Genomic DNA, 72089 nt, shown 5'->3' with positions numbered 1-72089 from the left:
TTATTTCCTGAGAAGCAGGTGAAAAAGTAGCAGCACACACTATTCTAGACCCTCGGGCAGGGGTGGACTTCGGGACCAACAGGTCCTCACGTTTCAACCCCCTAACTCTCTGTAGGCTGTTCTCAAGGATTGTGTTGTTAAAACCTTTTACCCTGAACCTTGTACATAGTTCAGCAGCCTGCTCTTCAAACATGTGGTCAGAACTGCAAATCCTCCTAATCCTCAAAAGTTGACTGTATGGCAAACCTCTTTTGAGGCTGGGGGGATGATAGCTAGAGTAGTCCAAGAAACTATTCCTGTCTGTCTGTTTTCTATACACCTTTGTCAGTAGTTGTTCAGATTTGTTTACAGAAACATCAAGGAAGGAGACAGTGTCTTCACTGTATTCTAGAGAGAATTTAATAGATGGTAGTCTGGAATTAATATAAACATTGAACTCCTCTAGTTGAGAGTGTGTCCCAGAAAACAGAAAAAATACATCATCAATATATCTGAACCAACACTTCAAAAAAATGGAGAAGGGGTTGTTATTGTATACAAAGTCTTCTTCAAACTTTCCCATAAAGAGGTTTGCATAATTAGGGGAACATGGACTACCCATAGAAACTCCCTGGCATTGAAGATAGTAAGAATTCTCAAATTTAAAATAATTGCTATTAAGGATCAATCTTGACAAATCAACCAAAAAGTCAGTCGGGGGCTGAAGCGTCGATCTTCTATTCAAAAAATGTGTTAGAGCTTGTAAGCCCTCCACATGAGGAACATTAGTGTATAGACTGTTGACATCCATGGTACATAAGAATACATTATCATCAGTGAGCTGTACAGCACCTAACCTATTCAAAAAGTCAGTGGTGTCTTTCAAATAAGAAGGAAGATCAGATACCAACACTTTAATGTGTCTGTCAAGATATTGAGAAATAGGCTCAGTAAGAGATTGTGTGCCAGCCACAATAGGCCTACCAGGCACTGGCTCAACACAGCTCTTATGGATTTTAGGTAAAGTATAGAACACAGGTCGCACAGGGTGCTTCTGTAACAAGAATTTGAATTCGTTTTGGCTGATAAGAGAATTAGCAAGGGCTGTACTAAGAAAATGCTCAACATTCTGAAAAAATTTAAGTGTGGGGTCACCCATTAGGGGAGTATAAAAATCTGTATTACCAAGTTGTCTCAAGATCTCTGTTGTGTACGCTTCTTTAGTCTGGATGACAACAGCGCCCCCTTTGTCGGCATGTTTTATAACAATAGTCGAATCAGTAGAAAGTGCACGTAATGCTTTCTTTTCTTGCAACTCTATATTAGAATAGAGTCTCATTTTATTTTTGTACAAGTGTACCTTTGTAGCTACATCCTCTTCAACCAGTCGGCAAAAGGTGGCCACGGAGGGGTTCAGGGCAGGCGGAACAAAAGTACTTTTAGCCCTCAGGCCTGGTTCAGACGTGGAAATAGGAACAGTCTGTGAAGGATTCAAACAAGGACGTGAGTGGGGGGCTCCCTTATCAAAGAAAGCACGTAGTTTAATGTTTCTCAAAAATTTAAACATTTCAATCCTAGTTCTAAAAGCCATACAGTCAACTTTTGAGGATTAGGAGGATTTGCAGTTCTGACCACATGTTTGAAGAGCAGGCTGCTGAACTATGTACAAGGTTCAGGGTAAAAGGTTTTAACAACACAATCCTTGAGAACAGCCTACAGAGAGTTAGGGGGTTGAAACGTGAGGACCTGTTGGTCCCGAAGTCCACCCCTGCCCGAGGGTCTAGAATAGTGTGTGCTGCTACTTTTTCACCTGCTTCTCAGGAAATAAAAAAATGTGTTTTAAGTCACTGGAATATCTTACAAAGTGACCCCCAAGTGGGCCATTTATTTGGCGAGCCTCCCTTGTTTGCTCAAAAACGGGCAAGAAATGTACGAGATATGATCGTTAGAGCTGACTGCTACACACGCCCCCCTGGCCCCTCCCATTTTTTGTCTGATGTACAGAATGGTAATTTTCCTTGCTTTAACTGTATTCAATGCAATGCTATGATCAGAGGAGAGACATTCTTCCATCCTCACTCTGGAAGAAAGTACTCAATTAAGAGTAGGATCTCGTGTAAAACTAAATTTGTTGTGTATCTATTGAAGTGTCCATGTGGGCTAGTATACATTGGAAAAACTATCAGAGAGTTGAAAACTCGCATTTCAGAACACAAGAGTAGCATTAGAAACAGAGATATAAAATCCTCTGTCGCCAGACATTTTAATGAGTTTGGTCACGACGTGTGTTCCCTCAGGTTCCAGGGTATAGAACAGGTCAGTCCACTGAAGAGGGGGGGTGACAGAGACAAGGCCTTGTTACAAAGAGAGGCATTTTGGATACATACCTTACAGACAGAACACCCCAAGGGCTTGAATGAAGAACTTTTGCTAGGTTGTTTTCTTTAAGGGGTGCGTCGGGTGGATGTGCTGTGGGTTCACGCATGATGCTCTTGCACTGTAAGGCAGTGTGGGAGCGTCATGTGTGGACCTGCAGTATCTCTATCCGATGCATTCACTTATATGCATTTTATTATGTATTTTTCTAATTCTATTTTAAATATTTTCTTACTGATTTTTGTTATTCTAATATGTTGACTTTTCATCTGTGCTTATTTAACACAAGTGTGGCCATCCAGCCTCATTCTTCTCGTCTGCAAAACATTATTGCATTCCTGCTGTGTAATATATACAGACTTATATACAAGTATACTGTTTAAAATTGTACCTTATCTCTTTTTTGATATTCTCTGATGTTTTTGATATTATATTCATTGTTATTTTATGTTGTGAGATATTTCCTAGTACTTGATAATGTAATTGATTGTATTTCCGGTTTGACACTATTTATACGTCATGTCCGTCTTCTGTCAGCACAATGCTGAGGAAGGCTCCACGCCGAAACGTACATTGTCATCTTGCTTGAAGGTAAATAAAACAACCAAAAGGAATTATTTTGAGTGCTGGTTTTTTGCCCCTCTCTTATTATTTTTGAGCCGTGCACCGTAACTTTTTGAAACTTTTGAGAGTGCTCACCAGTCGTGACTTCTAGTCACTGACTATTTGGTTATATCTGACGCCATAATTCCTCATCTCCAGCACCGCCGTTGGCCGATAGGTAACATAAAGGAACTTCAAAAGCATATATTGATTGATGATATTTACGATCAAAAGCAAAACTATTTAAATCGGTTGCAAATAACAAACCCCATATTCTTAGAGTGAACAGTCAAATACAGTAGCCTATGTGTGTGCATAGGTTTAAGAGATACGTTTTGAAATTTTATCTGTTACTTTTCTTCCTCAGGAAATTGCGTTATAGTGTGGGTTGATATAAAGATCTACTGCTCCCTGGCCCAAGGTTGCACATTTATTTGAGTTTTCAGTCTAAAGATGCTGTCATGAGGGTCTTGTATTCCAGAATCTTAGCCTGTAAACATGAAACCTGCCCTGATTTAAATGTGCAGATGTTCTTTTTCAATTTTCAATCACATTATGATTGAAAAACAAACAAAAAAACAGCATGGTACTTAACTGAGAAACGGCATGTTAAAATGAGTTTGAATGGCTACTGGTGGCTTGTGGGTACTAGTAGTTTCAACACCATGAACGAAATCACTGAGCAACAAGATCAATGTGAAAATGATCTCCACATGATCCACACTGCTCCTGGTTGATCCTAATAAGTTGATTTAGTCTTATTCCTTCTTTTCAATTCCAATTTCCATTTTTACTCATTTAATATGATAAAGCAGTGGGTCTCAAAAGAGAGTGTGCGTCTATATCATGCTATCTGTGTAGTGGTGTGATATCTTCTGCTGCTGTGTTTTCAGAGAAGGAGCCTTTTCATCTCTGCTCAGTCAGCAGGTCACAGTGTGGAGGTGTAAACAGTCAGCATGTCACTTATCACAGTGTGGAGGTGTAAACTGGGAAACTGGACGCCATCACTTTTTCTCATCAGTCAGCACGTCAACCTTAGAGGAAATGGCAATAGATAGTGACGAGCACTTGCTCTGCCTGGCTGTCTGGCTATCTCAGATGTATCCGATCCCTGCTTTATCTATATTATATTTGAATTCCTTTGAAATTAGCCACATCTATGCGTGTTGAGCTGTTATTTTTAGAATCTAGGGTGTTTGAAATATTGACGACGAAGCCACAGATTTTTTCCCCCCGTCACCTTGTCACTCACTTGGCTTTATCAGACTCTAATATGATTTGCGGCTTCTTTGTTTATGAATGTCTTCCTCACCTGCTTACTTAGCAACTTGCATTTGATTCACAATTTGAGTTGGTTCTTGCAGGCAAATGTCTGAAATAGAAAAAAATATATTTTTGCGATCAAAGTTTTTAGGAACCTCTTGAGTACAAATTCAACTTCATTTCCAGGTATGTGTGGTGTCCTTTAAGATGTATTACTCACTGTGGTGGTGTCCTTTAAAATGTATTACTCACTGTGTGGCTTAGCTGAAAAAGATCCTTGTGGTCGTAGGGTGAAAGATGCTACTGGCATTGTGGTGAGAGGTGTCTATGCTGTTTCCGGCACACAAACTGGTGCATTGTAATTTTCAGCCTCTTACTGTATACGTATGTCGGGGGATTTCAGTAGACAGACAAAATGACAAACTCAATCCAGTCTCAATGACCCTCTGACTCGCCCGGTGAAACTTGGTTATCGTGTCTCAAGAAAAAAGATGAACCTCCTGCTAGTCTGTTGAGACAAAAACAAACAAAATTTGCACTTTTGGTACAACTATGTTCTGTCACTGATTCTTTAACATTACAATCCAACAGAACTGAAAACAGCAATGTATAGCAGTATGTTCCATTTAAAGACAAATCCCAGAAAAGACAGTGTATGATCATGATGTACCTATTTTATACTCACTAAAGTCAATATAGAATCATTAAGGATCTGATCCATTTGATTTGTAATTAAATCAGTGTAGTCTACACTGATTTCATTACAAATCAAATGCACACTGTGTAGAGCTGAGCTGCTGACACTTTCATCTTCCCACCAACTTTGCACAGTGTCTCAATCAACAATTTCACTTGGCTCTTGGGAGTACAGGTTCCAAAGAGACAAGACAAGGGACAATAACTTGTCAAATTATAGAAACATTACAAAGTTTTCAACAAGCAAAAGAGGGAATGAGCTCGTTCTTTGTATTGAAGAATGCTGATCTCCCCAAAATACGTCTTTGCTAAAAAGGTCAACAAAGTGGGCTACGCCTACGTGCTTCAACTATACAGTTTTCACCATGGGTATGATGGAGACTTTATAGTTGGAATGCGTAGGTGTAGCCCATATATCAGTGATACTCAACTTGCGACGCGCGGGCCACATGCGGCCCGCGGGCGCCCCCTGTGGGGCCCACGATGGAATTGCATTTCTTTTTTCTTTTTCTTTTATAGTGCACCTGAACGCAACATGCAAGATACCCGCTGAATAAGTGTCCAAATGTTCATCTCTTTCTGGCCAATACTCCACTTCTGCATTTCAGTCTGGAATATGGAATATCTTTCAATAATCTATGATTTAGCTGCTAAATTGTCAAATACCGCCGTTTGCTTGCTACCCAGGCACTTATATGTATGTACTTCCTAACTAACTTAACCTAACTAACTATCCGATGTGTACAATCCTACTATCCGATGTGACACCCCAAAAACCTACAATCCGCTACAGAAAAATGTATATTGTTTGTTTATTAACTGGTCCCATGGCCTTCTATCATTTCATGAAAGTGGCCCCCGCCGGGCAAAGCAAGTTGAGTATCCCTGCCATATATTAACGGCTTTTCAACCTTTTGTACTATGAGTTTGAGATTTCAGTCATGAAATGTTATGCTCCTACAGGTTACCCTTTCACAGAGCAAAGAGCAGCCATACATTTTCACATTGAACCTTTCTCAATGGCCTGTGCGTCTCTCCTCTCAGGCCCCAGACAAGAGAAGCAATCGGAGCGGCTGCCTGCCGCCGTGCTCTACGCCATCATCAAAGAGGTGCCCCTGCGTAGGTGGAAGGAGTTCCTGCGGCTGCTCTCGGTGAGCGACCAGCAGCTGGAGCGGGCAGAGCTGGAGGCCGGCTCCTTCCTGGGCTCTCAGGAGAAGCAGTACCAGATGCTGAAGCTGTGGAGCCAGCGCCCCTCTGCAGCGCTGAAGGACGTCTACTCGGCCTTGCACTACATGGACCTGGTCGGCTGTGCCCAGCTGCTGCAGGAAAGCCTGGAGGAGCTGCAGCGGGAGACTACAAGTGAGGTTTGGCCGCCTGCAGAGATTGCGCACACCGTGGTTTCACTGGAGCAGCGTGGGACAGTTTCACACCTTAGCGAGGTGTGAAACGTATCTTGAAGATGATGTACAATGAGAGAGACAATGCATAGGACTAGAAGCTTCAAGCTCCCAGGAATGTACTGTACTGTATGGTACAGCCACAAAAAAACATCGCTTTTGATGTTGTATAAAGGGAGATCTACTGCTCAGCAGGACAAAGCGTCGTTAAAGTGCTGGAGTTAAAAAGCACTGAAATCCACACACTTGAACCAATGCACATTTATTGGCTAAGCTTGCAGTCTATGATATGCTCTGATGAAGGTCTTACAAACTGTGAAACCGGCATTGATCGTGGTTTAAAAAACATCGGCTATGGTACTTAAATTAACTCAGAAATAGCACGTTAAAATGGGTTTGAAGGGCTACATCTCCGGCCATGACAACGTTACAAATGGCCTATGGCTGAGTAATAGAGATATCCTAATTTCAACCATCTACCTAAGCCTTGATTGCAGTATGGAGCACTATGGAGAACCTCACATGTCCAGCTGTCATTGGACTGCTTCAGCTTATCCAACTGTTTACATGGTTGAATATGATCAAATGCATGCCAGAAATGTACTGTATATGACCAAGCTATTGTTTATTTTGCAGAATGTACTGTACATACATAGCACATGCTGGATTGGTTGCAGTGTGGTGTCAGAGCTGGAGCTGGCAGGATTAAGTGCCTTGCGCAAGGGCACATGGTAGTAGTGTCTTCTTTAAGAAGGACATCGGGCTCAGCTGACAGTCGGGCATACTCGGGTAACCTGGGTGGTGAAAGTCAATGACTACTGTATCACTGGCTCTCCCCTCTCTCAACGGCTACTGTCAAAATGCCTTTGCGCAGGCTACTTAAAGGAATAGTTCACCCAAAAATGAAAATTCTGCCATCATCTACTGACCCTCATGCCAAATGAAACAGGTGAAATGTGTTAGTCATATAACACATATAAGTGGATGCCAGCTTCATAGCAGCCTTCTCCAAAATAACTGAAGTCAAGGGGGACCTTCTTTAGAGTTCCATAACTAAAGCAGCCAAACAATCACACTGCAAATAGAAAGACCTATACACCATTATTTGTTGCAAATCAATCAGATGTAGTTAAGTTTTGCACTTAATGATGGTGTAATTCAACTTTTTTGAAATCTAAAGAACTGCTCTCCACTGACTTCAGTTGTTTTGGAGAAGGCTGCTATGGAGTTGTGCTGGCAACCTCCCTGTGTGTGTTTCAAAAGGCATGAGGGTGACAGAATTTCGATTTTTGGGTAAACTATTACAACCCGTTCTCACTCCGAGAGCTAACCTCTCCCAGACCCTAACCCTAAACGTAACCTCTCCCACCCCCCATGCCTAAACCTAACCTCCCCCAGACCCTAACCCTAAACCTAACCTCTCCCACCCCCCACGCCTAAACCTAACCTCCCCCCAAACCCTAATGGGGGAGCAGTTGACTAATGGGGGAGCAGTTAGGCTAATGGGGGAGCAGTTGCCATAAGCATCAAAGATGACTTCCATGGGTTTGCATTGAGTTTAGTTGGAAAGCCCAAGTCGTTTCATGGGTCGCTCAAGGGTACCATGTTAGTAACAAGTGACGCACAAGGGACGGGACAAAGCGTCAATATGCTACGTGCTCGGAGCTCAAGGGTACCATGTTAGTAACAAGTGACGCACAAGGGACGGGACAAAGCGTCAATATGCTACGTGCTCGGAGCTCAAGGGTACCATGTTAGTAACAAGTGACACACAAGGGACGGGACAAAGCAATATGCTACGTGCTCGGAGTGAGAACGTGTTGACTATTACTTTAACCCCCAACTTCCTGGAGGGCTGTGGTTTTGCTAGTGCCCAGATGTGCAAGACTGATAAGCAAAGAGGTGCCGAAAAGGAGCGTGTGCTCTCAACATAGTTCCCCCGTATGAAGAATGAACGAATGAATAATTTATCAGCCGAAACCCAGAGCAGTATGGATTACATGGTATATCCCATTTTCTGGTTCTGCTGGTGGAAGTTAGTTCCAACATCAAACCAGTCAAAGTGAAGACTTGAGTTTCAGTTTTGAGTAGTTCAACTACAAGAGCATTTCAGTGCCCATCTTTGATGTTTGAGCACCTTGTCATCACGACAGATTATCTTCTCCGGCATCTCCTGCATCGCTCTTCTGACACTTTGGCCAACTGCAACATGAAAGTCTAGCTAGCGTAACATCTCGGCCAGTCACGCATTCATTCACGTATGCACTGACACAAGGGAAGACGCGTGAAATCCCCACAGCTTGTCAGACTTTCAGTTTCCTCCAGATAGATGATGGAGTCTGGCCTACTGTAGAAGGTCTAATACTGGCTCAAAGTCCCTGGGCCTTGTTTCCTCACCACTCATATATTCCATCCAAAGTGATGGGCCTCTATTGTGGTGTTAGGGTATCTCACTTTGAGAGTTTTAATTATTGTCAATGTAAAACTTGAACGTGCACTTCAAGTAGCCTAATATTGTTTTTGATTGATTAATTTCTACATGAAATGTTGGCCTGTGTTTTCTGTTATTGATTCCAGAGAGATATGCCATTGTATATTATTTAATGAAATATTTGGTAACACTTTATTTGGATGGTCCAATGTTGATACGCAATGTTCGTTTTTTTTTGTTACAAAAAGTAGGTGTTCAAAAGTGTTACTTGCTTATTTGCTGCATCTCCACAGACTATGTAACCGTAACCCTATTTTTAACCCTAAAATCAACCCTAGAAGATTAGCCTATTCAATATGAAAAATGTTTCACACAGTTATGAGTAGCCTATCACATCACTGTAGACTTTTTTAATGAGACATTATAGTCACTTGATAGAAGGTTGAGTGTCAACATTTGACTATCAAAATGTTTTTTTCCTCTGTCCCTTTTTCTGAATTCCCTTAGGGACACTTCGCTTACTGTACGTGTACATACTTAAAGTTTTGATGACCTCAACCACAACTAGCTCAATGGGTAGAGAGCAAGCTAGCCTCCTAACACTGGCACTTTTAGGGATTTGAATCCCGCTGGGACCACTGTGTTCAAAATGAATGGCCTCTCTATATACTGTGATGCCTCGGGTAAACGTGTCCACGTCCACCAAATGTCATGTGTGAATAAAATGTTGTTGGCCACAAGATGGGAGTGTTGTGACTGTGTGAAGTGCACCTGCTGGTGTCTGGTCTTCAACACACAGCTTGTTCCCATACAAAGAACATGTAGGCTAGGCTATGTGCTTGACTAGCTTTTATCCGTGAGATGGATTAGACCAATCTCATGAATTGCAAATTCTCCTTGAACACAAAGAACGCTGGCCACATTTGCTCCGCTTTGTCCATCCTGCTGCATTGCTACCAACTCATAGATCCCATACATAGAGCCTGGCCCTATGGCATAGGCAAACTACATTTCTAAAGTGTTTTTTATGTAGGCTAGGCCTACATGACATTCACATTCATGACAGTCATATTTTGCATTGCCAAAATAAAATTGGATATACGATGACCAGAAAGAATTGGGTAATAATACTTTAGGCTATAATAATGTTCAGTTAAGTCATACATTTATAACCCTTTGGCTAATGATGAACTAATTATTTATAAAGCATTAATATACATTTGTAGATTATTAATAAGGGCTAACATATCACAAATGTGTTGTCGTCTACAAACCTTTAGTACAAATCTAATACAGGCATACAGTCAATCCACAAAGCAATGGGTCACCCCCTGCAGGCCATTTGAAAGAATGCAGGTTTAAGACACTTCCGCATTGGCTTCAATTTTCACAGAGCTACCCCCTTGTATGTAACATATTTATGTGCGATGAAGATGATTGATGAATTGTTTACACTTTAGATTAGGCAGACAGAAAGCCTTAATGAATAGTAAATTATTTACACATCATTTATAACAGGTGAGGAAAACCTGTCCTACAATGCTTTTTACTAAAAGATTATAGATGACTTAGAACACATTTATGATATTAACATAGCACTTGTCTTATAATCATAATGTCTATTAATGTTTTGTAAATGATTAGTTCATCATTAACTAAAGGCTTATAAATGACTTATGACTGAACGTTATAAAGTTAACGGTTTCTAGTATCAAACGGGGAAAAAATAGCTTAGTTTTTGGCAAATTCTGTTAGTTATCATAATCAAAAATCATAAAAAGATATACTACAACAACAACAACCACCACCACCACCACAACAACAACAACAAGAATGGTAATAATAATATAGACTAAGCCGGGATATCATCATATCCCAGATCAGTATATTCTCACTTTTACATTTATACCCCATGTATGGGTATGCATGTAATTTACATGTAGCAGACGCTTTTATCCAAATTAAGCGACTTACATCACATCTTGTCAAAAGCACAGAAAAACAAACATGTACCACACAAACCTTCGGTTACTTTCAGATTTCTTTGCCATAGTCCGATTTTAGGTGGCCCTCGCCTTGTCTATCAACCATATGTGGCCCTCGACACAGTATTGGTTAATCAAGCAAGTTCAATTCCCCCCTTTCTTTTCCCACCTAACCATGACAGCACTATCATACAGTTTGTAGACAAGCATCAAGTAGGAACAACACAGGCAGAACTAATGTTTTCAGATGGCAAACAAAATCCTTTGAGTACAATTGTATGTGATTTTTATTTGTATAACCCATATGATGGCCCCCCGGTATTTTCACATAATCTAATCTGGCCCCCATTCAAAAAAGTTTGGACACCCCTGTCAAGTAGTCCATCTGGCCTACAGAAATATTAGTGAAAGTTCAGGAAATGTACCTACTTCCGGTTTGCATGTTCTCACTTTCAAAATAAAGTTATCCTGAAAGACAAATAGCCTAATTGATCCTTTATTTTTTCACAAGCATTTGTACATATTTGTACAGACAGTAGCCTACTACTTAGAATGTTTTTCCCCCATTATTTTTGAGTAAACAATTAGTAATTTTTTTTGTAACATTCTGCAAGTCTTTGGTTCATTATTGTCAATGATGAGTGAGCAAGCGCGTCGTTCTGCTTCCTCTCGAAGGCGAGCGCCAGTGGTTTCCCTTGGCAACCAGACCCATGCTCACGAGAACAACAGCTCCACGACCAAAACATTAGACACCGCATCCCGGACAGGACCTTTAATACATCCATGGACAGGACAACTTGGGGAAAGGACAACGGATGACGTTAACGTTATGTGACGGTTATGGACGGTTTGTTTTGATCACGTTGCTATTATGTTATCGCACCTTAAACTTTCACTTGTGGCTGCAGCAGGCAGCTTTGTTGTATGAGCCGCCGACAGTGTTGTCTTGGTAGCTCTCAGCCAGCCGAGGGCTATTGAATTACCAAAATGGGGCACAGGTTTTCTGTTCTCGGTCTCAGGGAGTTCAATAACGTTAACAGAACACCATCTCCTAAAGCTGTTTCCTAGTTGGGATTCCAAATTTTATAACTCGTATTTTGTCCGGTTTTTGCTCGATCCACTAGTCAAGCTGGCAACAAAAGCCACAAGGTGAGTGAAAGAAAACTTGTTGTATGTCGTTGATCTGGGGGAAAGAGTTTCCTCATAAATCTGACCATGCTAAAATAATATTCCTATCAGGTCAATGAGGCTCAGGCTACTTTACTGTAGCTTGTATTCCTAATTACTGCAGGCTAATTATTAGAATGTCAATATTTCAATATTTAATCAATATTTGATCAGGCTGTAGCCTACTCCTATGGATTGCAAAAATATGCTTACTTTAAATTTTGGATTATATGATATTGCACACGCAATTCAGACTTCACTGATATAGTATGTTCAGTGCAGTGCAGACAATTCCTCTAATAGGGCTCTTTCTTCAACAGTGAGCCGCCAACATCTATGTTGACCTCACAGTGAGCTGCTGGAGAGAGAGAGAGAGAGCGAGGAGGCCTGACCATGACCGCTCTCGTTCGACCCAGGGCCGCCGTTTCTGAGCTGTGCAAGGAGGGAGACAAGCTCCTCCAGGCTGGAGAGCTGGAGAAGGCTACGTCCCTCTACACCTCCTCCTTCAGGACCCATGCCGCCTCCACCGTGTCCCACATGCGAGGCCTCGAAAAGGGCAGCCTGGGTAGGGTGATCTCCACGCTAGAGGGTTGGCTTGACCTCGATGGGGAGACCCAGGCTGTTGAGGGCCTTAATAAAGGCCTGGCCGCTGTGTTTCTATCTACGCTCAGCCCCAACAACATGTCAGCCACCATTTTCAAAATGGAGTCCCTCCTTCAGAGTGGCGGGCACGGCTGCGAGGAGATCTCCGACCGCTGCACGGCTCTACTCGAGGGGAAGCGAAGCCCTCATCCGGAAGGTTGGACGCGTGTGGTGCTGGAGCTGACGCGCGCCCTGGCCTGCTTGTTCTCAGAGCCGCAAACTAACAAGGGGCTCAAGCTTTACCTCAAAGCTTACCAGAACAACAAAGCTGAAACTGTCACACTGCTGAAGAGCAGACAAGCTCAGCATCTGCCTAAAATAGTCAAGGCCTTTTCTGACCAAATATTGCAACTACACCCTGCTCTAATGTCTGACAATGAGCTGGGAACAAACAAGGATGACAAGATGGGCCTAGAGTTGTCCTCTAAATTGATTGAGTTTCTGTTGGCTGTCTCACCAGGAGACCAAGAAGTGCAAGAACTTCAAGCGGCACATTTGTTTTTGACGGGCAGGTTTGGGGAGAGTGCGGAGGCATATTCTGTTGTCTTGCAACATAGTCATTCTCAGCGAAAGACAGATGGCAGTATAGACAAGCCAGACCAAGAGACACCAGAGACGAGAGCCAGGCTCCTAACCAGTAGAGCAGCGGCTTTTTTCTCAGCAGGTGGGCGAGCTGTGGAGGCATGCAGAGATCTGGGGAAGGCGTTTGAGATCCACCCTGCCGTTGCCCGGATGTATTTCCAGAAGGTCTTCACAGACCATGGCACAGGGGGGGTTGCTCGGAACCATCTTCGCCAGCAGGCAGAAAGAGGCCTGTCGGGCTACAGGGAGAGGGTTCTCGTCCGCCCAGACCTCCGGTCCACCGAAGGAGTCGAGCTCCTGGATCCCGCGATCACTCAGTTACGGACCCTGTGCCACTTGGAGCCAGACGGGGGAGGCAGAGAGCTGCGAGTTCGGCTGGCCGACTGCCTCCTCCTCCGAGGGGAGCACAGGGAGGCCCTCTCCATCTGCAGCCAGCTCGCCGCCGCCCCGGGTCAGCAGAGCTACCAGAACACGGTGCACGTGCTTCGCGGCTACGCTCGACTTCTCTCCGACGACCACAAGGGGGCGTTGGAGGACTTCCAGTCTGTGATAGAGCACAGTGCCCCACATCCGTCCAGCTGCGTGCGGGCGCTCTGTGGCAGGGGGCTCCTGCGCATGACGAGCGGCTCACACTACCTCGCGGCTCTGGACTACTTGACGGCCAGCAGGCTGCAGCCTCAGGACACGGCGCTGACGGTGCGCTGCCTGGTGCCGTGGAACTGCAGAGGGCTGCTGTTTACTGTTCTGCTGGAGCAGGGAAGAGTCATGCTGGAGGGGAGGAGCGGAGAGCACACGTCCACCTCCAGTGCCATCCAAAGCTCCCAGGAGCACCAGCAGGGGGAGCAACCACCGGCCCCACCAAAGAGAGACAGCAAAGCGGGGTACAACACATTTTAGTTTCACGCGTACCAATTGGCATGTTACCTGCCAAAATCATACATTTTCAAAGTTGTTTTCTTTTTTGACTCTCAGTTACAGTTCATCTTACTAAAAATCACATTATGACGTATGATCTGTGTTCTCATGACAAAACTCCACACATGAATTGGTGTTTTTTCCTGTCTGTGCATTAGGACTCCAGGTGATGTCCACTCCCTGGCTATGCTGCTGATGGAGCTCCAGCCCAGTGCCGACGGGCCTCAGATCCTGGTGGCAGATGCCTTGTACCAGCTGGGCCGGGTGGAGGAGGCCTACCGGCTACTGCTGTCCATCGGACCCGCCACGCCCCGCGCGCCCATCCTGGCACGCCTCGCCCTGCTGCAGCTGCATCGGGGCTTCCTTTACGATGCCAATCAGGTTGGTATGTGTAGGGTCACAAAATACGTCATTATCCTCGTCTCATGATAGTCAAGACAGAAGTAGTGCCCATGAAACGGCATATTGTTTTGATTCAAGTTTTTATTAAAAAAAAAAAAATCTGTGATGGTTTTATTGTTTGGAATTTTTTATTCACGCCTATTAGTGCTGCATGAGATCACCATTAAACATACTCTGTTTTCCAGCAAGTTAAAGTAATAAGTGTTAATTTCATGGGGGTTTGAATATCTCCCCTAACCTTTACAGCATTTAGAGTGAATGGTATAAAGATTTAATTCCTCTACGTCCCGTCCCCCCCCCCCCCCCCCCAAGCTGCTGAAAAAGTTGATCCAGTGTGGCGACACCAGCTGCTTGCGCCCCCTGCTGGCCGTGGCCCATCAGAAGGACCGGGCCCTGCTGCAGGGACACTGCCACTCCGCCTCCAAACGCATCCTGGAGGGCACGAAGGAGGAGAGCGTGCTCAGGGAGGCTGTGGCTTATCTCTCCATCGCCATCATGGCCTCTGGTGATGAGAGTCTGCTTAATGAGATATTGATGTTTCTTTAATGGTTTGATTCTCACTCAGGCTTCACTAGTCAGGCTTCATCACCTCACATTGCCAGATGGGGGCGGTATTGTTTGTTCGCGGGATTTTAGATCTTGTGAGATAACCCAGCTTGGTTGCAAGGTTACAGGCTTCAGCCTTCTGTGTTTGAATGAAAGTGGGCCATATTGTCATCAGTATATGTTGTAATGCCATCTAGAGAGGAGGACTGGGTTAGAGCAGGGGTTTTCAAAGTCAGCGACTGTGGGCCTCTCCCTAGACAAAGCTTGGAAAAAGGTGCTCAATTCCTGGATGACTATGGGATTATGTTATTTGGTGCCATAGACACTCAACAATTGCTGTTTGACATACTTCCGACTACACCGAATAGATAAAAAAAAGGTCTGTCTGAAGGCATTTTTTATTTTTGTTTCTGACTCTGGGAAAGTGGAGAAAACTATCAAATTCCACAAAACTACTGTATCTCTGAACTATCTCTTTAACTAAATCACACACGTTTAACCAATGATATCTCCTTTTAATAACCAATGTAATGTTTTGTCCACTTCCATTCACTGAGCCTCCCCTGAAACTGCTTGGAGCCCCCCTGGGGCATTTTATACACAACAAAATGACTGTGGAAACAAACATATATACAGCTAAACTGGGCAATTAGTTTGGAGATTACTGTTTCTGTAGAACAGTGGTTCCCAAACTCTTTCAAGTCCTGTACCCCCTCAAACATTCAACCTCCTGGTGAGTGACCCCTGTACCTCCGGAGGGTATGACAGATTATTATTAATTTTTTTACGTAACTGCGAGTACACTTTGGGAATACGTGCTGTAGAAAGATGGAAATAGCCAAATAATACAGGATAGGATCACTCAAATGTGATGTTTGTGTAGGTGGCGAGGCAGCAGACTCCTTGCTGGAGAGAGCGAGGTGTTATGCTTTGCTGGGGCAACGAAAGACGGCCATCTTTGATTTCAGTGCCATTCTCAAAGAGCAGCCGAACCACATACAGGCCCTCTGTGGAAGAGGCTTCACCTATCTCATGCTGAGCCAGCAGAAGGTATTCTCACTTTAAAGTCTGGTAGAAATGTCTAATTGCTCAGAGATTGTACCTACAGTACTGTTATCCATTTCAATGTGATAGTCAAGCTGCCTTCTTCTCCCACAGGAGTGCACTCAGGATGTGCTGGCAGCGCTTCAGATAAGCACCGATGTAGTCACCAAAGACATCCTGTCACTCAAGGACAAGGCACGGAAACTGGTGTGCGATTGGCTGCAGCAGTACTGTCGGACCAATCTGTCGCAGATCATGGCGGCGGGCGCCGCCCCCTGCCACGAGGAGCAGCTCAGAGAGGCTTTCATCATTGGTGGAGCTCTTATGAGGACCGACTGCAGAGACCCCAGATGGCATCTCCTCTATGTGGACATCCTCTTAGCCAAAGGTGAGAGATGGGAACCCCTGCCAACAATTGTGGCTTGAATTCTCAGTATGATCCTTGATGTTATTGGACCTGGTCTGCCTTATAGACACAGTGTTGGGGCAAATGACTCACAATCACATATTACTGATTTAACAAGTAATCACATGACTTCATTACTTATTTAACAGGAGTTAGTTACATTACTCATTACATTACTTTCTGTTTTGTTGACAGTAATCGGCACCGGCGTGGTTATTTTTCCCACATTGCCGTGTTGCTGTATTAGATGCTTTGATACATTTAATGTTGTGTTTTTCATTGTGAAAAGTGTTGTGATGCCCAAACAACGTTTAGGCCTACACCATGATACGGTAGGCCTGATGTTCTTTGCATCCTCGACTGAGATACATTCAAAGTAATGGGATTACTTCCATCTGCTGAAAGTTGCTCTGCGACTCAGCATCATCCTCCATCTTTTGTTTTGCTTTTTTAGCTAAGATACCAAAAAAACAGATGTGGGGAGTGGGGGGGAGGGAGAGTTCTATTATGGTTTAAGTCACATTACATAACAGTAATGTAATTACTGACTTTGAAATTGTAATGAATGTAATGTATTGTAATGATTTACACTACTTGTCACTGACAAAATTAATCACATTATTGTAATGCAAGTAACAGTTCTTAACCTTCTAAGGAGAGTATGGATTATTGTACTGTATGATGGTTCCACTTTGGTAAACAAGAACCACTGTATCCGGTGTTCCAAAAGTGCACACGGTGGCCCTTATCCCTGCTGCTGTGATCCGTGTGCTCCAGGTGGGGTGAAGGCAGCAGGCGCTCACCTGAGCCAGGTGTTTGGCCAGGAGCCCCGGGAGGCGGTGGCACAGGCCCGGGTCGGGGTGGTGGACGCCTGGCAGCAGAACTACCGCGGGGCGGCTCACAGACTCAGCCAACTGGCCGAGAAAGATCCTTCCACTCTGGACTTCCTGCTGACCCTGATCCCTCTCAGTCAGCGCAAACGCACCGCACAGGTACGAAGACGAGGTGGTGGCGTCCCAGTTTCACTATTTACACAGTGTGATCTAGTTTCTGTAATCCAATCCAGTTGGCTCTTTGCTCGGCACCTTGATTGTGTTGTTGTATGTCTCTTTTATTTCTTTTGAACGCAGCTGTTTTTTTAGAAAGCTCCCTGAAGGCGAAATAGGCGAGAAATAGGTCAAACTCTTCAGAATAAAATTGGTATACAGTATGTGCACAGTTCAATGCCCTGCACCATGAATCCTATTGGCCCCTGCAGCGCTTTCTATTCTGCCATTATCAACAAATGGGTTTCCTCCCCCTGCTGAGCTGATAGAGAGACTGAATGGTCTGAAGGCCTTGTTAAACCCAATGAGTACACAGGTGCTCCTGGAAGGCCAGGAGAGTGGGAGGTCCATCACACTTTTAGATGTTTTATTACAGAAAGTATATGAAACCCATATGACAAAAATAGTCATACATTCTGTTATATACTTATGGTTGGAATTCTAGTGAAAATAAATTACTCTTTTTATTGGGGACCCCCTGGAACCCCATCAAGGACCCCTTGGGGGGCCCCGGATGCCACTTTGAGAACCACTGGCTTCCAGTATAATCAACAGAAGAGATGTAAAAATGCATGATTTCAGAGAGAGACTACAGAGAGAAAATCGATCAACTAAGACAGGGCAACAGTATCTTACTATCATCTCACTAATGCAGTGGGTCTCAAACTTTTTGTCTTCAGTACCCCCTTTCCCTGATTTCTGAATCCATGTACCCCCTTTACCCGACTACAACATTTTGCTTAGAAAACTGAAAAAGGGAACTATAGCATGTGATGCAATGAATGAATGATAACCCACCTTTTGAAGAATATATAACATTACAAAATAAGAATTGGAGTGAAAGAGTTGCGATTAGTGCCTCCTGAGCAGATTTAATTTCATGTTTCATATTTTCATGATTTATCCCCCCGCCCCCTTTTGCTCAAGTACTTCACATACCACTAATGTGCTGTATATATATGAATTATATGTATTATATATATATGAATTGCTGAAGAATGTCATTGCATGTGTGTGTGCTGTCCTAGGCAGCAGCCCAGGAGGGCAGCACTGTGTCATCCAGTGGCCACTGGGATCAGGCCCTTGCACTCCTGACTGTGGCAGTGCAAGCAAGGGGAAACCATAAAGTCCACTACCTCCGTCAGCGGGCCGCCTGCCTCGCCCAGCTGGGCTTACACGAGCGGGCCATAGCCGACCTGGACCGAGTCATCCGGAGCCACGGGGGGTACGACTCCTCCAGCTGCACCGATGACCCCCAGGTCCGGGCTGAGGACTTGTGTCGGCGAGGCCGCAGCCTGGTGCTGAGCTCCAGGGAGGGGCCGGCTCTGGAGGACTTCAGCCAGGCCCTGGAGCTCCACAGGGGCCAAAGCATCCAGTGTGTGGAGGCTAGTCTGGGGAGGCTGCGGCTGGCCGAGTGCTTCCTGCGCGGGGCCCTGCAGCACTACGGGGAGCAGCAGCTCAGTAAGGCCTGGAGGCTGCTTGAGTGCGGCCTGGTGGTGGACAGCGAGAACGCAGAGCTCCGCAGGCTCAGGGCAAAGGTCAAACGTGAAGCAGCCAGCCCCTGCAATGTCAACTAGGGTTGATATTCAGCTTATCGCAAGACATCTCTAACCTAGCTTGCATAATGAAGCCATATCAGTGCCTATTCCTGAAGATTATGTTGAAGAGGAACTGTCCAAATGGTGGAGAAATCACCTAACATTTTACAAGACACGTTTGTATGCATTCTTTGAATAGGAGGTGATGATCGGTATGCAGGGTTCATATTATGTCTTGCAAGGTTGATATTTTGTCTTCCAAGTTCAAATGAGGTTTGTAGTATTGACAGTATTGTTTGTTACTGTATGGTGTTCCGCATTTTAATAATCACAGCACTTATCAATATACTGTTAGGCCTATATTGAGAAGAGTATTCTGAATGGTAGAGATTTTCAACATCATGGATTTAATGTAAATGTTTATTATTCCTCGTGTTCTAATTCAAATGGCGACTGCAATGATTTTGTATACATTCAAAGATTGAAGTTGGGAGGTGGATGTCTTTTCAGTTTTAATGAAACGTCAGTAATGATATTATCCTGGAAATGGAAACAAATCATGAGGGTTGTGTTATATGATATGAAAGAAGTCATGCCACATTCAAATAAATAAAATAAAAATGAATACAAACATCACACCTAGATTATATCTTTTAGAAAGTGCCCAATGTGCAGGATTTATAGCCTTATTAAAGGGGAGGGGCACACTTTTCTGTAATCGTATCCATTACACCCAACCAACACAAGTCACTTCAAGTAAGCACAAACACAGGAAAAAAATCAATCAATAAATACTGGAATATCTTATTTTAAACCAAAAAGTCATACATTTGTACTTGTCTGAACGCACCTGAACCAGGATTTTCCAATTGATAATATTCATATTCATATTTGTGTAGTTTGCCTTTGGTATTATGCAGACACGGTGATGTATTGAGGCTCCATGTTGCCGAAGTAGGATTTCTCCCACTCACTCATGAGGTCAAAGTGCAGCGGGCGGTCGCAGAAGGTGCAGGACGCCGTGGCCGGGCTGCTGAGCACAAGCCCCGCCTCCTGCCACACCTCCACCAGTTTCTCTGTCAATGAAACACAGGCATTTATAAGAATGACCAATTTGAATGCCAATATTCATTTATCGATTTCTTTCTTTCTTTTGTGTTTTTAGCCAGCATACTCCGAGGTATGCTGCCGCCATACTCCCGCCATTGTCCCCACTTAACTCGACTGGTCATCTACCAGAACAACACAGACTTCATTTCTATGGAGAAGCCGCAGATGGGAGCTTGCTGGCCACACACTCACCCACAAAGTACTCCATCATGGCTGGGTTGTGATGTGGAGAGGGAGCCAGGCGCAGCAGCTCCTCACCGCGAGGCACCGTGGGGTAGTTGATGGCCTGGACGTAGATGTTGTACCTCTCCAGCAGGGTGTCACACACCTTGGTGTTGAGCTCAGCATTTCCCACCTGCATGAGAAATGAACAGGGAAAGTAACATGACATACAGTAAGCCTTTTTGTGGTTGTTTTCAGTACTATAAGTGTGTGTGTCTTTGGTATGAGTGTCCTCCTGAGTAGGAATCAAACCCAGTACCATACATTCTGTACCTATTGATCTATAGGGGACCATTTTACATGGCATGATACAAAATGGTGAGATTTAGAATACATTATGTTTTACATTTTTCATGCCTTTAATCTTATGGGTAAAAGTGTTGTGTGGACATTTAGAATACGATGCAGCATTATTAGACTATAACTGCCAGAGTTATTCCCTACAGTGGTTCTCAAAGTGGAGTCCGGGGACCACCAGGGGTCCTTGAGGGGGTTCCAGGGGGTCCCCAGCAAAAAGGGGGATAATTTATTTTCACTATAATTCCATCTATAAGTAACACAACGACAGAATGTACTGTAGGACTATTTTGGCCATGCATTTCATACACTTTCTGTAATAAAACATCTAAAATCTTATTGAAAGGGGGACCCTGGAACAAAATCTTATAAATGGGGGTCCGTGGTCTAATTTGTGTCAGTTTAGGGGGTAGTTGAGGTGAAAAAGTTTGAGAACCACTGCCCTAACAGGTCAAAATGGCAATGTTATGATGTCATTCTAATACAGTAATGACATAATTCTCTGTGGCATTAATAAACAGGCGCTTGAGCCTTATAATCATTGCCTGCCTCACTGTAGTTGATATTGCTCTGACCCACAAAATGCATTAGATAAGCAGTTGATGTGGGGGCAGAGGCAGTAGCTGCACTACTGTTTCCTACCTGAATAGGGATGATGTGGCTGGGGCAGTTGAGCACAGGCAGGCCCTTGTCCATGAGCAGCTGTCTCATGTGTTTCACGTTCCTCTGGTGGGCCCTGCGGAGCACCTGGCCCTCAGGGCTCCTCAGCACTCTGACAGACTCCAGGGCTCCGGCCAGCACCATGGGGGGCAGCGAGGTGGTGAAGATGAAGCCGGCGGCAAAGGAGCGCACCGTGTCCACCAGGGCGGCGCTGCTGGCGATGTAGCCTCCCACACAGCCAAAGGCTTTGCCTGAAGCAGCAATAATGACAGAAGGAGATTAAATATTCTGTGAAAAAGGTCAGAATTCAAGCCAAAATTCTGAGGAAACTAAAATACATTTTTCACATGTAGGTATGTGAGGTGAGGAAACAGGGCAATTAAATGCACGCCCAAAATATTCGTATTCTGACATCTGCGTGTCTGGAAGATAGTGTGAAAAGGAGGAGATTTCATAACTTGCAAGTTTAGTTTCAGCTTGTTTTTTTTATCAGCTTGTCAAATTAAATTAACTTACACTGTGCATTATAAAAGTAAGGGTTGTTAGCTTATTTGATGTGTACTTGACAGGGACTTCGACCTAAAACTGTACAGCCGCTGAGTAGTGCTCCCTGGTGAAGGTTTTATCATTGGGGCCAGACTGGGAGTAGAGCGGGCTGCGGGCACCCAGCTGATAATACCTCTGCGTCCTCTGATGAGAGCTATAGGTCCTCTCGTGCCCTCAATCAACCTTCTCTCAGGACAGCGTCATCATGGCATCAGGACAGAGTTCTTGCTGCTATGTTGACAATATGACAGTGGCAGCAGTTAGTGTAATTGACTATACGGGCCTTGGCCAAGAGGAGAGCCCCTTGGCTTGGCCTAATCTATGTCGTTTGCCTTGCCCTGTCTGTACCCACTGCTGTGACAACAAAGAGAGATGTCAGTCTGTGTGTGGCTGATGAAATGTTGGAGGACGTTTCACAGTTGGAGTGGACTTTCATTTCTTTCATCGATCCTTTCCTAACAAAATGGAGGTGGAACATTATGCAGACATTTTAAATAGAAAGGGCTACTGTGTGGTGTCTTTGCTCACAAATTGCTCACCTAAGGTCCCAGAAACAATGTCAATCTTGTGCATAACATTGTCCCTCTCGCCCACTCCAGCTCCATGGGCTCCATACAAGCCCACAGCATGAACTTCATCCACGAAGGTCAGCGCTCCATAGCGGTGAGCTACATCACACAGCTCCTCCAAAGGACATATGCCACCTGAAGGCACCAGGGGAGAACATGCTACCATTAGATATGTGCAGACAGTAGCAAGTGAACTGAAGTACAGGAAATGAGCGCCGGGAATATAGCACTGTTTTGTAACACGCATGGAGAGAGCCCCTGAATTCACGAGTTAGCATGTGTTATTCTCTTATGACTTGGAATATTTAAGAAGCGGGATGAGGTCTCAACATTTTCATCAAAATGAGCTTTGTATATTAGTAATTGATATCAGTTTCAAATGATACATTTAAAATGTACCCTTATCAACAGAAAATCCTCACAGATATGCACCCAGTCACGTATTCAATCCATTTCAATTCCTACTCTGTGGAGCTGTCATTAGTGTAAAGCAATGTCTCATAGTACTCACCGTCCATCGAGTGCACAGTCTCAAATGCCACAATCTTGGGTGTCTTGGGGTCCGAGCGCCGCAGCAGTTCCTCCAGATGTTGGCTGTCATTATGGCGGAAAATGAAGCGCTTGGCTCCACTGTTCCTGATGCCCTGAATCATCGAGGCATGGTTCCCCGCGTCAGAATAAATCTCACACCCTACAATGCAACAGTGAACACAGCGTGAAACCAACGGAGATGACTCCCACCCTCACAACATCCAGATGCTCTTCACCTTTTCCAGAGGGCATGGAATCTGGAATGTATTTTTCTGGGATATGAGCAGCATGCTTGACATCCAACAAGATTTGAAAACTTTTTTCTTTAGACAAGACATTGCTTACCTGGCAGCATCTTGGCCAGGGTGAAGAGGGTGGAGTCATTGGCCACAAAGCAGGAGGAGAAGACCAGAGCTGCGTCCTTCTGGTGGAGCTCAGCCAGTTCCTGCTCCAGTACCACATGGAAGTTGCTGGTGCCTGAGATGTTTCTGGTTCCACCTGCTCCTGCACCGTGTCTCTCCAGGGCATCTCTGAGGGTGGACAGGATAGAAACATAAACATCTGCTCGATATCATCTGGATATCTGACCCCAAAGGGCCACATTGTCCATCTACAGCGGTTCCCAAATTGGGCTACGCGTACGCCTAGGGGTACGTGGAGATACTTGAGAGAAAGGGGATAGTGGAAAAATGCAAGAATAAATCATGAAAATCAAGGAAATGTTAAAACAAATCTGCTCAGGAGGCAACTCTTTCACTGAAATTATTATTTTGTAATGTTATATTCTTCAAAAAGTGCATGGGTTATTTCTTTTTTCTAATTTTACCTGATCCCCATGAGGACCTGTGGGTGCCGACTCATCCCCAGATAGTCATTGCTGCACCAGACAGACACCTGGCATACCTCTCTCCCAGAAATAGAGTAATCCTCAGCGAAAGGAAAGACCTCAGCGCTCCGGTTCACCGTCTTGAAGACGCGGTACGTGTGGTCCTTCTTCTTCTCAGCTATCTTCACGCTGAAGAAGGTGTCATAGTCAAAGCTTGGGCCTACTACAGAGATGGAAATAGTTTGGACTTGAAATCAGTGAAGACATTGTAAATGCATTCTTACAGACTGCACTCTTTTTTCCCCCCAATATTTTATTTTCAACTTTTCAGAACAATACACAGATACAGGAAAAGACAAGAAAAACATATGAAATTCAACATTACATGATTACCAGCCGTATAAGGAGCCTATGTGCTTGTGAGAGATATCGTTCCTGGGATCCCACACAAGGGGTCCATGAGAAACCAGCCAGGCAAGTCACCCACCACCCCCAACCCCATCAAGGTAGGCCAGAAACGGGTCCCAAACGGTTGAGAACTTTTTAAGTGAATTGGTCCTCAGGAACCGAAGTCTCTCCATCCGTATAACAGAGTCCATTAAGTCCGTCAACCACAGTTGGAAAGAAGGTGAAGAGGACGACTTCCATTCCTTCAGAATACATTTTTTGGCAACAGTTGTCCCCTGTGTTAGAGACTGTTGCACAGCCATAGGGAACTTCAGAGAGATGGCGAGTTCTGCCTCCGGCTGGAGGGTTATTTTATCAAATATTTTGGCCAGAATCCCGTTAGTGAAGGGCAGAACCAGAAGGCATGAGATAGTGTGCCCTCTGACACTTTACACCGGTCACACAGTGGTGAGACAGAAGGGAAGAACTTGTGTAACTTATGCTTGGAATAGTGAAGATGGTGAGCAACTTTAAATTGGATTAGCTGGTGTCTGCTATTAACTGAGCAGAGTTGTACCACAGACTCCTTTCCCATATAATGTCAGGTAAATCAATACCAAGTTCCCCCTGCCACATTTCTCTAATCCTCTCAGTAGATGCCGTGGTGCAGTTGTCAAACAGACATACAAATCTAGAGATAAGATGCTTGGAGTGAAGAGGCCTCAACAAAACATTGGAAAAAGCATGTTCATTTGGGAGCACTTCAATGGTATGAATCTTGGAACGAACATAATTTCTGACTTGCCGGGCAACCCAAACCTCCCCTTCCAGACTGCACTCTAAATGAGTAATATTTGGTTGGGTTGCAGGCCATGCTGGTGCTATAGTATAAACTCACCCATGTTGTCTCTGAGGAGGTGGGTGACAGTGTCGGGTTGAGCCGATTTTGGGAAGATGGAACTCTTGAGACCCTTCAACAGAGAAGTCATCACACCTGTGAAAGAGGAGAGAAGACTCATGGATGTGAAACTGCTGCAAACTGCACACTTTTCATTTTGTCTATCCTGGCTTTTTGCCTTTCAGTTAGATATTAGTAACAGATTTTGACAGCATATGCATTTGCCTCTGTTGAATCCGAGGGAGGCTAACACTTTATTTGGATAGCTCAATGCTGGGCCCAATATCAGGTGATAAAAAAGTAGATGTTCAGCAAAGTGCCACTTGCCTATTGGATGCATCTCCACACACCCTATCCTTGACCTTTTAGCCTAAACCTTCCCCCCAAAACCGTGCCCCCATTTTAGACCCAACTAGACATTTTAGTGACACATTATAGTCACTTGATATATACAGTTGAGTATCAACACTGGACTATCACTGTAGCTGTGTGAATCTGTAAAGTGTTTATATTCATCACAATATCGAGATCATGTTGTTTTGTGTTTCCTGCCTACCAGGGTTGGGCTGTGCTTGGACGTCCTCCTGTACCTCAGGACTGGCTCGGACCATCCCAATCTGGGAGGTGACGAAGGGACAGGCCTTTGACACGGACACAGCCACCTGTGTCGCCGATTGAGCAAACTGCCTCCTCTGGTTGATTGTGGTGGGAGGCCGGTGGCTCAGTGATTGGGTGGGTGAGACGTCCATCTTGGTCTCCAGAGAGGGGGGGCCGCTAACGCTGATCTGGCGAGCGATGATGGGGCACCGGTCGGCCAGCGACAGCAAGGCGGCCCCCGTTCTCCTCAAAGCGGGCTTAGGGGCCGACTTCAGGAAGGGGCAGTGGTGCAGGAAGGCAGCCATGGTATAGTGAAGCTGTTCCTGCTCTGAGTTGACAAAGATGAGAGAGTCACTTTGGTTGATCAAACTTTAAAGCCTGACTCACTCTGTGCAATTTATTTGTAAAAAGCTATTTTACAAAAAGAAATGGCAGGGTAATCTCATTCACATTTGGAATGTGTGCCAACTCACAGTTGGTGGTTCCATCATATCACCACTTTTGCCTCCAGAAACATTTGCCTTGTCCAGAAACTTCCATTGAAAATGTAATAGACCATCCCTACACACAGTCAGGCTACCAACATTTAAAATGAAGTAGACAGGGGTATGATTGCACTTAAAATTGAATTTCATAAAACCAAAATCCAATTACAGCTTAGGAGGTTGTGAATGTTTGGAGGTGACAGAAGTGTGTGAGCGGTGCAGCTGAGTTCTGCTACAGAGCAGTATATGTGCCTCCTCAGGGAGGGGCAGGTCGCTGCTGCTTATCTTCACTCTGCAGTCACTCTGACAGAGACGTCATTGGCTCAGGCTGATTAGCCTACTACAGTAGGCTATCAAATAATCCTCTATAAAACACAGCATGATGGGTGCATTTCATTATTTTGATTCGCAACCCACGGAGTATTATTTCCCCCTTCTTTCACCATTAAAAGTTTCACAAATCTTTCTCATTCTAGGCAGAGAAATGAATGTTGAATTTTAATTTAATTGAATTTGATTGAAATTGAAAGTTGGCTGTAATCATAGCCCAGCAGTAAAGCATTAAGGATTAGTCCACCAAATGCAGACAAAACAATAACTGACCCAAATGTGCATGTGTTGACCATGTGCACCTCCATGTGCAGTTTAGTTGACAAACAAAGACCAGCTGTATGGTCCCTCTCACAATGTGGTGCGGCCAGCAGATAAAGCAATTCTCAGGATCTGTGGTTTGTTCCAGTGGTTGGAGGTTATCTTGAAGTTGGACTATCAAGATGTGTTTGCCAGGGTCTTTTAACTCCAGAATTAGGTCAGAATCTTTCATTTTCTTTGTTAAATAAATGTATAGTAACTGTAGGTTGTCTGTTCATGACACACAAAATATATAAACATGATCCAGTTTGTTAATTAGGCTACAATCTAAAAAAAATATGAAGTAGCCACATTTTATGCCTCTCATCAATAATGTAATTTACACATGGACATGGTTTCTGTTATACAGATGGAGAGACTCAGGTTCCTGAGAACCAACTCGCTTAGAAGGTTCTCAACTACCTTGACGAGGTTAAAAATTACTAGTGAGCAGTGACTAAGGTTAGGGGTGATGGACAGCTTGCCCGGTTGGTTTGCTGTGGACCCCTTGGGTGGCATCCTATGCGTAATATCTCTCAAAAGCACACAAGCACCTTTTGCGGCAGGTAGCACCATGTTACAATGCCAAATGTCAATGATGTATTCTTTGTTTTCTTGTGTCTGAGCCTGTTTGTCTTGTTCGTGTTATTGTTCTATAAAAAAAATTAAATAAAATATATATTTTTTAAATAATGTAATTTACACTGTGTCCATGGCGTACTATGCTGTGCCTAGTAGGCTACTACTGGTAGTCATAGTCATAACTAGTAATACTACTACTACTACTAACAGTACTATAGCAAGAACTACTACTACATTCTACCAGAACTACTATACTAGCCTACTACTAAGATAAGGTTACTGCCTAAAAATGAATAGCCTACGTGAAAGAGAGGATTCAGGGGTCTCACCTGTTGACCTGCACTGAGGACGAACGTCAAAACAGCGAGTAGACAGAAGCTCAGCAAGTGTCACAAGTTATTGGAGAGATGTAGAAGAGCATTATGCAATCTTCTCCACTCCCACGTCATGGGCTAGACTGCTACAGGGGGCCTGCCTGGTTGGGTGGAGGGGGTGGTGTGTGTGTGTGTGTGTGTGTGTGTGTGAGTTGGGGGGGGGGGGGGGTATGGGAGTATCCAAGATGCTGATTAGGGTTCCTTCACTATTATGAAGTTGTAACCATTAACAAGACACACACGAAACTGAGCATCACCCCTGCTCTCTTAGCCTCCCAGCAACTTTTCCTACACTTTCTGCACCTACAAAATCAGTATTTATTGTTAGATTTTCAAACACAAACTGTAGCCCTACATGCAAATAGTTAGAGAATTACATTTATTCCCTTCAGCTGATGGCTTGTTGGCCTTCTCAGTAACACTTCACATTTAATAGTTTAGGGTTTCATAGTTAGGGCTAGGCTAGGGTTAGTTAATGGTTAGGGTTAGAGTTAATAAACACCGCAAAAAATAACTGCTTATTGTAGCTACCTTCCTGTTTTAACATTTACTTTCACAGTAGACCTCCGGGACAGGTGTTGCAAACTAGCAGCCGCTATAAGCACTACATTACTAGCATCGGATAACTGTTCATTTCCCTTCGCTGTCATTTGCTCAGCTGTGTATGTATGTATGCATGTATTCTGTATCTGTCCCTTGGAAATAAACCTTAAATAAATAAATAAAAACTATGGTAATCATGTAATATAAGGATACAATATATATTGAATAGAAATTTCACTTCAAAAAGTCACATTATACATAGTTAGCTATACCATAGATTTAAAAAGTACATTATTATGATGATGATTATTATTATGGAATCATGGTACAATCTCCCTGCCATGGTAATTCGACCCCCCCCCCCAATAACCCCCCGCTCAACACGCACGCACGCACACCTATGACGCACACACACACACACACACACACACACACACACACACACACACACACACACACACACACACACACACACACACACACACACACACACACACACACACACACACACACACACACACACACACACACACACACACACACACACACACACACACACACACACACACACACACAGCTTGGATAGTAGCTCGGTGCTCATCAGTATGCTGACCAGCAGATGGCGCATTCCTCTGGATTTTATGAATAGCTCCTGGCTGCTGTGACGGTATCCGGCGAGAGGCGGAGTTTCTCATGTCGTCAAATCAAATCTGCTCTCCGGCAAGGCGCAGCAGGCAGCAGGCTGGTCCATCCATCCACACCCGGACAGACAGGACAGGAGAGCGACTGAAACACAGACGACACGACCATCCTCACTGAAGGACAACCTCTGCCAAAACAAACATTCAAACAAACAAACAAAGGGCACAGTCTCACCCAAAAGGCAGAAATTCCATCGAAAATCCGCGTGTGAAAAATGTTGGCGTGCACAGAAATGATCACCATGTGTCTCCAGTCTTCCAAGCAGGAGCACTTGAGAAAGCAGCAGGCGCTGGAGCAGAACCAGAACCAGAACCAAGGTATCTCTCTCTTCCAGGATGTAAGTACACTTTCGTTTTGTGTGTTTAAGTGACGTCATGGCTCCTAAAAAATATTATTAATTATCTTGAAAAGATATTCATTATTATTATTGCTTTTGTGAATGTTCCAAGCAATAATAATGAGATATGTTTAGCTTACGTCCACCTCCTGGGGGGTGGTGGTGGTGGTGGTGGTGGTGGTGGGGGTCGTTAAATGTAGCTCAAAATAGACTGCCATACGGTCAATCAATGCATTGTCCTTCAGTCTTTCTTTTGAATTTGCTGCTAGCCCACGTTAGCCTATGAAAGAAAGGTGAGAGGGCTTGTCCTTTATTAGTGCAAGAGACTGACACAGAAGATGCCTTAACACAGTATTCCTTTAGGGAATACACTGGATACTAGTGTTTTGATGTACATTTCCATTCAGCCTACAAACATGAGGATGTTGTGCTTATATTTGGGCTGTATAGCAGTTCATATTGTAAAGAGGGTCATGACATTGGTTGTCCCGAGATGAGATGCAGTTTTTTTTAACAGGCCTTTTTATCATGATATTGTATGATTTATATTTTCATATTAGTCACAGCCCTGTCTTTGTCCAGTTTAATAGAAACACATAGGCAATAATCGTTATCATCATCATCATGGTGTAATTTTGCTTGCACAGCACAGCTCACTGTGGGTTGGATTTACATACACAGCAAGAAATGCTCCCCAACTCCTGGATTTAGTACAGTTAATTTTCTTTTCATGAATAATTTACTTTGATTAGCAAATCCCCTCAATATAAAACCAGTGCCAGCCATCCTTTAGGCTTACATATATATATATATATTTATATATATAATATATATATATGAATTACCTATTGTTCTCTTTTGCCAGAGAATGTATCAGCACAGCAGCATCATTTATTTTCTTTAGACTTCCTAATGACTGACAGTAAATACAATTACCCCAATTTCCTCAAGGCAGATGATTGGCCAGCAAAGGGAACATCAGCCTGTCTGCAGCAAGTGCACATTAGGCCGAAATGCAGTTAGCCTCCACTCTGTAGACTCCAGACCAATATAGCATATATATATATATACCTGATGAAGCTGCACGCGAAATGCGTTGTTCACAATAAATAATAAATAAATATCAGTAAGTCATTTTCAGTGTTGCGGTGGTTCCTTTAATTTTTCTATATATATATATATATATATATATATATATATATATATATATATATATATATGCTGCATCATCTCCAAACTGACATCCCTTTATGTAAGCTAATAGGCTACAGTGGCTAATGCAGGGCATAAAAGATGCATAAATTAAGTTTGTGTGCGCAATACAGTATACTATCCATCTTTGCTGTGTGTGTGTGTGTGTGTGTGTGTGTATGTGTGTGTGTGTGTGTGTGTGTGTGTGTGTGACGTGTGTGTGTGTGTGTGACGTGTGTGTGTGTGTGTGTGTGTGTGTGTGTGTGTGTGAGTGACGTGTGTGCTAATACAGTGGCTAATGCATGGCATAAAAGATGCATAAATTAAGTTTGTGTGCGCAATACAGTATACTATCCATCTTTGCTGTGTCTGTGTATGTGTGTGTGTGTGTGTGTGTGACTGTGTGTGTGTGTGTGTGTGTGTGTGTGAGTGAGACGTGTGTGTGATGTGTGTGTGACGTGTGTGTGTGTGTGTGTGTGTGTATACACACACTGGTAGGCTATTTTCCAGCTAGAAATAGCATTTTGAATCTAAATCTCCCACTGCTTGGCAGAACAAAATGACATATGAACCTGGGCTCTCCTCATGCCAGGCTACACTGATTCTTCATCCTTGCCCTTCTCCATCCATTGTCGTTCCTCCACCTCCACCTTCGTCCACCTTCCCACCAACTAAATCATGCTGGTGCACACTCTCGCCTCTGCAGTCTGTTACAGAGAATAGAGCCTCATTTAAGCTGATCTACCTCTCCATGGACTCATTACAGCTTAGTTAGACTTGCTGTAAGCTTTTGTGTTGAACCAGTGTCTCTCTCTCTCTCTCTCTCTCTCTCTCTCTCTCTCGCCCTCTCTATTTTTGGGAAAAGGCCCTGAGGACTTGTTGTTTGGTGTAATAGGTTCTGTTGCCGCTGTGTGTGTGTATGTGCACATCTCCTGTAGCGTCTCTGAGATGTGTCTCTCAGACGCTCTTACTGAGATAATTTGCCTTAAGACGATGATGGGAAAGAGCGATGAGTGTTTGAACATAGAGCTGAGGAGGATGATACTCTGCTGTCGGAAGAGGTTTCCCGCAGCTCGTCTCCTCTTCCTGCTGTAGTAGTTTTTAAGGGCTGCTTCGATAGGACTCACTCAGCGTGACATGTTAGCAGAGACCCCGGAGGATTGACTGAGGTGGAAATGACAATGCAGTGCGCACAGTGCATCCAGCTAATCCTACTTTCAGGATGTCTTCGTCAGCGCAGCCTGATGATGACAATACCTCCCATCAGCCGCACCACCACCCGCACCACCCGCACCACCCGCTGCACCACCCTCCCACTTAACGGCACAATGGAAGAATAAAGGCCAGTAAATCTCCTCCTTCCCTCAACGCCGCGCTCTATTATTACCCTCCATTTGTTTGTGTGGTTTTGATTTCCTCTGGGCGTCCTCAGGCAGGATGCTGACACAAGCACTTCTCTGCTTTTAGGAGGGAATTGACGATGATGGCGCCTTGGTTTCATGGGATCACCTGCTGCACCTGCAGTGTGTAAGCGTCCCAAAGTCACCATTCCCACCGGGGCAGTTAAACGATGTTAAGTGTATCCTGGCATGGCTCAGTTTCCCACACTTCCTGTACTGTCGCAGTGATTCATAACCTTTTTCACATCGACAAACGACGCCCTCAATGAGGTTTTGTCAGTTAGAGAGATAACAGTGAAACTATGATGACGACTATGATCAATCCCCCTGGAACCCCCCTCAGACCTAGAGAGGACTTCAATGCAATCATCTTTGTTATTCTGCCTGATTGCCCCTTGAATTGTTGTTATTGCGGTTTCGCCCCCAGCACGGGCTGCTGCTGTCTCCATCTAGATCTGACTTGAATGAAGGTGTGTGATGTTTTAGAGCTTTCACACCTGAGTGTAGTGGAAAGGTGACAGCTATGGATCTGATCTGAGTGCAGCCCTCCACTCTGATGACTGTCAGTGACTCAGCCAGCCAGTGGCCTCTCTCTCTGGGACTGCCTGGGTGCACACACTGACATGGTGCTGAGGTGATTGAGGTGCCCAGTTCTTCTCCCACACAACACAACACAACACATCACACTGTGCAAACCGACCAGACGATGATGATTGTATTGCTATGCTTATACCATAACTTACTAAAACACCATTGGCTCATGCTTTGGAAAGATTTCACGCAAACCATGTGCACCAATTGTAAAGCAGAATGATCTTTTCAATGTCCTCTGCAGAGAAAAGGAAAGAAAGAAAGAAAGAAAGAAAGATAGATAGACATTATCATTCCAATCACCAACTTTCTCTCCCTGAGCTCCTTGGCTGGCAAACATAAATGTCAACACAGTTACAGTTAGTGACGGACAAGCCCATCTTTTATTGTCACATGAACACTTCAACACATGCATGCGGCCACAAACACACACACTCATGCTGACGGTGGCCGGTGAAAAGTGTCCTCTGCATTTGACCCATCCTGGCTTGTCCTTTCCTCCGGGGGGCAGGCCAGGCGCAGTGGTCGCTTTTTCTTTCCAGCGCCCGGGGACCAACTTCGGATGTTGTCGTCACTGGTCGGATGACGATCTTCTGCATGTTTTTAGTGAGGGGGGGGGGGTTATGTACGGAGGAACCCCCGGAACACTTCATTTCCTGAGGAGATGTCGTATCTCGTGGTTATTGAAAATGAAATGCGGAAATTACAGCTCGTCTTAAATGTTCCGCTGTGTACAAAAAGGCAGCAAAATGGCCAAAACTCAAATTCATTCGTTCAGATGGATTGCCCCACATTTGTGGATTTATAAAGGTCAGGGAGGATTCTGGGTGAGTTCTTATCCCCCCCTTTGAGAGTCTTATCTGATCTGTTCTGGCTTCACTTCGATCTAATTGCTCAAATCTTAAAAATGGCTGATGTTTGAACTTTGATTTAATCTTGTGTTTATTTCTCATTTATGCAAGTTGACTAATCCTAAACACGGTGTTCTTTCGTCTCGTTTCAGATATTCCGCCGGGCAGATAAAAATGGTGAGTAAACAAAATGTGCGGCTAATTGGATTATACAGCTAATTAAGTCGAAATCTCGTTGACAGAGTTGTTTGTGCTGCAAAAATGAGATGCCGCAGTTAATAGCAGGCACAACTCATTCTCGTTCATTTCATTATCTGAGGGGATTCATGCAGACTGTATGAACAAGTTATTATTCAAAGTTAACTCTCAGTTTTGTTTGAGATGCTTGTTGAGATAGAGAGGAGCTTAACATAAATAACTATGGTTGCATTACAACATCATCTCTCTGAGCAAATGAACTCAGCCACTCTCCGTGCCTTGCTCAGCTCAATTATATCCAATATTTAGGTCAAAAAAGAGATGTCTGCCTTTATGGATACTATTGGGGTATTATAAGGTTTACATTTGCCACACAATTTACAAGACACTGCATGTGATTATGTGCTTTCCTTGTCAGAAATGTTCAGTTGTGGCTTGTCGTATGTTGGTTTATGAGAAAGGACAGAGTGAGAGGAAAATAATCATATACATCAGATCGGCAATTAGGCCTCGGCCCCTTTTAGGGTTAGGGTTAGGGTTGAAGTCAACGGGGAGAGGCTTGTGTTTACAAGCCTCTCCCCATTGACTTCAATGTAAAATAGCCCCCAAAAAATACAGAAAAATAACAGAATCAATCTCGTTTATTAATGACCCCAAAACACCATGACATGACAATATATTACAACTCGCCTGGCCGTAGAATGGGCAAGATACACTGGAAATATTACTGACCCATCTAAAATCATGTGACTCGTGTCACAATGTGACGTTCCCTTTTTACAGCCCCGTGACTTGCGGAGCCCAGCGTCCTTGTACCCGGCTACTTGGTGGCTACTACCACTAGACTGACGAGTCACGGGCTGTAAAAAAAAAGAACGTCAAAAGGGGGCGGGAACATGTGCCGCCTACAAAATGACGTATATAGTGTATAGCGTGGTGGAATCAAAATGTTACCGACCCACTGGAGACATCCGCTTAATGTAAGTAGATACAATGTATTCCAACTACAAACATGTCAGTGGTTACGTTTGGCTTTCCATTAACTTGATGAATTTGTGCTTCAAAGGCGGAGTTCTATTAAATCTCCTGGGGAAACCTTTGTGCTCTGGGACAGTGGGAAGTAGTGCTGACAAAAGTATCTGCTCTTAATTTCTTCTTCATGGATTTCATCCACAGTGTAATGGGATGTAAAACACAATAAGGACGGTGATTAACACATGAGCTGTGTCTGTGTCGATGAACGGGGGATGGATTCCTCATATGAATATGTGTTATGTAACATGATGATGCCTGCCCTGCGTGAGCAGTGTGGTTGTTTATGAGTTATTGGGATGTGAAAAAAACCCTGTGGTTCAATGCAACCATTAAAAAAAGCTTTTTCTTTTTGGAGCTGCTGTGAAGAAAATGTCGAAGATCGAGGGGATTCATCGATTTTTCCTCTCGTCTCAAGTTGCGATTACCTTCCGAATCAGTAGGAAAACATCATGGCTAAAAAAGGCTGTGGTATCTTCAAGAAAGCACCACGAGGATGAGCATCTTACCAGCTGTGACTAAAGGCTATTATATAGAAGATAACTGCAGGGCAAACTAGTGGAACATTCATATCAACAGTGCTATCACGCTGTTCTTTCTTGCAAGCTTTTTAGTAAAGCCTCAAGTAACTGATCCTGATCCACACACACGCACACACACACACACACACACACACACACACACACACACACACACAGAAAGCTTTTTATTTTTTATTTTTTGTAGCAACGAAAAGAGACGATAAAAATAGGGACGAGAAGCTTGTTGTGGTTATCTTCAGTGTGCAGCAAAGCCCGGTTCTCGACTAGCTCACTGCAGAGTCGTGCGGCCTGGAGGAGCCAGCCTCCTTCTAAAGCAACAGTGAGTGGGCTGCCGTGATGCGCCTGGAGCGCTGCACTTTCACCATCATAATGAGCGCTGGCCACTTGCCACAACATCCTACCCCTCCATGCCAATGGGTCTCCAACTTGTTTGGCTTCAGTACCCTGATTTCTGCATCCAAGTAGCCCCTTGCTTCACCCCACTACAACATTTTGCTTTGAAAACGGCAAGAGAAAACTATAGCATGTGATGCGATGAATGAGAAGCCCACGTTTTGAAGAATGTAACAAAAATAAGAAATGGATTGAAACTAAAGAGTTGCAGTTAGTGCCTCCTGTCCTGAGCAGATTTTCTTTAATGTTTCATTTATTTTCATGATTTATTCTTACATTTTCTTTTTTCCAATTGTCTCCTTTCTCTCAAGTAAGGGCTTACTTACTTACTAAAAACTCACCTTTTCAGGCTGAACTAACATCTTTAAAAAAACAACCTTCTCAAACCTACTAATGCTACATGTTACTCATTCCTTCTCAAACTACTTCCTACATGGTGCTACACTAGTCTATCAAAATATCTTAGCTGTCATTGATTGTGTTGCATAGTTGTTTTCTCTACTGTTGACAAATTGTGATATTGTAATTCGCTTTGGACAAAAGCGTCTACTAAATGACGTAATGTCATGTAATGTAATGTAATGTACTGTAGTACCGCCACATACCCCCAGTGGGAACCACTGCTCGATGTCACTGTAATGAGGCATTTGCATTCTCACATTAAAAGCACAATTATAATGAGAACAAGGCAGGATATGAAGTTATAGGCGATGCAGCTTTCACCCGTCAGCATCTGTAATCAGCACACTGGCCTCCTGTGGCCATGAGAGGAAACTGCTCGAGCGTGGTTAAGGATGACGGGTGTTTTTCACTGCAACTGTGATTCATCACGAGGAAAACGCATCATCGCGTGCAGGAAAGACGCAGGCTAAATCAGCCGTCACATTTGTCTTTTGAAATAAATGATGTTCAGTCGGAGAGCGATGCATTGAAGCATTAAGTAATGCGATAGAGGGGTCAGGCATCTCCCTGGACTTCTCATATAAGAGCGCCTTGACTTGAGCTGACTTCTTGATACAAGCGATGAGCTGAAAAATGTATTTACCAATGGCCATGTCTATATATATATATATATATATATATATATATATATATATATATATACACACAGTATATATATATATATATATATATATATATTGTCTTGATTCTCTGCCAATTGTTCTCAATCCAGTGAAGACCGATCACTAATTGGTAGAAACTGCTCTCCGCTATAAGGGTTAGAAAGTGCAGCTCAGTTGTGTATAACTCCAACTAGCTTCTGCACTTTGATTAAGCAGTTAGGTGGGAACAATTCGCCTAGCTCTAACTGCCGGAATGGTGTTCCAGACTTCTCACCCCATCTACCACTGACTAGCGGCCTCGGCTGAACAGCCTGGAGCCGGGCATAACTAGTCAGTCAAGTCTGTTATTATGGCAGCTTGTTCCTCTGAATCTTGCACTTGTTATCGACTAGGTAATGTTTAACGACTAGATAAAGTCGTAGGGGCGCTGCTATTTCAACCAGTAACCATTAGTGTGTCACACGCACCTTTTAACCATATGATTACCATCAAGGGGAATAACACATAAATCATTGTCCACTCCTATACTTTAAATCCAATTGATTTGTTTTATTTATAGAGTTTAGCAAGGTGCAGCATTAGCATTGATTAATAATACAATTTCATGATAATACAATTACATATTATGGTTGCTAATGAGCTTCTTCACTAATTGGGAAGTACTTATCCAATTTGCTATGGTGGGGATAGACTGAAGTTGTTTCTTCGTCAAGAAACTTCCTCTTCACCGTCAACGTTGAGCGGTATGGCTGAGCACGGAGGTGCCGCGTCCTTTTGGAGTGGGGATGGATAAAGAAGATTGATTGATGAGGCCTACTGCGTTTCAGCCGGCCCCGTCGGCCCTTTCTCCTCCTGTGCAGCAAGAGCTCTCAGGAAGGCCTCCTGCCTGTGACTCACTGAACAGCCGCGTCCAGTGTCAAATGGGGAAGTGCCTCTGTGCCGCTGTGGTCCTTTCTCAGGGCCGCCGAGTTCTGCAGTTTCCACCTCCCAAGCAACTATTAATCCACAGACATCACTTTAAATCCATCCTGTGCGTCCTCTCGATATAAGGCTCAGTCTCCTCTTCTCGCTGTGGTGGTGAGCCTAGTAGGTGCAGCAAAGTCCAATACACTACCCTCAGTGTGGGGAAGTGTCCAGTCTCTTGGTAGCTCTGCCCGTGGGTCACTGAGATAGATCCTCGCGCACATCGGCTCACAAGTCTAGCCCTGGGTCCAGAGTAAGATCCTCTTCTGTGTGGGATCCTCTTCGATGCAGACTGGCCACGATGTATTTGAGCCAATTACTTTTATAATGTTTGTGTGACCCATGTACAGAGAGGCCTGTTCAAATGCTGGCCATTCACCATCGCTCCACCTCGCTTCTGTCCATATATGGTTATCGCTCTGTCTTGATTTCGCATTTGATGGAAATTCCCGTATTCGGTTGACGCGAATTCCCGTATTCGCTCAGAAGTCACATGACTGGTGTCTCTTGTGTAATAGTCATCACAAGATCACAAGACTAAATGATTTCTATTCACTCTGCTTAATGAACATTTCACATAGCACTAACATCTTTAACCTTTTAATACCTTGGTTTCAATACTCATGTCAATCACACCTAGTCAATTCATCTCTCGATAATTGACAATTAATACTGGCTCAATCATCAACAACAGCTTATCATTAATAATGATCATTATCACCACTGATTGTAATAATGGCTCATTGATTGTAACATGTACTGATCGACTGTCGTCACAATCAATCACTACATCTCTCAATCATTTAATCCCTCGTGACCTATATTCCATTACCAGGTAACACGGCTTGACCTTTAACCCAATACTCCAGAATACTTTGCCTTAATCATCCACTCTCCATTGAATCACTTGTAATACATATTTCATCAACACATTTCTTGATTACCCTGATACATTTCATTCTCAAAGATTAAACGTATGATTTAGATGATACATGATATGATATGATTTATGACAGATAGAGATTATTATTCATGTCAATTATAAATCCTTATGCATTGCTTAGTTTGTTAATTATAACCAATCATTTCACATGACTTAAGACCTTATATTTGTGAGTTCCATACTTCTGCTTTTTGGCTGCAATGTCCATTCTGCTGAATGCCTATGGCGCAACGGACAGATTGGCTCCGCGGCCTTGGTGACTCATGAGCTAAGCCGTAACATTTAGGCCGCATAGTGCTTCATCTGCGGCCTATTTCAACAATATACACACAGTATAAATATATATATATATACACACAGTATATATACAGTATATATATATAATTAACATTGAACATTGAAGATGAAGAAAATGTAAAAAAAAAAAAAAAAAGATTTTGAGGTGGCAACTTAATATCTGAGAGGGTGGAGGGTTTGACGTTTGTTTGCTTGCAGTCATGTAATAAATATTGTATTCAGTACTGCAGCAGGGATATTTGCAGTGGAATGTAGTCTACAGCAGAAATCTCATAGGATGCACTGAGCCTGAGGTGCAAAATCCATGACTATAGCGCTGGGTGCAAGAGAGTATGTGGAAAATAATAAATCAATACTTGTAATAATGATGTTTTTGAGATGCAGAGATTTAGCTGTATTTTCAGGCTAAAGCCCTTTGGCAACATATTGAAAATATAATAATTGAAATCGTCCAAAGATTTTTTTTTGGCACCTGGAAATGAGAGCGCCATGTACAAAAAGTGCTGACATTTTCAACTTGTACATACAGAAACACAAATCAAGGTTGAAGCCTCAATTCACTTTGCTCCTTCAAAAGAACAGTTGAAAAGAAAGACCCATGCAATGTTTTACCTTCCAAAGAGATTTTACTGCACATGCAAATGATCTTCTTTTTCAAACATGATAAAATATTTCATATTTCATATTTTTATATATTTAATGATAAATTATCATGCTCCCCCCCTCAGTTTGAACTGGAACGCCACACACGTGCAGACTGACCATGCTATTAGCCTATTAAACATAACACCCAAAGCAGCCATTTTGTGTCTAAAGTGCAGGAAGTAACTATAAAAATGAGACGGCATGCTGCACTGACTTAAATTGTATGTTTCCCTGCAGCAGAGGAACAGCAAACTGGATCTTCTTTGTTACTCACTTCCTGTCATTTTGTCACCTGGGTTTTGCCCATGGTTTTCCACGGACACGCCCACTTAGGAGACTTTTGGCAGGTCTGAGTCAATGGTTGACCACGCCCATTTAGGAGACTTGCTACTCTCATTTGTTAGAATTGGCGGAGCCTGCGGTGACCCATCTATAGTAATAATATCTATGATACCCTCGAAGCAAAGAGTTCTTGAAAGATACTGACTTGGTGCCGAGACGGGGACGGCTTTTATTTGGGTCACATTTACAACTGCAGTTGTATTCAGTCTGAAGTGAAGGAATAGAGTCTGAAGTGAGGGAATAGTCTGAAGTGAGGGAATAGAGTCTGAAGTGAAGGAATAGAGTCTGAAGTGAGGGAATAGAGTCTGAAGTGAGGGAATAGAGTCTGAAGTGAGGGAATAGAGTCTGAAGTGAGGGAATAGAGTCTGAAGTGAAGGAATAGAGTCTGAAGTGAAGGAATAGAGTCTGAAGTGAGGGAATAGAGTCTGAAGTGAGGGAATAGAGTCTGAAGTGAGGGAATAGAGTCTGAAGTGAGGGAATAGAGTCTGAAGTGAGGGAATAGAGTCTGAAGTGAGGGAATAGAGTCTGAAGTGAAGGAATAGAGTCTGAAGTGAGGGAATAGAGTCTGAAGTGAAGGAATAGAGTCTGAAGTGAGGGAATAGAGTCTGAAGTGAGGGAATAGAGTCTGAAGTGAAGGAATAGAGTCTGAAGTGAAGGAATAGAGTCTGAAGTGAGGGAATAGAGTCTGAAGTGAGGGAATAGAGTCTGAAGTGAGGGAATAGAGTCTGAAGTGAGGGAATAGAGTCTGAAGTGAAGGAATAGAGTCTGAAGTGAGGGAATAGAGTCTGAAGTGAGGGAATAGAGTCTGAAGTGAGGGAATAGAGTCTGAAGTGAGGGAATAGAGTCTGAAGTGAAGGAATAGAGTCTGAAGTGAGGGAATAGAGTCTGAAGTGAGGGAATAGAGTCTGAAGTGAGGGAATAGAGTCTGAAGTGAAGGAATAGAGTCTGAAGTGAGGGAATAGCATGTGAGCTCTGTTGCATCTGTCCTGAAGAAGCGGTTTTCTCATCAATCTGAATGGCACTTGAAATCCCCCCACAGTGTATTGCATTGACTTGTCAGTCACAAAGCCTCTGTATCGATGGTCACTAAATCTGCATCGTGTAATTAAAACTCTCTGTCTGAGAGCTGAATGTTGACCAGTGTGACCAGATCTCTTCCTCACACAGGAATCAGCATGTAGAACAGGGATACTCAACTTGCTTTGCCCGGGGGCCACTTTAGTGAAATGATAGGAGGCCAGGGGCCAGTTAATAAACAAACAATATACATTTTTCTGTAGCAGATTGTAGGTTTTTGGGGTGTCAGCCGGAGTTTATTCTGACAATGTTCTGCACAGCGGATAGTTAGTTAGGTTAAGTTAGTTAAGTACATACATAAGTGCCTGGGTAGCGAGCAGACGGCGGTATTTGACAATTTAGCTGGAGCTCAGTCAAACTTTATTTCACGTTAGTTTTCATTGTGAATTAGATTCTAATTCACAATGAAAACTAAGGTGAAATTATTAGAAAATGGTCGGGGGGGGGCACTCTGCACCCTGTCGCGGGCCGCATTTGGCCCCCCGGCCGCAAGTTGAGTATCACTGATGTAGAATATGATTTCATCTTATGGCATATTTGACTATTCATGTTCCTCTAATATGAAATAGTGAGACATGGTGAAAGCACAGTGCAACACCTCACAAAGTGCAAAGATCTACTACCTTTGCACTTTGTGAGGTGTCTCTATGCCACCCCATGTATAATTCAAACCTCTGATTGCACTGAAGCAGAATGGAGACACTGTGGTTGCAGCAGTAGAGGAGATGTCGTGTAGCGAGAGTGGAGTCGTGCGCTGAGCTACTTACACGGAATTGGATCAAATCAAGCGTGAAATTCATTATGAGCATCATATACATCATTCACAGAGTGGAATAGTGTCACGATGCACAACGTTTTACCTGCTAACCTACAACACACAGGCAGCCTGCGTCACACGTGACGCCACTGTGAAACCTGAAACGGATGACTCTCAAAAGCTGCTCAGATGCTCTTCAGACAGATCCCCTTCAAGATAAGTGGCTCAATTGTGAAGCCAGCGGAGTCATTCAGGTTCCCAAGGGACCAAATCACCTTGTGAAGCCAGCGGAGTCATTCAGGTTCCCGAGGGACCAAATCACCTTGTGAAGCCAGCGGAGTCATTCAGGTTCCCGAGGGACCAGATCACCTTGTGAAGCCAGCGGAGTCATTCAGGTTCCCGAGGGACCAAATCACCTTGTGAAGCCGGCGGAGTCATTCAGGTTCCCGAGGGACCAAATCACCTTGTGAAGCCAGCGGAGTCATTCAGGTTCCCGAGGGACCAGATCACCTTGTGAAGCCGGCGGAGTCATTCAGGTTCCCGAGGGACCAAATCACCTTGTGAAGCCGGCGGACTCATTCAGGTTCCCGAGGGACCAAATCACCTTGTGAAGCCAGCGGAGTCATTCAGGTTCCCGAGGGACCAAATCACCTTGTGAAGCCGGCGGAGTCATTCAGGTTCCCGAGGGACCAAATCACCTTGTGAAGCCAGCGGAGTCATTCAGGTTCCCGAGGGACCAAATCACCTTGTGAAGCCAGCGGAGTCATTCAGGTTCCCGAGGGACCAAATCACCTTGTGAAGCCAGCGGAGTCATTCAGGTTCCCGAGGGACCAAATCACCTTGTGAAGCCAGCGGAGTCATTCAGGTTCCCGAGGGACCAAATCACCTTGTGAAGCCGGCGGAGTCATTCAGGTTCCCGAGGGACCAAATCACCTTGTGAAGCCAGCGGAGTCATTCAGGTTCCCGAGGGACCAAATCACCTTGTGAAGCCAGCGGAGTCATTCAGGTTCCCGAGGGACCAAATCACCTTGTGAAGCCAGCGGAGTCATTCAGGTTCCCGAGGGACCAAATCACCTTGTGAAGCCAGCGGAGTCATTCAGGTTCCCGAGGGACCAAATCACAAACACCCTGAAATGGGATGAGAACATTTGCTGTCTAATTGAGACGGCCCAAATTAGAAGATGCTTTTTTTAACGCTGCAGCTGGAGAAGCTCAGTGACGTTGTATATTGCTGTATTGTATTGTATTGTATTGTATTGTATTGTATTGTATTGTTGTATATTGCTGTTGTCAGCTGAACACCTTGTAGCCTATCTGTCAAATGTCAACTTTTTCAGAACTAAGAAAAGCGGCTTCATTTTTTTAGCTTATTTTTCACTTTATCCAGTGTGGTTTTCATGAACCAAAGGCTTATATAACTGTCTCAACCCACAGAGGATCATATACAATAATCCTTTAATTTAAAGGGACAGCTCACCCCAAAGTGCTATTTATCCATCTAGATAGTTTTGGTGTGAGTTGCCAGGTTTTGGAGAAAAGCTGAAGGCTATAGAGAGATCTGCCTTCTCTCAATGGAACTGGATGGCACTGGGCTTTGTGGTGCTCAAAGCACAGGAAAAATACATCTGAAAAACTCAACAGCAAAAATACAGAAATCATAACCCAGTTAATGAAAATAATCCACAGACCTTGTCAGCAGTTTCATGTAGGAACGATTTTATTTTGAGCAAACTATACACCCGCTAGCTGCTGCTAGCTGCAGTTTCATGTAGGAACTAGCTAACAGCTAGCAGTTCCTACATTAAACTGCTCACACAACGAACGAGGTCTGTGGGTTATCTTGAGTAATCGGGTCGTGATTTCTGGAAAGAGACATTGCTGTTGAGTTTTTTGTTTTTTCCTCTCACCTTGTTAGGAGAAACTTGCTAGATCCAGAATCCAAAGGGTTCCTCCATTGCTGTGTCAGGATTGGTGTTAACCTTGCTTAAGGTGTTAGACATGTGGATCTATTCGCGGGTAGTTGATGGCCAAGACACTCTCGGTAACTGAAGTCTCGATGAGTAGGAATGTTGTGGAACTTGATAGCTAGGTCTGCACTTGTTCGAGGTTGGGAACGGTTGCAGAGATTGACGTGATCTTAGTTTAGTTTATGAATCACTAGAGAGGACCTGCAGGAACAGGCCCTTATAGATCCGAATATGACATCACCTGTGTTATGACATCACCAGCGAAAGGCATGAAAGACACTTATGAATCATGACATCATCAGTGATCGATGACATCATAGTAGGAATGACGACGTCAAAGTAGGAATGATGACGTCATCCTAACAGTACCCTCCCCTCAACGGACGCCACCTGGCGTCCAATGAGGCCATCAAGGATGGCATCTGGGAGACAGAAAATCCGCAGGTTCTGGTGGAGGTGCTCTTCAGCAGGTGGTTAGACGCAGGTGATTAGACCCCAAAGGGGGTGTAGGAGAGTGAGGTGCTCTTCAGCAGGTGGTTAGATGCAGGTGGTTAGACCCCAAAGGGGGTGTAGGAGAGTGAGGTGCTCTTCAGCAGGTGGTTAGATGCAGGTGGTCAGACCCCAAAGGGGGTGTAGGACAGTGGAGGTGCTCCTCCCTAATACTGGATATCGAAGCCATAGATAGACCGATACGTAGACAGAACTTCTACCGGGTCCGGTGGATCCTCTGGAGCCGGCCATCCCCCGGGGCACGATCCAAACATGGGAGGCTGGAGACCATCAAAAGGGTCAAATGCCGCCGTCTCCGAAGGCAGAGCCACAGGGGGATCTGACTCAGCGCGGCCTGCCCTCCCGACCTGTAGTTTGGGGAGGACACCCACCGTCTCCTCCTTTAAACGCCTCTTCTTTGCTCTTGCTCTTGACCGAGGGCTGACGACACTACGGGGACCTCCCAGCATCAAGCTGGAACCTACGTGTGGGTCAAGAACTGGAATTGGCTGCTGCTGAGGTACGGGTTCAGACTCGGCGAGGGGGAGGCCCACAGGTTGTGCCTCAGGGCCAGCAGACTCGGAGGCCCCCTGCGGGGGGACGGAGCTGATCTGCAGGCAGTGATTGAACTTCCCAATGAGACGATCGACAGTCCTCTCCAACTCCTTAACCCTCTTGGAGACACACTGCCACTCCTGGGTCCTGCAGGGGACGCTGCCCAACCATACAGATTTCGGGGCTGGACACGTAGAGTCTTGATCCACTGAGAGCACCACGGGCCGGCGAGCGGTGGGACCACTTACTGGACGCCGGGAGCAGGAGGAGAGGTAATGCCCGGCTCGACCACAGTACAGGCAGCTCCGGGTGTCCAAACGGCGCTGCCTCTCCTCTGGTGTGATGCGAACCCTGCCGGTCAGATCACGGTACAGATGGCTGCTGGGACTCAAATGTGGCTGCCCCTGCTCTGGGATGACGCGAACTCCCCCCCAGAATATGCGCTTAGCAGCTGGAGGTGACCGAGAGGCAGGGCTAGAAGCAACGGCCGCAGTGGCTGGGGGGGTAGCAGGTCTGGAAACCTCCGGGACGACAGTGCCCTCGGAAGCTGGGGCAGGAGGAGCGGAAGGCTGCAGAATGACACCCTCAGGAGGGTTTAGTCCGTCGAGACGATCTAGCCGTTTTGCCAGGAGGGCGTACCGATCCTCGGCCTTGGAAGCCAGAGCCTGGATTGTGCTAACCAGGAGGGCGTGCCGATCATCGGCCTTGGAAGCCAGATTCTGGATTGTGCTAACCAGGAGGGCGTACCGATCATCGGCCTTGGAAGCCAGAGCCTTGCCTATTATCGGCAAGTCTCCGAACGTGATGGGACGAGTGGAGACATCAGGATGAGTGGAGATATCCAGCTGACCGCCAGGTGGGTCAGCTGAAGCGACCGGCCGGGTAACTGGCCTCTCGGGGGCTTCCTCCTTGATTGGGGTACCCGCTAAATCCATTTCAGAGTGATTCATGCTCTGAAACTCATACATATCTAGCCGGTTCGTCTGCTCCTTCTGGGTGTCAAGCAGGCGTGACATCAGGGCCAGCACCGCTTGTAAGGTCTCCTCGGCGACAAGACCCTTCGTTGACTCGCCTGGTGGGTCAGCTGAGGCGGCCGACAGGGAAACTGGCGCCTCATGGTCCTCCTCCTTGATCGGGGGGAGAAATTTGCCCGCTAAATCCATTTCTGAGTGATTCATACTGTCAGGATTGGTGTTAACCTTGCTTAAGGTGTTAGACATGTGGATCTATTTGCGGGTAGTTGATGGCCAAGACACTCTCGGTAACTGAAGTCTCGATGAGTAGGAATGTTGTGGAACTTGATAGCTAGGTCTGCACTTGTTCGAGGTTGGGAACGGTTGCAGAGATTGACGTGATCTTAGTTTAGTTTATGAATCACTAGAGAGGACCTGCAGGAACAGGCCCTTATAGATCCGAATATGACATCACCTGTGTTATGACATCACCAGCGAAAGGCATGAAAGACACTTATGAATCATGACATCATCAGTGATCGATGACATCATAGTAGGAATGACGACGTCAAAGTAGGAATGATGACGTCATCCTAACATGCTGCCCCTTTCTTTGAGAAACAATGAATGTTTGCATAATTTGCAATCTGAATCACACTAAGTTATTATTATATTTGGATGTGTTTAGTAATGGGGTGTGAAACAAAAACAAACAACTATGAAGCAGAAGACTGGGGACTGAGTCGAAAGCACAACAGATTGTGTTTACCTCAACCAGCATTATGCAGAACGAGGCACAGCCGGCAGTGCGCGCAAATTTGAAGAAAGAGTTATGACTCTCTCTGTCTACGCCATTAGCTTCTCCTTCCAGCTGGACTTCATCACAACCAGACCGCAGTAAACAACCAAGTTTGTCATCTTGAGGCTGTGATCCTTCTGGTTATGATCCGCGGCTTGTAGACAAAGTAACTGTAAAACAGTGCTGATCACTCTTCAGCGCTGCTTGGATGTTACTTTTGGCCCCAAATCTGAAGCAAATCTCCTCATGAATATACAATTTTATAAAATAAACCCACTTCATAAGATGGCTCACCAGTGGCTCAGGCCTCTCAGTCTGTGGGCTGTGTTGCCTGTGTTGCGGTGTCTCAAAGGGTTGCAGTGCTCACAGAGCAAAGCAGGAGAGATCTCATTATTGTCCAAAGACAGCCTGTTAGAGAGCTCGGTCTACTCAAACCAGCCTTCAATCCCCGCTCCCAATTTCCCTGGGACCCTGCAGGCTGATAGCTCACATGCCTTCATGTTTATCTTCTGAGCTGCTGTGCACTGCAGATCGCTTTATATGCAAACTGCATTTTTGTGATTATTATGAAATTGTTATTGGAGAAATAAAATGTACACACAGAACAGTAAAGGTGCGGCAAACTGGAAATTAAAATGGTTCTTCGGAGTGATACCATAGAAAAACAGTATATTATATTGCCCCCCTAGACAAAGCTTCATCCTTGACAGGTGTTTTAATGCTGAATCGAAAAAAGACTTTGGGACTATGTTGATTGAGGTGAAATATGATTTAATTGGTAGCAGCACCTTTTGAGCTTCTCACTGGAATTCATTTGAATTCAACAGCTGAGAGTCAACTTGTCCCATTGCCTTACTGGCCCATCACAGCAGTCCTTAACCCTCTTTAAAGCTCAGTGAAGTGTAAATGTTCTCGCGTCTGTCTCCCTCCCCCCCCCCCCCCTCTCAGATGATGGGAAGCTGTCCTTGGAGGAGTTCCAGTCATACTTTGCTGATGGAGTCCTCACCGAAGAGCAGATCCAGGAGCTGTATTTCTCCATTGACAGGAAGCAGACGGCGTAAGCTCATCTGCCCTTTGGGACGTCCTCTGACTCCACTGCCATCTGTAGCCCCTTCTGCTCTCCCTGCCTGCCAGAGAGAAAGTCTATATTTCACTTCACAGGAGACGTCTTCATATTGTATAGAGAGCCTTGAATCTGGAGCGAAAACCCTCCGTTCTTAACCAGGGAGCGTTAGCAGCAGTCTGTTTGCTCAGTGATGAGCCCAAATGAGATTTAGAAATATGTAAACATATGTCTCTGCCACCGGCTTACAGTTCAACTTTAATACCATTTAGTAAGATGCTAATAATACCCAAGAGGATGTTCTGCAGCATGACTAGTGGCCCCAATGCCCAATAAAGTCACCAAATAAATTCATAAACTGCTTTTTAAAAATGGCAATGCTTCTTTCTGGACTCGTCTAGATTAGTACCAGGCCACTTTCAGTTTTTGATTGTTTGATAAATGCCAATGTGAAATATTTGGTAAAAGAAGATCCTTGTCTCTATCACACGATAGCATAACCACTTCACTCATGGAAATGGCTCTGCTTTATAGGTCTTTAATAACAATATTTCACAGCGCCCCCTATGTTCCCTGCTTGCATTAATATTTCACTTTCTCCTCTTCCTCATCTTCACTCTTAGCAACCTAGACACAGACAAACTCTCAGGTAATCTTCTCTGCTTTCTGCATGTTTTTCTTGACTGTGCTGCTCAACATCTCTCTGAAAACCTGAAGTTGTCCCTTGTGTGTCACAACACAAGACCCTGAGATGTTGTAGCTTCACCTCTGTCTTGATGAAACCTAAGCATGCCCCAGTCTCTAGGACTCAGCAGATAATTACAGCATTTCCCAAAGTACTTCCATTCTAATTATTCTCATCAATTTCAGTATTGGTTTCTGCTGTCAGTTTCACTGTTCTCTCAGGATGCTATCTGAAGGCACAAAGGCTGAAAGTGCTGAACGAATCTTTCTTGACACCATCTTCCTCCACCAGAATACTTCACACCACACCTGGGAGAGTACGTCAACGTCTTGTCCGCTCTGGAGAAGCTGAACGTCGCCATCTTGAAGGCCATGGACAAAACTAAAGAGGTGGGTGGCCACGACTCTCACCGAGGCGTTTTTACACCTGGCGCTAACATGCGTTTTCTCTGATCAGATTACAATCTTGATAGTGCTTGACCACATTCACCTGATTGCATTTACACCTGCTATTAATATGTGTCTCCAGTGTCCACATTGAAATCTGATTGCGATCATATTAGGCAAGCTCCATAGGTTAGAGCAGCAGAAAAACAGCAGTGACTGCTGATGTACTGTATGTGGCTTGAGAGGACGCATTGCATTTACACTTGTGTTCAATGTGGTCTGACGACCTCCGGAGGTGGTTTGGCTGATCAGATCGCAATCTGTCCTCAATGTGTCTCGGGGGTGTTTACACCTGTACTTTCAAGTGGTCAAGCACTATCCGATTGCAATCTGATCACAGAAAACGCATCGTGCCAGGTATAAATGGCCTCACCTTTGATGATCTGATGTCTTTAACCGTTGCATCTCCCTGATGCCAAGTTGATGTTGTTAAATTGTGGTCAAGAAATAATTTAAATCTGGCAAGCCATTATCCACTTTAATTTCTCTCACTTTAGTGTCCCTTATCCCATCCCAAAGGATTGGCTTTGGCTGTTGTTTGTGCCTCAGCTGTCAGACTGAACCCCTCTCACAGACCTTTAGAGACCTCTCAGCTGTGACATGAAAGAGAATGAAAACGGTCCTGCACGACTGGCTCCACCTGCTCCTGCTCTGGTTCCACTCACTGATGCTACATTTTCAGACCCGGGCTCACAGAACTGTACAAGAACCACGCTCTGCAACCGAAAAATATTGTGACTTCATGTCAGGTTTCCTTAATGCTTGGTCCAATATGGCAGCTGTTTGAATTCATAACACCGTTGTACAGAGACTAGAGAGGAAGTGTCTTTGCGACCCATGACATTTGTTTATGTAATGGGTTTGTATTGTCTCTAGACCTGTGGAGATTGTCTCATTTTCAATTGACAGTGCATTTGACAGAAGTTTTCAAAGTATCTTATTATGGCACGATGCAAAATTAAAGCAGCTTTTGAAACTGATGATTTTAACTGATATAAGACATTTAGGTCAGAATCTCAAATTAACACGAACAACTTACATCGTGCTATATTATTTCTATACTCGACACGTCAAAATGTTTGGGTTATGTTCAGTACACACATCCCTGCACGCAGTATCTTGTTTTATCACCTTCAGATCACAGCCAGTGGGTCATTCGGTGCCTCTGTATGTCGAGGCCTTGGAGTTAGAATTGAGGTCAGTGCTGTTGAGGTCAAAGCAATCATGAAACCGATAAACCTTTACATTGTCGCTGCCAGCATTTCCAGACCGACCTGATACAGTATCTCAAATCAAATGATCAGATTATCCGATTATGAAACGGCTAATTAGAACATTGGAAATCCTATTTTATGCAGCTCCGTTAAGCAGAAGCATGTGCAGTGATATTCCATACATGAGTGGGGATTAAAATGGCACGCACAGCAGAACAGCGTGAAAACTCAACGAGGCCAATCAGATTGTTTTGAGATCGACATCAAAGAACTTGAGCTAAGACATAAATAATCAATAGCACAACTCACTCCTCATTTATCTCGCCTAACCCTGCATGTTGTTAAGCCAACTGGCAAATATTTGTAGTTATTTCTCTTTAGCAAGAGAAGAGAATCAATCAGCTGAGGACTGCTAGAGGCTTGGATGTGCGTGCAGACTCATAATGAGATTGTTTTCAGTGAGATGCAGTGACTTTTCCCTGTCATTTTAATTGCTCTGCAGGATATATATATATATATATATATATATATATATATATATATATATATACATGTATATATGTGGGCATTAGTCATTAGAGCTGCAAGATGAAATTATGCAATTCCCAAATTGCAGAGGCTGCAATTAATTGCTTAAGAGAGAGCGGGGTGTCCACAATGGATTTACAAACATAAATCCATTCATATTCATCCATTCATAAATCCATTTACAATGGATTTATGAATGCAGTTCATCTTTTGTCCATGAATCAAGTGCAATATTGGTGAAAAGCTGGCTGTCATCACACTGACAGAATATTTTCCTTTTAACAAATTCCATCCCTCCATCCATCTTCAACCACTTATTTGGAGTCCGGTCACGTAGGTAGCAGCTTTCCCCTGGCCACATTCACCAGCCCTGGCTGGCTGATCCCAAGGCGTTCCCAGGCCCGTGTGGAGATGTAATCACTCTACTCCACCTGGTCCTCGGTCTGTCCCGTAGCCTCCTCCCAGCTGGATGTGCCTGGAACACCTCCATGGCGAGGCGACCAGGAGGCCGATGCTCAAACCACCTCAACTGGCTCTTTTCTATATGAAGAAAAGAACCCGTTGAGGTGGTGCGGGCATCTAGTAACAAATTACTTTTATTTTCTTTCAATAGTCTGTCAAGTAAAAGCAATTGAATTTCTTTTGTCAGTATATTTCAGCCCTATTTGAAATGATAGTGACACATTTGCCTACGTCGGTGTGAGTTCCCATGAATATTTTAGCCTGTATTTTAGTCTGTACACACTCGGAGAGAGAGAGAGAGAGAGAGAGAGAGGATAGGTTAGTTAGAGAAGGGTCCAGCTCTACCCTGAATCAATGACAGATGGGCAGTGATTCGCCCGTGCTGACAGAAGGGGGGAGCTCGTTCCACCATTGTGGCGCCAGGGATGAGAAGAGTCGTGACCGGGATGAGCGACTTTTGAGCCCACCTAGGGAAGGAGGGGCAAGGCCACCTGCAAGGGTGGAGGAGCGGCGGGAACGAGGCAAGGTTTGGAACCTGACCATAGATTGCAGATAGGCAGGACAGGGCAGTGTAATGTACTGCCCTGTAGGCCAGTACCAGTGTCTTGAACTTGATTTGTGCAGCGATGGGAGGCTAGTGAAGTGCCCGGGGAGTGACATGAGAGAATATTTGGACGGGCAGCAGCATTCTGAATGCGCTGTTGGTAGGTGTAGAGGAGTAATATAGAATATTATTCAAGTACATTTGTTTTTCTCCCATCTGATCTACCATCTTGACCTTGCATCTGATTCCATTCCCTATTTTCTTTCCATGCAGGAGTATCAGGGTTCCTCAGTACTGGGCCAGTTTGTGACGCGCTTCCTGCTCAGGGAGACCTCCACCCAGCTGCACTCCCTCCAGTCGTCACTAGACTGCGCTATGGAGGCTGTAGATGAGCAGAGCTGCACGGGGCAGAAGATACTGCAGAAGCCCGTGGATCTGCCCATCCAGAGGGTGGTCAAGCGCCAAAGCCGACGCATCCAGAAGAACATGTGTCTCTCCCCTACGGACCCCTACTCGGGCATGCTCACCACAGGTACACTACTCTGGCATGCTCACCACAGGTACACTACTCCGGCATGCTCACCACAGGTACACTACTCCGGCATGCTCACCACAGGTACACTACTCCGGCATGCTCACCACAGGTACACTACTCTGGCATGCTCACCACGGGTACACTACTCTGGCATGCTCACCACAGGTACACAACTCCGGCATGCTAACCACAGGTACACAACTCCGGCATGCTCACCACAGGTACACTACTCTTGCATGCTCACCACAGGTACACTACTCTTGCATGCTCACCACAGGTACACTACTCTTGCATGCTCACCACAGGAACACTTTGGGGTTCAAATATTGTGAGTTCAGCTGAGAACAGTAACAGCATGACAAAAGACTGAGCTTCTGACTGCCATCTCAGAACACTCACAGAGGTGCTGACATTGTGTTTCCTGGGTCAGGGGTCAGCGTAGAGCCAGACAACCACTGGAGCTCCCAGGTCAACCGGCTGCAGCAGCTCATAGACAAACTGGAGTGTGAGGTTCGTATGAAGTTTGGTTGTTTTGGGCAGTTATATATGCTGTTATGTAGGTTCCTTACTTATAGTTCCTCATATACTGTATATATATATATATATATATATATATATATATATATATATATATATATATATATGTATTTCCTGTTCCTGTAATTAGAACTCCTTATCTGGGTCAATAGATACCAGATGGGTTTGGGAAAAAACTAATATATATATATATATATATATATATATATATATATATATTAGTTTTTTCCCAAACCCATCTGGTATCTATTGACCCAGATAAGGAGTTCTAATTACAGGAACAGGAAATACATTACAGGACATACAAGCATTGGGCATGAAACACCAAAATACTAATGCAAAGCAAGATAATGGCATACAAATACAATCCACATCTAAGTCAAGAAAGCATCAGGAGTTACCATATATGAACAGATAAAAATTAAACATATAATTGGAAACCTCCCCATTCAACACATAGGGCTATACAGTTTTCAAATAGTAAATCCATTGACAATCCTCATTGGGTTGTATAAAGAACTACGTAGGTTTCCAATACATTCTTTAATTGTTATCTTAACCACATGACAACAGCAGCCCTACACTGATATGAGAGTGTACTGGTTTTCTTCCAGCTTGGCCCACCTACATGCATCCACACTAGCCCTCCTGTGTGTCATTATGAAGAGAAATGGCTGCCAGAATGTTCCCCTTAAGAGGCAGAGCTGCTCTCTGCAAACATCACGTTTTCCCCACAGGGGCTCAGTTGCTGTAGACAGAAATGCCAAGCAGACTACGTGAGTCCTACTTTACACTGAGGTTGCCCCGTGGCAGAGCCATAGAGATATAACAGTTGCGTCATCTCCATTCACTCGAATGGACCAGCCTTTTTAATCTGCATTATTTTATGCTTTCAAACGTACTTCCTGGAACTATTCCCCTGCCCACACACTATAGATATGTGAGTCACGTGACTATCAAGCATTTTGGACTTCCGTTGGCACCGCTCTCTCTTTTTTTTGGATAATGATTTTATTGATTTAAATTTTTCTACATAAAGAAAGAAAAACAAAAACCACAAACATCTACAAAAAACCTAAACGTACACATACACAAACAGATTCACTCAGAACATAACCCCCCTCCCTGCAGGACCCCTTCCCCCACCCACGAATCCACAAAGACATCAGCTTGCAGTACTACAGGTATATGTGCCCTTCAGCATGTACAATTATACTCAACCCTCACAGAACCCATTTTGAACAAATCATATCGGCAGCGCTCTCTCTTTAAATCACTCTGCCCTATGGGGATCCAGCGTGTTGTCAGGTGGCGTGATTTGTACAACAGTGCATAAGGATGTGGGTTAATGTACATGCTGTTCTGCACTACTACACTGAATATCATGCATCAGCTATCAGTCGCTAATGCATAGGTTTTATTGATGATGACGATGATGACGCACAGCGGTATCAAGGACACTTGATACTTCAGATAGTATGAATATCAATGCTAATGTATTCTACTCTGTGGTTGCCTCTCATGGATAAAACGCTGTGTTGAATATCTTGAAATATGATGAAGTGTTCCTCATGTTTCTGCCTCTATGTGTGACGATGAGTGCCAGTGGCCTCTCGGGGCGCTGTACTGGGATTGGTTTCGGCTTTCATTTTGCAATTATTATAATTTAAAGCATTCATATGGAATTTTGGCCGAGCCATTTTATCAGATTGGAGATTGGAGCTGAGCAGATCATGAGCTAGCTTGCTAACATACTAATTATTACATTTAATTGTGTTTGCCATGCAGAGATAAGAGCGTAATAAAACCTCCATTCTTTTCTCGGGGCTGCGTAGACTAGAGGCTGTTGGAGGGTTAATACGAATATAGCAACGTCTTCCTTGCGAAAGCCAATGCTTGGTGACAGGCGGTAACTAGAGGCTATACTTTTCCTAGATTTAGTTCAGCAGCTCTACAGTTGGCGCTAGCTCTGCTCATGACGGACTAAAATATTTATGCCTCCATTTTCAGAGTCCACATCTTGAACCTCTCCAGGAGGACACACTAGCGGGCACGTATAAATCGGTGAGTCCTACTTCTGCAAAATATAGGTCCTCACATGTGCTATCATGCCGTCATATATGTTTCATACATTGCGGTGTAAGGTTGTGTAAACATTTCTATGCACAGAACAGCTGTTGTAAATATAGTAAGGTGGCTTTTAACTGATGGCTCAGACTTCAGCGTGGCTGCTTTTACTTTTTGTATTCATTTGCTTTACATGTGATCTTCTAAACCTGGAAATCACTCACACAAATGCGTCATTTCAGCACAGAGTGATCGCAAGTCCCTTTGGTTTTCTCCTCCTCCTTCTCCAGAACATTCTCCTGGTCCAGAGACAAATGTCTGTGAAGGAGAAGGACGTGGAGGAGTTTCAACAAGCTCTCAAGATCTACACCGACGCCACCAGCAGCCAGCCAAACAACCTGCAGTACGTCCGCCTCTCTGAGAGCCTTTGGGTCTCGCTGTGACATGATACCAGACACTTCAGATATCTTAAATTCCTCTCCCAATATGAGGCCTCCTATCTTACTCTCCATCTCTCTCTCTCTCTCTCCCTCTCCCTCTCTCTCTGTTAGCATGTCAGTCCAGAACCTGCCAGAGAGATCATGCTTCATCATGTACGAGTTCTGGCAGGACCGCCTCTCCTGGATGAGGTATTACATCATTTACATATTTACATCCAACAGTTTAAAAAGCTTTTATTGCTGAAGCAGAATCTGCTCTGAACACACCGGCTGACGGGTTCACACACTCTTTCTCCGGTGTTATCGGGCTTGCTGTTGAGGCCACTAGCTGTTGAGGCCACTAGCTGTTGAGGGCACTAGCTGTTGAGGGCACTAGCTGTTGAGGCCACTAGCTGTTGAGGCCACTAGCTGTTGAGGCCACTAGCTGTTGAGGGCACTAACTGTTGAGGGCACTAGCTGTTGAGGGCACTAGCTGTTGAGGCCACTAGCTGTTGAGGGCACTAGCTGTTGAGGGCACTAGCTGTTGAGGCCACTAGCTGTTGAGGCCACTAGTTGTTGAGGGCATGAGCTGTTGAGGGCACTAGCTGTTGAGGGCACTAGCTGTTTGAGGGCACTAGCTGTTTGAGGGCACTAGCTGTTGAGACCACTAGCTGTTGAGGGCACTAGTTGTTGAGGGCATGAGCTGTTGAGGGCACTAGCTGTTGAGGCCACTAGCTGTTGAGGGCACTAGCTGTTGAGGCCACTAGCTGTTGAGACCACTAGCTGTTGAGGGCACGAGCTGTTGAGGCCACTAGCTGTTGAGGCCACTAGCTTTTGAGGCCACTAGCTGTTGAGGCCACTAGCTGTTGAGACCACTAGCTGTTGAGGGCACGAGCTGTTGAGGGCACTAGCTGTTGAGGGCACTAGCTGTTGAGGCCACTAGCTGTTGAGGGCACTAGCTGTTGAGGCCACTAGCTGTTGAGACCACTAGCTGTTGAGGGCACGAGCTGTTGAGGGAACTAGCTGTTGAGGGCACTAGCTGTTGAGGGTACGAGCTGTCCTCATTTGTTTCATCCCTTCCTCCCTTCAGCTACCTGCAGTCATCCATCAGTAAGACCTTCCAGCGCTGCATTATCGACTCCCTGGAAGAGCCGGAGATGGTCTCCACTATGCTGCTGCCAGGTAGGAGTGACATGGTAGCACAAAGAGTGTTTTCAGCCTTTATGGGTGAAATGTCCTTTTATTATTAATGTATACTGGTGGAGCTATTCACAATGAATTATATAACCTTCAGAAGTCGACTGCTTTTCTCACGATGAATACTGAATGAATTTACCTTGCTTTTCAGCCCATAGTAGTTAATATTAATTTGTTTGGCTCGAGCATAGAGCAGAAAATATTCATTCTTAATTGTTATTTCCCTGTCACAGCTTCTTGGTGGATTATGAACAACAACTGACAGGGGCAACGCTGCTGCTGCTGCTATTCAACACAATAAAAGTAGGAGGAAAAGGAGATTGTATTATTTTATCTTTTTCTAATGGTTTCTTTATCTTCACTTTTTCGTCATGGCATGACCGGGATTGTTTCTGTTTCTGTGCTGTTATAAAAGAACAATAATATCTATTTAAAAAAAAAAATGCTGACTGCTTAGCTGAATCAGTCAACAGACAAGCAAAGAAGAAAGATAAATCATTGAGGTAATGCAATATTTTTGTGTTCATGAAATCTGCGGGCATTGTTAATTTCACAATATTGGCACCTTTCGTACGAATCATTTGTTATTTCTAATTTGTAAATAGAAATGCAAAGGGGGGGGGACTGCATGATTTTCTTATTTCTCAGTGCTAGTTTATTTCCATCGGAACATCTTAGATTAGATAAATAGCATCACCGATGCCACACAGATATATAGTACATTAACAGCAACCTAGTCTCAATGCCAGACCCATGAGAGTTCTTACGCTGATACACTACGTTACTGCATGCTGCAGATCTCTCTCTGGGTCTGGGACACTTTCCCTCAGCCAGCTGGGGTCGGGAGTGAACCATTCACTCGGCCAGTGATTGGCCAGTGGTGGATTCAGTCTTCCCCAATCAGTAACGACTTTGCGATCAGACGACAGGGGAAGCCCAGCCCATTGGCCCATTGGTGCTACGACCTGTCACTCATTCAGTTTCAACCCCCCTAGACCCACCATCAAACCCCAGAAGTGGCTGTGAAGTGGCACAGATTATGTAGTATGCGGAGCGCAGCGATTCAACGTAATATTTGAGTCTGGGGAGAGACTAACGGCAACCAATCTGTTCATCTATCTATCCATTCATCCATCCATCCATCCATCCATGCCTCCATCACTCGTTCTTCAGTAGAGACAAAGTCAGAAATAGCACTGGGGTTAACCTGCATCTTCCCTTGTTCTCTTTGTGGTGTTGTGCAATGTCGTCTCCTTCAAAGCTTCGCTAACAGGTCTCTTTATACGCTGTTACTTTAAATAGAATAGCAGGTATCTTTATACGCTGATGGGTTCAGTCAGTGGCTCTTACTTTAAATAGAATATAGTGAGGAACAGTAATGGTCCACAGCTAAACTTTGATCATCCGCGTGTCACTCCTGCACTTTAGTTAAGTACAAACCATGGACCTATAATGGTTTGAATTGAAGAGCAGACATTTATTGTAGATATTATCTATTGAAAATGTAGGAATTAGCAGCTGTCACACCCAGTCAGTGAGGAGGAGCTGCACTGAAGTGTAGCGGGACATTCGCGGACGGTAACGATGAAGCAAATAATGATAAAGTGCAGATCGCCGGTACTGTTATTCTAGAGGGAAAAAATTCCACTTAAAAGCCATTATTTTTACATTTACAGTGTCTGTTCACACACGTTGTCTCATGGTACACACAAATAGAAGTTTATATTTTGTGTACGTAAATTAAGCAACAACCGTTATGCATAATGAAAGTCTATTAAGAACTTGTATAGTAGATAGGGCTAAATGGAAAATGTCAGATGTAAGAGATTGTTATAGAAGTTTGGTAAATGTGTGATAGTGATGAATGTGTCCACACTCTTCTTTGTAAGTGTTTCTCATTTTCTTTTATGAAGAACAATACAGTTGTTATGTGGATGCTATGTTTATTTTTCTGGCATGAAATAAAGTTCATGATATGATTGTTTTGGCATCACTTATCCATCTTCCCCATTGTAAAGACAAGGGCATTGTTGGTAAATTGCAATATGATGAAGAAATCATAGATAATATAATATATACTGTACTATAATGGTGAGAAAGAAAATGTTGATTGTATTGAGCAGCCACCTCATGTATTGTGGGCTGCCTCTATACGTGAGGAAGGTATAGAGGAAACAAACTGCCTCAGGGAAATCTATCCCCTGTAATAAATAATAGGTGTTTTCGAAAGCTTGAAAGCTTTTTTTAATTGGATATACCAGAATCCTATTTCACGGCAGCCTTCAAAGAAACAGATAAAAAAGAAATCCTTCTGGCTGAAATCCTCGGTAAATATATTATTAATACGTTTGTATAATATCAGCAGCTGGAGCTGTAGGAAAAAGACTGGACAAATGGTAAATCGGGGGAATAATTACAAGAACCTCCATGTTAAAACTGGGACAATTAGCTGGTTCTTCCTCTTAAAAGCCAGTCTGTTCCTTTTAGCTGTGATTCCTTCTCCTCAAACACAACTCATGTGAAGCAGCTTTGACCTTGTGAAGCAGCTCTGACCTTGGCCAGACAGTGTTGACAGTGTGTTTACGGAGGAAGTTGATGCGAGGCGGCTCAGGTCAAAGTTTCCACCCCGGCAGCTGTTGCTGCTGACAGCTCACATCCACCACCAATATGTGCAATACTATTAGTGTATCCACATTTAGTAACCGTTTATTCCAGAGTATTAAACTGTGAACTTGTGTTACTGGATTAAGGCTACTGTACCTCATATTATATTGTACTAGAAATTAAAGTGTTACTCAGGTCAATTGTAATTAGTAGATGATATTATACAAATGTGGGCGTCCGAGTAGTGCAGCAGTAGATTCGCTGCCTACCAACACGAGGGTCGCAGGTTCGAGCCCCCGTGTTACCTCCGGCTTGGTCGGGCGTCCGTACAGGCACCATTGGCCGTGTATGTATGTGGGTGGGAAGCCGGGTTAAGGGGATGTGATCTGGTGCCTCGACTGGTCGGGGGGAGGGGAACTGGAGGGAATAGCGTGATCCTCCCACGCGCTACTGTATGTCCTGCCAGTGAAACCCCTCGCTATCAGGTGAAAAGAAGCGGCTGACAACTGCACATGATGTATCGGAGGAAGCATGTGCTAGTCTACAGCTCTCTTAGATATTACACAAATGACATTAACTTACATTATGATGCTTGATTAATCATATCAGTTTAGCATGGGAACAGACTGCTGTGCCAGACGGCATTATTTTGAGATCCAGCCTGATGCATGCAGGCTGGTTTGCTTTGAGCAGAGTCCCCTGTGTCTCTCTCCCCCCCTTGCAAAGATAGAGGGATCTGTTGATGGCAGCTGTAGGAGTTGGAGATAGCGGAGGCAGGAGACCTAGCTGGTACAGGCTATAGCTGCAGTCTTTCATGGAGAGAAATTCCTCCGCTGAGTCCTTCCCCAATGCTATTTTCTCCTCGGTGACAGTGGGATTTCTGCAGGGATGTTGTGCCAAAACAATTGGCAGCTCTGTGGGCTATAAAGCTACTGTGTGTGTGTGTGTGTGTGTGTGTGTGTGTGTGTGTGTGTGTGTGTGTGTTATATAAGCATCGAGCCTGGACTCAGCACTGCTGCCTCTCTCTGAGAAATGAGCCTGTTATGTGTTTTCAATGCCCCAGGAAGGGATCGTGATGACATGCGGCCCACCAGGATAGGTGAGGCAATATTGTGTTTTAAACAGTCCATCAACACAGAACACAGCAGAGGGAGCAGCCGCACTGACTAAGTGCGGACATGCGAGAAGGCCAATCAATATGCGGAGAAATTATTGTGCCATTTGTGATGTTTTGGCAGCCGTCCACACAGACGAGGCTTTTTCCTCCACAACGTTAATGCACCTGAGTGTCATTATGCAGCTGGTTGATTAATTACACGTCAATTTGTGTGTGCAATGTGCATGTGCAGGGTAAGTGGTAGAAGTCTGTGTGTGAGAGTGTGTGTGTGTGTGTGTGGGTGTGTGAGAGAGAGAGAGAGAGAGAGAACACGAAATGGAGAAGAAAGACAGCAGTGGTGAGTGTACTGTAGAGATGGGAGACATCAGGGTCAGCTGTCAGGCCACATCGATGCTGAGGAGAAGTCAACCCAAGCAGAAAGACTCATTCCCTGAACAAGTGGGGGACTGTGACACACACACACACACACACACACACACACACACACACACACACAACTAGGAGAACAGGGTGGATGGAGGAGTGGGGGGGTGGGAGCGTGGTGATGGGTACAGTGATGTGTGTGTCTTCTAACGCATGCATGGCCGGCTTAGTGACAGCTCAGGGAAGGAATATCGATGGCCCAAGGCACAAAATAATATAGGCTATTTGTGGAATTGGAAGGCGTTTGATCTGTCTTATCAGATGGGCCCTGGGTTACGTTCTGCTACGGCACAATCACCGGAGCACACAAGCATAGAATATCGAGCTTCTGAGACTCTAGGCCTACATCTCTGAATACAGCAGAAATGAATATTTTCAGCATTGGGGACTATTTGATCAATTCGACTTCCTGGTGGAACTGGTTTCAGTACAGATGGGGAAATTTCTCTACCACTTACAACACACTTGAGCAGGCCCGCGGGAAGTAGGGGTGCTGCAGGTGCTGCAGCACCCCCTAGATTTTTTCCAATTTTTTTTTTTTTTTTTTTTTTTTTTTTTTTTTTACAAATGTAATTAAAAATATTTTGCAGTGCACTATGTTCCTTTCTTGTTTAAGAATGTTTCGGGAAATGAAAATGTAGCCTATTTAAATAGAATTATCAACAATAACAATCAAGGAAGTTACATGCTTGTAGGCTATAGAGAAGAAGAAGAAGCGCGCATGCACGCACATGTTGTGTTGAACCAACCAACAACCAATACGAATTGTTTAATCTGGCAATAAAGAAATGTGAACTTGACATGCTATTTTAATAGCCTACTCAAAAATGCACCTCCCACTATACAGCAAAGAGAGGAGTCAATGTTTCTTGATATATGCCATTCAGATCAGAATAGTTAGTCTAGTCATTAAGTTTGCTGATAATATTTCTGTCATGTTAAGTCTGTGTCATGTTAACTGGTGTATTCAGAGCAAATAGGGAGATATAGAGCATTATCATCATGCTATATATCTCCCTCTTTGCTCTGAATGAGTGAGAAAAGGAGAAAATACTGAATAATTACATCACAATAGTATCCTAATGTTGATTTAAAATGAGATATTCCTCTAAATATGGCAAAAAAATGTAAAAAAAAAAACGTCAATTTTTTTTTTTACATTTTTTTGCCATATTTAGAGGAATATCCTTCCTCTAAAGGAAGAGTCCCTTCCTCCCAGCACCCCCTGCTTAAAATGACTTCCAGCGGCCCTGCACTTGAGTGCAGCAGTGCAGCGCATAAATGAAGAAGTTGCATAGAGGACATGATTGTAGCCTAGTAAGAAAGGCATTTTCAATATCAGTAATCTCATCATCGTGGTAACAACAGGAGTCTAAATGGAGTAAGACCGCCTGACTTATGGAGTAACTGTAGTAGAAACCTCTGTAGTAATAATAAAGAGACGTGGAAATTGAGAGATGCCCTTCTGGTGTTTTAATGTTTGCAAACAGGCCTGACGCTCACCCATCAAGTGTGTGGAGCAAAAGGCACAAAAGAGCAATTCTCCTGCAATATTATAGATCAAACCAGTGTGCAAGTGGGCTGCATCACGTTTAGCGTAATGAGTTTAAAAAGAGTTTCAGACCAATTAGTGAGTTTCACACTGAAAAATGATGAATAGCCGGAGATAAAGATAATTGTCTTGTGCTAACGAGGACCAATTAAACTGGCCACCATTAGCTCAGGGTCATCTTGACACTGCATGGGGTTTATCTCAGGCCTGTGGAAAGTTACCGAGAGAGCGTTCAAATGGAGCGGAATGAGGCAGTGAATAATAGAATAGTGTTATAGTTTAATTTCCACAACTACCTGCACAACGTTTGGCCTCTTTGAAGCACACGACACGACATGACACGACACGACACGAGGCTCAGGTGGAATAAAGAGAGACATGGAACAAGATGGAGGTAAAGGTGATGAAATGCAGTAGAAAAGACATGAAGAGGGAAGAGTGAGGCTGGGCTGGTGAGCGAGGAACATAAACTATTTACAAGAAGAGGCATCATGGAGGGATAGAGTGGGGTTATTCATTTGATCAGAAGGGAAATGCAGGGTGGTTTAATGACTGAGTAATGATGACAAGAATGATGAAGAGAAATATGGCAGTGCAGGGTTTGGGGAGATGAGTTGTAGTTGTTAGGAGAGCGAGGAGAGACAGAGCAGAGTGGAGAGACAGAGGAGAGTGGAGAGAGGAGAGTGGAGAGACAGGAGAGTGGAGAGACAGAGCAGAGTGGAGAGACAGAGGAGAGTGGAGACAGAGCAGAGTGGAGAGACAGAGCAGAGAGGAGAGAGGAGAGACAGAGCAGAGTGGAGACAGAGCAGAGTGGAGAGACAGAGCAGAGTGGAGACAGAGCAGAGTGGAGAGACAGAGGAGAGTGGAGACAGAGCAGAGTGGAGAGAGGAGAGACAGAGGAGAGTGGAGACAGAGCAGAGTGGAGAGACAGAGCAGAGAGGAGAGAGGAGAGACAGAGCAGAGTGGAGACAGAGCAGAGTGGAGAGACAGAGCAGAGTGGAGACAGAGCAGAGTGGAGAGACAGAGGAGAGTGGAGACAGAGCAGAGTGGAGAGAGGAGAGACAGAGGAGAGTGGAGACAGAGCAGAGTGGAGAGACAGAGGAGAGTGGAGACAGAGCAGAGTGGAGAGACAGAGCAGAGTGGAGAGACAGAGCAGAGTGGAGAGACAGAGCAGAGTGGAGAGACAGAGGAGAGTGGAGAGACAGAGCAGAGTGGAGAGACAGAGCAGAGTGGAGAGACAGAGCAGAGTGGAGAGACAGAGCAGAGTGGAGAGACAGAGCAGAGTGGAGAGACAGGAGAGTGGAGAGACAGGAGAGTGGAGAGACAGAGGAGAGTGGAGAGAGGAGAGTGGAGAGAGAGGAGAGTGGAGAGACAGAGGAGAGTGGAGAGACAGAGCAGAGTGGAGAGACAGAGGAGAGTGGAGAGACAGAGCAGAGTGGAGAGACAGAGGAGAGTGGAGAGACAGAGCAGAGTGGAGAGACAGAGGAGAGTGGAGAGACAGAGCAGAGTGGAGAGACAGAGGAGAGTGGAGAGACAGAGCAGAGTGGAGAGACAGAGCAGAGTGGAGAGACAGAGAAGAGTGGAGAGACAGGTTTTGGGGGCAGAAGGCAGGCGAAGCAAGAAACAACAAAATAGACTTGTGCACAAACTGACCTCTATTAGACCTGAGAACAGACAGACAAAAGGACAGAGAAAATGTCAACCTTTGGAAAGAGCGATGTCGACAAAACCTATTCACAATGTATCAGTTACGTAGCAGCAGTGGAACAACCAGGAAAGACGCATTGTGCTCAAGAAATTGTACATTTAAAAGTGCCTTTCATGTAAGAAAGGAAAATATCTGAAGGCCAGACAGCTCTGATGTGCTGCTTCTCTTCAGGTCTTTAGAGGAAACGGAGGCTCAGTGAATAAAAGATTGATCTTGAAGTTGTTGCTGTCTTTTATAGACAGATCACAGCAGCCGTGGTAAAAATAAAAAGCTTTTGAAGGAAGAGTGGGCAGATGGATCAGAGGGCAAGAAAGGTGAAAGATGAATGGATGGGGAGAATGAAAAGATCAACAGATTGTCTGGTGAAGAGAGAAAGAAAAGAGCACCAAAAATAAAATAAAAACTGGAAAAGGTTGAAAAATAAGAACAAAATAAAAATAAGAATAGACACGACGGTGCCACTGACTGGTAGAAATCAAAGGATATGAGGAATATATTATAGGGAAGGGGAATATAATGACTGACAGATGATTGGCAGTGGGAGAGATGAGATGAATTTAGACAGGTGAAGTCAGAAGAGCGAGGGATGGGGAGGGGAGGGGAGGGGAGAGATGACAGGTAATTGGCAAGAAAGATACAGAAAAACACTGGGATCCATCTAGAAGAGGAAGGAAGAAGAGCATCCTCAGGTAAAAGACAGTCTTATGAAATGGTTGAAAGGGAGAAGGAGAGATGAGCGAAATTCAGCAAAATCTGGAGGAACGTCAACTTGAAGGTGAGAAACAAGAGAAAAACAAGGAAAAAATTGCAACATGAAAACTAAATCAACGGTTACATTGTAAGGGAATTGATTCTATCCAAATGAAAATCAACATAAAAATCTAAGTTGTACAACCAAATTTATTTATTAGGCTTACCACAGAATGGAATAAAGTCTGGTTAATGAGTTTTGTAGCAACTGTCCAATTGCTGAATGAATGAATTACAAATTTAAATTGTTTCTCTGATTGCAGATTTTGGAGTTGAAACTGCAACAGGAGTCGACTCTAATTCTGTAGAATCGATTATCAAAACGTAATGGAATTGATAATCGACTTCTGGAATTTGGAATCCACTCCTGGTATTTAGCATAACTTGAACTTGTAAGCAGTGGTTCTCAAAGTGGGGTCCGGGGACCCCGAGGAGTTCTTGAGGGGGTCCCCAGCAAAAATGGTAATAATTTATTTTCACTAGAATTCCAACCATACGTAACACATTAACAGAATGTATCAATATTTTGGTCAAGGGTTTCATACACTTTTTGTAATAAAACATCTAAAAGTGTGACAACCCTCCCATTGGCTGTCTTGCAGGAGCCTGGTCTTGTGGTCGTTAGGCTGATTGGGTGCACCTGGGCCTGGTGTACTCATTGGGCTTAAGAAGACAGATTATTCAGTCTCTCTCCCTCCTCATGGATGCATATTTTGTTCTGTTTGTTTGTTTAAAGAATAATGACATATTTAATGTACTTTCAGGTAGAGCAGTGAGATTATTCAGAGGCCTCACTCCACCTATAATTTTTGTAATCAATGAGAAAACAACACACATTCATGATACAGTAAATTAATACCAAACATTGGTCTGTGGTGTAACATAATTTGGGAGTTTATTTATTGAGTTGGGAGCATGATAAGCATTACATTTTATTTTGGCAAAACTATGGGAACCATTATGCAAAATCTGATAGAAGTCGTGCCAGCGGTCTCTGGTAGTGGGAAGAGCCTGGTGACGCGAGGTTAGTGCTACCTCAGTATGCGTGCTACTGCGCCTTTAAAATTTCCCATGATCCTTCGAAGGTTTTGCTCAAGAACAAGAACAACAGAAAAACAGCCGTGCTAGGTCCTAAAAGTAAATACTTTAGCGATGAAACAACAGCATTCCTAATGATTAACGCTATCGAACGAAATCAGCCACACTTCTTCCTCACACCGTTATAGTGAATGCTATCTGTCTCTCGGCCTATATAGCTGTGGGGTCCTCCATGTTACATCCGGGCATGGCAGAAGACTTGCAGTCTGGGCTACCAGCAGAGAACGTGGTTTCTCCTCTCCGCCCAGGGGAAAGTCCCCGGACATGCGGCAGAAAGTGCTCTGGGTGATCCCAGCGTTGGCCTGCGCTCCACCGCAAAGAGCCGAGACGCTCACAGAGCAGAGCTCGGGGATCGCAGGTCGACTTTGTCAGCGTCATAGATATGCAAGTAGGCAGCTTACCACCGCATGAACAGAACGGGGCTCATTCTCGGAATGCCTATTTTTTGCTGAGCGGTATGTGTAAAACACATAATTGTTAACAATTAAGCAATTTGCTAGGGAACTCCTCGAGCCCCCTCGAGGACCCCTGGTGGTCGCCGGACCCCACGTTGAGAACCAACGATACACTTTGTTGTCAAAAGATATAAATAAATCCCCTTTTTCTTAATCACACTCCTACTGTTACTGTTGTTGCTGCTACTAGGATTAGAAGTAAGTGGGCTTTTTCCTTTGGCACACATATATTTAAATTAACTGTCATGCGGTCAGGTTTATCAGCCATTTTACAGTGCCTGTGAGTCAGCCAATAATAACTAAATGACTTGAAAAACATTTATATTTACACCTATCCCCCATTCTTACATTCATTTTCAGTGTTTGGTACCTAGCTCAAATGAATGAACTCTCATGTGTAAAGGTCGCCATCTAGTGGATATAAGTGTGATGCGCAAACTTGCCATCAGAGTCGTTATGAAATAATTCAGGCAAATTAAAGGAACACTCCGCCCATTTTCAACCAGCTTTGTATCATTAGAACATCAGTAGTATATCAGAAAACTGTAAACGGTTTTGAAGTCTGTCATTTAATTTGACAGTTATTGAGTGTTAAAGTGTGGACCAGTGACATCACTGGTCCACACTAACTCAAATTAATAACTCATTAACTCAAATCAACTCTCAATAACTGTCAAACTATTCATCATTCATCTAGTTTGACAGTTATTGAGAGTTGATTTGAATGAATGAGTTATTAATTTGAGTTAGTGTGGACCAGTGATGTCACTGGTCCACACTTTAACACTCAATAACTGTGAAATTAAATGACAGACTTCAAAACAGTTTACCGTTTTCTGATATACTACTGATGTTCTAATGATACAAAGCTGGTTGAAAATGGGCGGAGTGTTCCTTTAACCTAGAATTTGTATACGAGGGATCAGCCGAGCAGCATTTTGGTAAACAAACCGCGTCACTGGGTGGCAATGGAACCCTACCGAGCCTGAGCTTTGGGAGGCTTGCCACCCAGTGACGCGGTTTGTACCAATGATCCCCGTATATAATTAATTCAATTGCTGTCCAGAAATAAATGATGCAACTTCATTCACATTTTTGAGGAAGGAATATAGCCTATTCCAAGTGGTGTGTGTGTGTGTGTGTGTGTGTGTGTGTGTGTGTGTGTGTGTGTGTGTATGTGTACATATATAATATGTGCATTGTGCATACATACATACATACATACATACATAATGTGTGTGTGTGTGTGTGTGTGTGTGTGTGTGTGTGTGTGTGTGTGTGTGTGTGTGTATATCTATATATGTATATATATGAATGGAAATTTCATATAGAAGATGATATAGAATTATTATTATTATTATTATTATTATTATTATTTGCCTCACCCAGTTTATTACAGGCATTCTACATTGTTTAGACTGAATATGATACTCCATTTTCTCTTTTGTGTCACCTTTCTGCATGAGAGGGGAAGAACAAAGAGGCTTGCTGTTCCACGCTGAAACCACCAGGGGGCACACCAGCCTCACAGCATCCTTGGTAAGACACATCAAAGCACATACGCACACTGCTAGCTTAATAGGCAGCGTACAAAACAAAAGACAACAGCGTCACATGGTGGCCCCTCTGCCAACGCTGCCAATGACCTAGTTGCACCTTTCATCCCCACCCCGACTGAATGATGACACCCGGGTGGGCGTAGGCTCAGGCAGCAGCAGCATCACCACCACATCAGCCTCCACACAAAGGTCCACCTCCCTGCTCCAGTGTCCTGGAGAGATAGAGAGACACAGACAAGGAGAGAGAGAGAGAGAGAGAGAGAGAGAGAGAGAGAGAGAGAGAGAGAGTGAGGGTCAGATGAGATACAGGCTGCGACTGAAGAGGAGAGAGAGAGAGAGAGAGAGCGCGCGTGTGTGTCTCTGTGTAAGAGAGAGAGAGCTGGTATGAGGGCTGGGAGAGGGAGAACCTGTGTCAGAGACAGACCGTGTGTGTGAGAGAGGAAGAGAGAGAGAGAGAGAGCCTGAGGGATACAGGGAGAGGCAGCAGCAAGAGAGAGATACCGGATGTAAGAGAGAGAGAGAGAGAGAGAGAGAGAGTGGCCGGTGGAAGCGTGTGTGTATTTGTGTGTGAGAGGAAACTGAGGCAGGAGGAGGAAGAGAACATAAAGGAAGGAAGGGAAGGGGACAGGAGGGAGACCAGAGGAGGGGACAGGAGGGAGACCAGAGGAGGGGACAGGAGGGAGACCAGAGGAGGGCTGTCACCCACAGAGAGGAGAGAGGATGGCTGAGCCGGAGCTGAAATCACGGAGCAGCAGGGAGAGCGTTACCAAGGCGGTGAGCCAGGAGAAGATGGGGGGTGAGTAGGACAAAACAAGCACACACACACACACACACACACACACACACACACACACGCACACCACTAGATACCACATGGTGCAGGGCTGTATTATCCCGCCATGCGCCCCCAGCGAGGTATGATGCAACACAGGCCGATGCTAAAGTACATGCCAGTCGTTGCTATAGCGATGCAACACGGTGAATGTGCTGTGCGTGTGTGTGTGTGTGGTGCACAGGCTGACATGAAGTGAAGTTTACAGCGAGGACATGTGGCCACGTGGTTTGACCGGCCGAACTGCCGTTTTTAGACAGTAAATAAGCACACATTCCACAACTCCCAAAACAAACCCTTCAGGTCTGACTGCACCTGATGCTGTGCCTGGGCCTGCCTCAGGTCTGATTGCACCTTGATGCTGGGCCTCCCGGGAGGAAGAGAGTGAGATGTAAATGATAGTTTGACATATTTCTCAATTCTCGTAAAACAGGTTTAAAGGCACCCCGGGGCGCCACCGTTAGACCAGGGGCGGACTGGGATCATAATTCAGGCCGGGCATTAGATACCAAGCAGGCCAGGCCGATACGGGCCGACGCGTGTGCCGGCGTCCGAAGGGCGCCGACGAAAAATTTGGGGCGTTTGAAGCTCAATTTGGGCCGTTTGAAGCCCAATTTGGGCCGTTTGAACTGAAGCCAGATTTGGGTCGTTTAAAGCCAGATTTGAGCTGTTTGAAGCCCGATTTGGGCCGTTTGAAGCCCAATTTGGGCCAAGTCCAATTTTACAATGAGATGCACCCACTTTAAACCTGAATAAAGTAATAAAACCACTAGTAAACCAGTAGGCGTCGCCTGGCCTGCTGTTCAGTGAGTGGCCTGGCCTGGCCTGCAAAAAAAAAAAAAAAAATAAAAATAATTGGCAGGCCAGGCCAGGCCACCGGGCATTTGCCCGACGTGCCCGATTATGCGGTCCGCCACTGCGTTAGACTCTTAACCCCATGAACTTACAACTGTACATGGTCCACATCACAAATATTCCTTGCTATTAACTCATTCAGGGCCAGTTTAGGACTGCCAATATTTAGCACAGGCCAAAGATTTTCATAATTGTTGGTCATCTTTCAAGACCCACAGTAAATTATCTATTAGATGGGAAGATGTACGTCTCTGGGTTCACCAGGAAAAAAAAAGTGAGCTTTTAGCATGTTCTGTACTCTACTTATAGCCATTTATATACACCCTGTTTTCCCCCAGAAGGTCTCCCAGAGAAAATAAACAGGAGAAAAGGCAATTTTTGTAAAAGGGCACAATCTCAGGCAGAACTCACTCTCAATTCTTTTATTTTGAACTGTATTGACATCAGACATGTAAATATTATTCGTTAGGACACAAATGACAAAAAAAATAAATATATATATATATATATATATACACATGAAGTGCTTTTTTTTTACATTCAACAATACAGTTTACTCGGTGTGAGTGAGTGTGCAGACAGACAGACAGACAGACAGACAGACAGACAGACAGACAGACAGACAGACACACCGATAGACAGACAGACAGACAGACACACACACACACACACACACACACACACACACACACACACACGATCCCCCTTTTAGATTTCTAACCCCACATAGGATAAGCAATAACCACGCCCTGTGGCGCTGGGATTGGCCAGGAGCAACACTGGAGGGCACGCAGCCCAGCGATTTCATGAACCAACTGAAGAGCTCTTGAGAAGGACAGCGGGCTGCTGTGACTGCCTTCTGCCCGCTGCTGCCTAGCTGTTCCTGTGTTTATTTTGATTTGTTCTGGTACACCCGTCCTCGTCCATGTCTCCCTGTCATATCCTCTCTGCTATTTGATCGATTCGTTCCCGTTTTCCCCTCGGCTATTCAACACGTCCTCACCGCCCTCGCAAACTGATCGATCATTTCCTCATTCCTCCGATGATCAAGCACATCTCTTGATTACTTTCTCCCGTTTTCTCCTGGCTGGCACAGAGGAAGGCGACTCCAGCTCGTGCAGCGCGCCGAGGGCGTTTCAATGGCGTTTCTCCTGTCTGCACAAGGAAGCGTTACCCGTTTTCTGCTTTTCCTCTTGCTCAATTTCAAAACAACAGCTGCGGTATGTGTTTGTTCACGTGTTGTCTTAGATGCTAGGGACCTGATACCATGTGACAGGCTGGGGAAGTGTTTTAACTATGCGCTGCACGAATAAAAACAAAAACACGTCAAACACGTCATTGGCCCTCTGGGCTATTCCTGATAACACGTCAAAGACGTCATTGGCCCTGAATGAGTTAACAGAGCACACACATTCTTTGCTGCTTGCTTTCATAGAGGGTGTATATGGCGTTGATGGTTTTGTATTACACGATTCTGTAGAAATAAACCGGTGACTTAAAATTGTTTAAAAAACAAAGATGAATACTTCAATATATGTCAATATGTCAGGTGGGAATGTGTCTGCTGCCACGTCAAGTATATTCACCCCTTTTTCTTGCGAGAATCTTTGACAGTTCGGCGACATGAAAAGACCACACTTCAAACGTGAAATTGTCACGGACGAGTCTTGTCTTGACCATCTTCTCTTGGTCCGCTCTCTTCTCCCTCCTCCAGCGGCTGAAGCAGCTGCAGAACAAGATGGCCTGATCACGGAGAAGCCCCCATCTCCGTCCACCGCCATGGTCCCCGCCGCTGCTGCCACCCCCTCCGACGGCCCGCCCGCCAAGGGCGGCAAGATCGAGCTGAAACGCAGCATCACCCTCTTCAACGGCGTGGGGATGATCATCGGCACCATCATCGGCTCGGGGATCTTCATCACTCCGACCGGTGTGGTGAAGGAGACGGGCTCGTCCGGCCTCTCCCTGATCGTGTGGTCCGTCTGCGGGGTGATCTCCACCATGGGCGCCCTGTGCTACGCCGAGCTGGGCACCACCATCACCAAGTCGGGCGGAGACTACACCTACATCCTGGAGGTGTACGGCGAGCTGGCCGCCTTTCTCAAGCTGTGGGTGGAGATGCTCATCATCCGGCCGTCGTCGCAGTACGTGGTGTCGCTGGTGTTCGCCACCTACCTCCTGAAACCGCTCTACCCAAACTGCACCGTGCCCGACAGTGCGGCCAAGCTCATCGCCTGCCTGTGTCTCAGTGAGTAGGCCTGCTTTACCGTCCACCTGTCCCACACTGACATGTACAAAAAATAAACTGTCAAATGCCTGATCGCATGCATTGAAAAGTGAATTGTTTTGCCAATGCTATAGTCTGCAATCATTCTGGCTGTCATAAACGATAGGCTTATAGTCTTGATAATCAGGTACACTCATCCCAAGCAATAACTATGAAGAGATTATTCTCTTTCTCTCACATCATTTAAGATGCATTTTATATTAAGTGATTAATGCCTAAATTCCTGACAATACTCTCCTCCATGTCTCTCCACCTCTTGTAGCCTCACTGACGTTTGTCAACTGTATCAGTGTGAGAGCGGCCACCAAGGTCCAGGACTTGTTCACAGCCTCCAAGTTGCTAGCTTTGATCATCATCATCATCTTTGGCTTCATCCAGATTGGCACAGGTAAATCCCACTCACTCACAGGTAACTCCCACTCACTCACAGGTAACTCCCACTCACTCACAGGCAGTGTTGGGCAAGTTACTCTGGAAAAGTAATTAGTTACTGTTACTGATTACTCCTTAAAAAAGTAATAAAAGTTACTTTACTGATTACTTTTTCAAAAAGTAACTAGGTACGTTACTAGTTACGTTACTAGTTACGTTACTAGTTTTATTTTTATTTTTACCCCAAATACCGTCTAGCATGTCACTGTATTAATTATTTTCGCTTTGGTATTATATAGGCTATGTTAAACGAAAAGCCAAAGGCATTTTACTTTGAAATTCGGTTAGAAAGAACAGGAAGTGGTGTGTTAAGACTGGCTAGCTTCACACGAAATGAAATCAGACAGTCACTCACAGATA

General features: G+C 44.5%; 3 protein-coding genes across 3 annotated transcripts in view; 2 read left to right on the top strand and 1 right to left on the bottom strand.

The window, feature by feature from the left end:
- Window positions 1-19472: 19472 nt before the first annotated feature.
- On the bottom strand, window positions 19473-27749 carry LOC310781063 (5-aminolevulinate synthase, erythroid-specific, mitochondrial-like). Its single transcript, XM_083641599.1, has 10 exons — window positions 27688-27749; window positions 25621-25989; window positions 25065-25160; window positions 23780-24002; window positions 23299-23483; window positions 22934-23113; window positions 22393-22557; window positions 21290-21558; window positions 20321-20483; window positions 19473-20094 (listed from the first exon to the last, which is right to left on the bottom strand). The coding sequence occupies exons 2-10, from the start codon at window positions 25964-25966 to the stop codon at window positions 19931-19933; spliced, it is 1791 nt and encodes a 596-aa protein (XP_083497725.1). The 5' UTR covers window positions 25967-25989; window positions 27688-27749; the 3' UTR covers window positions 19473-19930.
- A 1442-nt stretch (window positions 27750-29191) lies between these two features.
- LOC310781068 (N-terminal EF-hand calcium-binding protein 1-like) lies at window positions 29192-56363 on the top strand (the record flags this gene model as incomplete). Its single annotated transcript, XM_083641610.1, has 12 exons — window positions 29192-29314; window positions 33500-33524; window positions 47312-47420; window positions 48050-48075; window positions 48403-48500; window positions 51579-51837; window positions 52271-52350; window positions 54388-54441; window positions 54735-54847; window positions 54996-55073; window positions 55954-56045; window positions 56294-56363. 12 exons carry the CDS (start codon window positions 29192-29194, stop codon window positions 56320-56322), a joined length of 1086 nt encoding a protein of 361 aa, XP_083497736.1. The 3' UTR covers window positions 56323-56363.
- Window positions 56364-68022: 11659 nt separating this feature from the next.
- LOC310781064 (large neutral amino acids transporter small subunit 1-like) overlaps window positions 68023-72089 on the top strand; it is a 13187-nt gene continuing 9120 nt past the window's right edge. The window contains exons 1-3 of the mRNA XM_083641600.1: window positions 68023-68122; window positions 70728-71258; window positions 71560-71685. Coding sequence (XP_083497726.1) covers window positions 68047-68122; window positions 70728-71258; window positions 71560-71685 — 733 coding nt within the window. The 5' untranslated portion in view covers window positions 68023-68046. The remainder of the gene's footprint in view (window positions 68123-70727; window positions 71259-71559; window positions 71686-72089) is intronic.

The sequence above is a fragment of the Poromitra crassiceps genome (genome assembly GCF_964638095.1).
Source record: "Poromitra crassiceps genome assembly, chromosome: 8".
Taxonomy (NCBI): Eukaryota; Metazoa; Chordata; class Actinopteri; order Beryciformes; family Melamphaidae; genus Poromitra; species Poromitra crassiceps.
The sequence above is the reverse complement of the archived record's forward strand: the minus strand, read 5'-3'. Positions and strand labels throughout refer to the sequence as shown.

Coding starts and splice junctions, on each gene's coding strand:
- LOC310781063 (XM_083641599.1), bottom strand. CDS start 25,966: ATGGCTGCCTTCCTGCACCACTGCCCCTTCCTGAAGTCGGCCCCTAAG. Junction 24,003..25,064: donor CCTCCTCAGAGACAACATGG/GTGAGTTTATAC, acceptor CCATCTCTGTAG/TAGGCCCAAGCTTTGACTAT. Junction 23,484..23,779: donor CAGGTCCTCATGGGGATCAG/GTAAAATTAGAA, acceptor GTCCACCCTCAG/AGATGCCCTGGAGAGACACG.